The sequence below is a fragment of the Convolutriloba macropyga genome, chromosome 6 (assembly GCF_964194025.1).
Source record: "Convolutriloba macropyga chromosome 6, txConMacr16.3, whole genome shotgun sequence".
In the NCBI taxonomy this organism is placed as follows: Eukaryota; Metazoa; Xenacoelomorpha; order Acoela; family Convolutidae; genus Convolutriloba; species Convolutriloba macropyga.
The window spans coordinates 12,218,530-12,290,618 of record NC_134473.1 but is presented as its reverse complement, the minus strand read 5'-3'; the positions used below and the strand labels follow the sequence as shown (position 1 = coordinate 12,290,618).

The window sequence follows — 72,089 nt, the reverse complement described above, 5'->3', positions numbered from 1 at the left end:
ATATTTTCCAGAAAATGAGTTTTGTTCCTGTCACAAGATGCGCGTTATTTAAATATCAATCTTAAAAACGTTCCATATAAAAAAGCGATGATATTTTACGAAGCATACGAGTCTTGAACAAAATGGCAAGATTGGACCTCGCTAATACTTTATTTCACAATTTAAAAAATGGAATAGAGCGTCATAGGTTTTTTCTATCTGCAGTAAAAATGATGATGGTTTGTTTTCATCGTGATAATTCTTTGATCGAAATTTAACAGTGAAACTCAAATTTTTAAGAAGTTAGAGTTCATGAAGCCGAGATTATAATCACGTTTTTTTTGTTCATATCAGAATCCGCATCGTTTTTGAAGAAACAGTTAAAGATATTCCGGGTAAGAATCTATTTTTTGGAAAGTTATGATTACAATCATGTAAGAGAGCGCTTATGCAACCCGCTCAAAGTGTGAGACATCAAAAGACGCACACTCAAAAACGAATATTGAAAAACAGATATTCAATCTTGAACATTCTTCACTAAACGTTCGCCTGAAACTGTTAATATCAAACAAATACGAAGTAGGAGTTATGAGATTGAATACATGTCCACTTTTTATCTGGTAAATACAATTTGGTATCTCTTGCAATCACTTTCATGCCCATTGCGTCTACCACCTGTACACGGTAGTAGTAACAATTACACCTTATGAAGATCAAGGGGGGGGTTTCCTCTCACGTAAGAGACAGGGTTGTCATGAGGACAACCCAACCCTTTATATGGGATAGGACAACCCAACCCTTTACATGGGATAGGACAACCCAACATCTGATTGTGAGGACAACTCCCTCCCAAATTAAGCCGGATTATTGTCCAGACATTTTTTCCACACAATTATTAGGGGTGGGAAAATGTCTGGGAATTATTACTGAGACTGAAAGGGATCAAGAGGATTGAGTTACCATTTAGAAATTGTGGAAACAAGGCACAAAGACAAAAACTGCTACGGTGGATCTGGATAGGATTCACGAGATATACAAGAAAGTGATAAAAGAATACTCACAATAAAGCAAAAGTTTTTTTGCGAATTATTTGTAATTGGATCCTGACCTCAATTCTGAAATTGCATTGAAATTGAGACCCTATGGTGGGTTGTGTTACGCTGATGAGTACAGTGAGAAGGGAGCCAATTATTCATACATTACACCCTGTCCAGTCGCAAACGAATATCTGGGTCATGTAACTGGTAATGCTTTCTGGTATATTTAAAAACTTTCAAAAACCGTTCATTCAGTTTATTGGATTATTGACAGCAAGAGTGGTTGTTCTTAATTTTGAAGGCTTTAATGTGAAAGAGCTAGTAAAAACTTGCAATAACTACACAGGCACAATTTCATTCTCACCCCCGCACTCAATTGAATTGTTGAATTCTCTTATTTTGAGTGAACAAAAATTTTATCAGTGGGTTTTAAAACATTGTCATGGTTTAGATTGGGAGAGGGAAGATTACCCAAATTGCAACCTGCAGCAGATTCTACAGAGTGTAGTGCTTTAATTTCCAAGATTTTTCATCCGAATGGGTTAGAAAAAACTGACACCATGCAACGGCTGCATCAGAAAAATTTCCAAACCTTGAGGAGTTGCTATGCTCAAAATTGAACATTTGAGTTTCTACTGTGAGACTCCAAATTGTGAATTGTATTCAACAACTTGCCCAGAACGACAGAAAACATGCATTGTGCGAGGAAGAAGGCTCAATTGTTCTACTACTGGCTGATCCATGAACAAAATTCAATTAGAAAAGACACCACCAGCTCCACTCCAAGTAAATTTTTCTCCAAATTTAATCCTTTCCAGTTTCATAGCGACTAAAAGTCAATTGACTGTTCAAGGAGGTAAACGGTGACACTCGGGGACAAACTGCATTGAGAAACGGTAATTTGTTTGCACTGGAGCCCAGAAAGATTTCTTCGAAAAAATTTTTTCAACTTTAGAATATTTTCAACTGTATTATGTCCACAAAAGAAAAAAAATGCAAAGAACGAATCTAACCACATTACCTATGCTCAAGTGGTCAGTTCCAGTGCAAGAGCCTCTGAACAATGAAAATCTACAAAATAAAGCAGCTTTGGAACAAGGATTTTTGAATTCAGTTACGTATTATGAGAAGGAGTATGGCATAAATTCAAGTTATACAGTTGTTAACAAAAACAGGACAAAAACTCTGACTATAAAACTTGTGAGTTCTTCATAGTAGATTAACAGAACTAATATTTAAGTTTCAGTTTATTTAAACAGTTAGTTATTGTGTTGGAATTCATTTTTAAATATGCCGTTTTTCCGTTCAACTGCGGATCAGTGAGATTTGGGGGTTGGAGTGACAAATCTAGTCTTTGCTGAGGATTGACAAAAAAAGAGATGTTGGAAATTTGACAATTTAAAAGTTCTGCGACCAGAAGTTGTTTACTTTACTCAAATTTTCGTTTTTTTTTATCTCATGTCAAATTGGTGTTTTTTTTCAATTGGATTGCGAGGAGTCAACATTTTGGTTCTCGCTCCTCATTTGAACAGTTAGCTACGCTCAACCAAACCCAAAATTATCAAAAAATTATATTTCAACGACCGACCGAGTCTTCATGGCAGTGTCTGTTTCATCTTGTTGTGGAGAAACGGAACTGATTTTCAAATTGTTATTACATACCATTTTTTTGAACGACCAAAGTTGAAGTCTTTAAAGTGATAATTGTAGAGTAAACAGGGTAAAAATTTAACATGCCTTGGAGTTTTTTCAGATTTGGAAGAGTTTCTTTTCGTTTCAAAATTTGCCACTGCTGGTGTTCAGAAGAATTTAAGTGATAAAATACGTTATGCGCAATTTGATTCAAGAAAACAAGTGATTGAGAGCAATTGACTTGAATATGACACACATCATTTTATTCAAAACATTCCGTGAAGTTAAACAAATTGGTCGCATTGTTCGACAGCTCAACAACCAACAATTTCTAAAAGAAAGTTACGAGCTAGCTACCAAACAGCCTTTTTCTCACTTATTTGTTGATTTAGACCCAAATACGTCAGACGATTTAGTCGAATAGTCCAACATTGTACCACCGGGACTATCTACTTCCTACTTACAATCTGAAAAAGCCGTAATAACAAATTTATCAATTGAGACCGAGAAAACTATGTATGTTGTGGCAATAGCTTCAGACAACCGACATTAACATAAAACAATTGATACAGATTCCTTTATAAAATTTATTCCAATTATCTGCCAGTTGTTTCTCAACGTAGTCGACTGTAATTTTGCTATTAAAAGAAAACTAATCAGAATTCAGTAAAAATCATTTCGAAAAAACGTATCTAAACAAACAAGTATGGGGGAGAAAAAAATTCTCGGTAGGGAGCCAGAACTGTTAAATACGGTTGTTTTTTCGTGTTATATCTACCTGATAAGATAATAAAGCATACAAAATAGTTTTTTTTAAAAATTCCAAGACGAATGTTTATAAGGAAGCAACCCCAAAAGATCTAATTTATTGAAAACCCCCGATATAAAAGCAATGCTATTCAGTTATCACATAAGCAACGAAACAAGCTAATAAACGGAAAAAATGTTGGGAAAAAGAAGATAAAGTGATCCAAACAGATTTATCAAATTTTGAGCAGGAAAAGGAGGCAAAACCAAAAGCTTCTAATGTTAGCAGTGAAAAGGATCCCATTGTCACAAAAAAACAACCGCTCAATCAGTTCAGACGATAATGAGCAACTGGAAACTAAAAGAAGCTCACAAACTCAAAGGAGGCAATATTGTATTTCATCAAATCCTCCAATAAAACAAAATCACTAGTGGGCAAGAAATCAAATTGACTTACATCTACAATAAACCCACGAACGTGGGTTTATTGTCAATGTTAAAGACAGGCATATTCAAGATTCTTATTAATTCATCAACTTGAGCGTGATCTTATCTCAAACACTTAAGCCCAGCAAATATTTGAAAGCTATGAGAAGAAGAAATGATTTTTCCCAACGCAACAAAATTCGCAAACAGGTCGTGGTAACCCAAAACTTGTCGCAACAGAAAAGAAGAATGAAAACTAAATCACAAACAAAAAAGACAAACAGAAAGAATGGTCTCGTTTTGTCATCTTGAGAAAAACTTTGGACAACTGTGCTCAAAAAGTCTTGCATCGTTTGGAAGCCCAAAAGGATTAAGAAGACACATTAGGCTCTCATTAGGAAACGTCAAATGTCAACAGCAAATCTAATGGATGGAAAGCCATATCATTCGCATACAGATTTTTGAACTATAATGAGAAAGGACATAGTGTAAATGGAGCGGAGTTACTCGGAGTAGTTTGATCAATCGAATAATTTATAAATTATTCATATGGTGAAAAATTTTTATACTTAATTAATCACCGGGCACTTTTATTTACACTTAAAGAACACCTTTCTAACAAATCCTATAACTGTTGTTTATCAAGATGGATTGATCGCCTTTTCCCGTCCAATTCAAATTAAATATCTTCTTGCCGTTGAAATGCGTTTAGTGGATTATATAATTGGAAATCAATATCAACCAGCAAAACGTCTATCAGGTCATGATAAAGAATTTTTTTCGTAAGATTATCAAACAGCAAATTTTGTGCCCGAACACTAAAAAACACAAAAACTATTTCTGCCACTCATTTAAATATTTTTTTTGTATTATGCACTCGCAGCGCAAATCATCACCACTAACTCTTTTTAATGATAAACGCAAGGTTTCTAACTTTGACTATGATTCGCCTCTACGCATAACTTGAAATTAACGTTCATCCGCCGAGCAAATTACTCCTAGAAATTAACCCAAAGTCAAATCCCTAATTCAGCATATAGATCATGCACCAAGCGTTCGCCTGCCTAAATACATTTTGACAGACGCTAAGCAAATCATTACACTCAATTGAAACACATTTGACCCATCAAACCTAAATACCACTCGTTCATCGCAAGTACTTTTGTATTCAAATGCCAACTCGCATGTAGCTCGAATTGGAAGTACAAAACTTCTACAATACAAAATAGTTTTCAGTTAACACATTCCGCAACGCAAAACAACGCATTAGCGTCTCTCGCCTTTCAAAATGCTCTACACTTTAGAGTATTTAACAATGATAGCCTGTCACCCAAGGCCGTACAGCAAAATCCTTTACTTAATTGTGTTTGTGATTTAAAAAATCACATAATTCACGTGCTAAATTAGTAAACAAACTTCTTATTGATCATGCTAACATTGAAAATCAGTTGCTCAGCAATTCATTAAATTCAATTTATGAATCTGATCAACCCGCTTCATTAACAACCACAATGAAGCACAGATCAAGTTTGAGAGGCAAATCTCCTCAAAATAATTCAAGACTGGCTTCGCCACACGTATTCTTCACGACGAATACAGTAGCCAAAACGCCACGCAGATTGCCCTCCGATTCCAACGTTAGCACTCCCCTCAACGTTTGTCGCCAAGTTCTTTCTTTTGATAAAGTGATCGGACAAATTTTCAATAAAACATTAATTAATTCCCTAACAAGCTAAAACGTCGTCCTTGAGGAGGTAAGAGACTGAAGGATTAGAGATAATAAGAGAGATGACTCCCCAATGAAGCAATTGAACCCTGTTCTGCACGCCTATCTGGCGAGACCTACACGTTAGCAGCGGCTGCGTCTGTATAAAAGAATTTTTTGCAGTTCCCCTCAGAATCATGGACGCCCTAATAGAGCATCTTCACGTGAGCCACCCGGACAGCTGCGGAATGTTTTGTATGGCCACGAACTGCTGCTGGTCATACTTGAACCGCGAATTACTAGTTCGTACTATTCAATAAAAAACCTGAACCACGATAGGTAAAAATCTTAATTCTGTCATAACCACCAATCAATTTAACCACAAAAACCATGTATAGTAATTTCCACATCAGGAAACACAAATTCAATTAGCAGAACCAGTTAATAATGAAAAAGAACATAGAAATTTTTATTATCATGCACAGATTGATTTTCTAATTTCTAAACACGCTTCAGCTGAAAATTTTGCTATGGCAATGCATAAAATGTACTCAAATTTTTAGACGATTATATACAAATTGATGCTGCTCAAAGGTCTCTTGGAATTGGCATTGCCCGTTGCCTTATTGGTAATCGAGAAAAAAAAGTTTATGAGAAAAACAAAATACTACTTCCTATACCTAATTCCAGCACCGGCAGGTGATCACCTCGCAATTGGTCTTGTAGAAAATTTTATTAGTACTATAAAAAACGCCTTGCATGAATAAAAGTAGCACAAACAGATACCAACTCTTTTTACCAAAATACAGCACTCAAATTAATATTATACCAGTTCAGCACATGTAAACAAAAAAACACTGATCTCGCCATTCGGACCTCAATTTTGTCGTTGCGCTAATGCCCACTTTATTAATATTAGTTGATCACCAACATATACTGATTTAAGCTATAATAATATAATCATATACTATTTAGATGAAGAAACAGTTAATCTAATGACTCCTCCTAGAGGAAAACTGGATAAATTTTTGTAGTGACTAGGAAGTTGAGAACAACATGTATTGCTCTACACGTGATGATAAGGGACGAGAAGGGGCTAAAGTCACTCTCTCAAATCAGACGAATTGTGCCTTGCAATACCCACGAATGAGAAAACAGTCGATTTCTAACCAGCCGGGGAGAGATTTCATCAAAGAGGATAGAAGAAAAATTTTGATGGTTTATATGAAAATCTGACTCCTGGTTCTGTTGAGAAAAAGTCGACAACTAGACAACCTTGATTCGCGAACCTGCACAACAAAACTAAACTGTTTGCAACAGCAATATTGTGTTTTTTGGAACACTTGAAGAGCGTGGAACGAACCTTATTGAGTGTAACAACAGACGTGGTTCTCATTTACTCCAGAAAACAACAGAAAATAAAAATTGCAAACAGTGGCACCAATCCAAAAAGGAAAAGGAGACTGTAAGATGAGACATCGTAAAAAAACCCTCACAATCGGCGTTTCATGGAGCCGTTCAGATATTGCACGAGCAATGCGAGTACACAAGCCATAAGCCCCAACCACTATTGCACCTCAAACCTCGCCCATAGACTTTGTTCAACAACCAGTTTCAGCTCCCGCAACCAGCCCCACTGAGTTGTTCCCTCAGTTTGTTGTTGTGCTTCAGGAGGCATGTCAACAAACTTCTACCCAAGCTGGGAAAAAAAATCGACGCAGCACGGAATTCAAAGACGTTGATTATGACTATTCATCAGCCGAACCAACTAAGTCTTGTCTTGCACGTAGGAAGAACCCTAGACGGCAGAAGAGCGAACAAGACATCGAGTGTACCTATAGAGTGTTATAAAATCAATTGTAGTCTGTGACCCACAGTTAGAGCCAAATCCAAATCCGTTCTCTTCCCTTAGAATCGGGATAGTCTCTTCAACTGCTCCCACATTTAGCCCCCGCAGATCACAGTCCAAATGATATTGACATAGATGCAATGATGAGGAGCACCCAGGAAATTAAACTTAGAGCTAAAACTGCAAAAATTATTTTAAATATATTAATATTACTAGCTATTCGTAACCAGTACAAATATTTTTAGTTTTATTTAACCGTAGAATATTTTCTAATATGGTATTAATATCGGTATCCAATTTTTCATTTGTGCAATTTAAATTCTGTTAAAACGAGGAAAAGTCATACATGATATCTCAGTTCCTGAATCTTAAGCAGTAAAATTAAAAACAATGTACTCATCAAAAACAATGTAGTAATTCATTTTTAGGTCATAATTTGAGAGTCAAGTTTATTTCAAGAGTACCCTTCATCGATTAGTGTTTTCACATAAATGTCTACTGCTCAAATTACCGCATTGGGAATTGTCGTTTTTTCTTTAATCTCAGTTTGTACTAAGCTCATTCTCTTTTTTTTTGCTTCTCGAGTTTAACATTTAATTTCGCCACCCGTCTTCATTCACAGATTTTGTGAACCAGGATTTAAAAGTTGATTTGCAAAGCAAATAACTGAGCTGCATTTTGCTAAGCAGACGCGTTGAGCAAAATATCTTGAAAGTGATGGCTAGCCGGAGTGTCAAAAAGCCGTACAGAAATCAGGTTGTGTACCAAAGACAGAATGCATTAATTGATATGTCAATTTTCAGTTATTGTGATGAATACCATTGTAACGAGTTTAATTTTAATTTTAAAAATTTTGTCAGTTTGCAAATTCATCTTTTATGTCATAGATTTCCACCATAAAATATTTCAGTAGTTTAATTAGCGGTCACAATGAGATTCACAAACCGGTAAACAGTTCAGAATAGAATACCAAAGCAATTTTTCATTACGGGATTATTCAATAAATTTTTTAAAGTAGTGCCAAAATAATGTATCGTTTAAAAATTGCTAGATCGAGAAAAATCATTTTTTATTAACGCTATTTTCTAACTATGATTTACACAATTAGCCATTTCTTCGTTCACAGCCAAATTTTTTATATGGTGGTGACCTCCATTCACATTTCATAGGGCGGTGCCATCACACCATCAGCAATGGGCTGTATTGCAGAAATTAACTAACGCAGAATACATATGAAAAGGATCCCACTTTTCCTTTTGGGGGGTTGGTAGTGGTGGTGGTGGTGGTGGCCCGTACCGAACTCCAAGTCTTTATCAGCAGTACTAGGCAAGTCTAAATCCAAGTCTTATTTCGTTTTCCAGTAGCCAAGACTTGGGTAACACTTGCAAGTTGATTCCCAAGTCAAAACCAACTTTTCAAAAATTTTCGAGTGAAATTTTCGAATTCAAAAAAATTTCGCAAAGTGCCACAATTTTGGCATTACTTTCTGGCCAGTTTCCCGGGGTGCTAGAAAATGATGCCTGGGGCATACCAAATTGTTTATTGGGTGTTTATTAGCACCCCGGGAGGGTCTATTGAGGGTAATTCAGGTGTTCTGGGCCGTTTTGAGCCATTTTTCAGCCGTTTCAGCCCCTAAAATAGACGAAATCACCAAATTTATGTACTTTTCAGATCAGCCAAATGTCGAACTTTAACCGAGGCAAAATTGCCAAAAAGGGTGCTACTGTGAGGGTTCCCATGATAGCCCGAGATCCCGTGGTGCGGCACCCAGTGGACCCTATTATGGTGCAAAGTACAAATCAGCCAGTGCAAAGTACAGATGTCCCTCAATATAAACTTACTCAAGAGCCATTGTTGCCCTCTGTTAGTGCTAGTAAAACCAGTTATAATTAGCCAACTATAACTGTTTATATCACTGTTTATATCACTGTTTATAACCCTTTATAACCCGGTTATAAATATGGGTTATAGGCGAATTGAGTTATAAATTGTTGTCGGGGGGGGGGGGGGGGGGTCATAGCTCGCTGGTCTTGAATTCGCGAAATACTGGTCCAAATTAGATGTAATATATAAAGCTTTAAAGCCTATTTCACGAGCAATTGAATGAGCTATGTCCCGTCCCGATCCGATTCATACTTTGGTCAGAATTCTGGATTTCAAGTAACGTACCCCCGAAAAGTGAGGTATGCCTTGTGCTCGTACTCTAATAACTTTTTTTAGTGCACCTAGGAAGCTCATTTTTTCATATGAGTTAGCTTATCATGTATGCTAACTAACGTTACTACTCCGGTCAAATTTGATTTCCATTTCAAAAAGTTATTAGCGAACGAGCATGAGGTACCTCATAGGTCCTAATGCCGGGGGACCCATAGCTCCCTGGTCTTTAATTCGCGAAACACTAGTGCAAATAAGATGTCATTTAAACAGTTTTAAAGCTTATTTCACGGGCAACTGAATGAGCTATGTCCCATCCCAATCCGATTCATACGTTGCTCAGAATTCTGGATTTCAAGTACCGTACCCCGAAAAGTGAGGTATGCCTGATGCTCGTACTCAAATAACTTTTTTTTGAGTACACCTGGGAAGCTCATTTTTTAATATGAGTTAGCTTATCATGTGTGCTAACTAACGTTACTACTCCGGTCAAATTTGATTTCCATTTCAAAAAGTTATTAGAGAACGAGCATGAGGTACCTCACAGGTCCTAATTTTTATGGGGGACCCATAGATCCCTGGTCTTTAATTCGCGAAATACTAGTTCAAATAAGATGTCATTTAAACAGTTTTAAAGCTTATTTCACGGGCAACTGAATGAGCTATGTCCCGTCCCGATCCGATTCATACTTTGGTCAGAATTCTGGATTTCAAGTAACGTACCCCCGAAAAGTGAGGTATGCCTGGTGCTCGTACTCTAATAACTTTTTTTTAGTACACCTAGGAAGCTCATTTTTTGATATGAGTTAGCTTATCATGTGTGCTGATTAACGTTACTACTCCGGTCAAATTTGATTTCGATTTCAAAAAGTTATTAGCGAACGAGCATGAGGTACCTCATAGGTCCTAATGTCGGGGGTCCCATAGCTCCCTGGTCTTTAATTCGCGAAATACTAGTGTAAATAAAATGTCATATATATAGTTTTAAAGCCTCTTTCACAGGCAATTGAATGAGCTATGTCCTGTCCCGTCCCAATCCGATTCATACTTCGGTCAGAATTCCGGATTTCAAGTATCGTACCCCGAAAATTGAGGTATGCCTGGTGCTCTTACTCTAATAACTTTCTTTTGAGTCCACCTAGGAAGCTCATTTTTTAATATGAGTTAGCTTATCATGTGTGCTGACTAACGTTACTACTCCGGTCAAATTTGATCTCGATTTCAAAAAGTTATTAGCGAACGAGCATGAGGTACCTCATAGGTCCTAATGTCGGGGGTCCCATAGCTCCCTGGTCTTTAATTCGCGAAAAACTAGTGCAAATAAGATGTCATATATATAGTTTTAAAGCCTCTTTCACAGGCAATTGAATGAGCTATGTCCCGTCCCGATCCGATTCATACTTCGGTCAGAATTCTGGATTTCAAGTAACGTACCCCCGAAAAGTGAGGTATGCCTGGTGCTCGTACTCTAATAACTTTTTTTTGAGTACACCTAGGAAGCTCATTTTTTGATATGAGTTAGCTTATCATGTGTGCTGATTAACGTTACTACTCCGGTCAAATTTGATTTCGATTTCAAAAAGTTATTAGCGAACGAGCATGAGGTACCTCATAGGTCCTAATGTCGGGGGTCCCATAGCTCCCTGGTCTTTAATTCGCGAAATACTAGTGTAAATAAAATGTCATATATATAGTTTTAAAGCCTCTTTCACAGGCAATTGAATGAGCTATGTCCTGTCCCGTCCCGATCCGATTCATACTTCGGTCAGAATTCCGGATTTCAAGTATCGTACCCCCGAAAAGTGAGGTATGCCTGGTGCTCTTACTCTAATAACTTTCTTTTGAGTCCACCTAGGAAGCTCATTTTTTAATATGAGTTAGCTTATCATGTGTGCTGACTAACGTTACTACTCCGGTCAAATTTGATCTCGATTTCAATAAGTTATTAGCGAACGAGCATGAGGTACCTCATAGGTCCTAATGTCGGGGGTCCCATAGCTCCCTGGTCTTTAATTCGCGAAAAACTAGTGCAAATAAGATGTCATATATATAGTTTTAAAGCCTCTTTCACAGGCAATTGAATTAGCTAGGTCCCGTCCCGATCCGATTCATACTTTGGTCAGAATTCTGGATTTCAAGTACCGTACCCCCGAAAAATGAGGTATGCCTGACGCTCGTTCTCTAATAACTTTATTTTGAGAGCACGTAGGAAGCTCATTTTTTAACATGAGTTAGCTTATCCTGTCTGCTAACTGACGTTTCTAGTCCGGTCTAATTTGAGCCCGATTTCGAATAGTTCTTAGCGATCGAGTATCAGGTACATACCTGGTGCTCATTCCAGGTGGTACATAAAAGTGACTTTTCGGATCTAATCTTATTCCGTTGAAAATCACCCCCGATTTTGACAAAATGCCTTTGCTGATCCTTGTGAAATATTTCTGTGATGAGTTATCTGTGCCATATGAGCCCATCATGCTTCAAGTTCTTTCAGGGCTTTTTCCTTGTGGAGCGTATGTGTCTCGTAAAAATGACAGTCCGACTCTAACTGAAAAGTGTAGTGGTCTATTGAAGGACTGGTGGTCAATCTGTCTATTTCATGTTTTAGTTGTTTGATGGAAGGCCACAAGCGTCTATCGCGGCTATTTTCCAGTAATCTGAATTATTAACCATGGACCATACGGCAACTGTATCTATTTTTGTCGGGTTTTTACCATTATACATTCCTCACTCCTTTGTGACTGAGTTGTCGAAATAGGCAGCTACATATACGGTTTGAGATGTTTTTGAGACCGCTCTAATTAGTGAGGTCTCGCTGCGATTGATACTATTACTTGAGGAAAATTTTTAGGTTTTCTGACAGCGTTTCACGAAAAATTATGATTAGGACAAAATTTGAAAGTTTTTTATCAGTTTTTACCGAAGTGTCGAAGCTGAAACGATTGTGGATTCTATCTACCAGCTGTTTTCTAGGGATCTGGGCCCCATCTGCTTGACACAAGTGGGTTGAGCCAGAAAGATAAGGATGTTGCAAAAGCCGTCGATGACCGGAACCTAGCCTTCATGAAAAATCGCTTCTGGTTCTTAAAGTTCGAGAACAAGTCAACCTTAGTTGTAAATTGCAACTTCAGTAATGCATTGGGGCAGAACAACGAGCAGCGTGTGAAAATCAAAGCAGGTTACTTTATTTATGACGGTTTTTCAAAATAATGCCTTGATTTGTTTTCTGTAATTTGTCTATATATATATATATATATATATATATATATATATATATTTATATATAAATATATATATATATATATATATATATATATATATATATAGAATTTTTCGGTATTTTAAAGGCTGGAGACGTAATTGATGTACGAGACGTCAAGAAAAACCCCAGAACAGGTTCCTATATATGGTCAGCTCTCGTCAACGCTGTCGGCCACAAGGGATTTTGTGATGAAGAGGAGCAAAAATATCTAATATCCCAAAGAAACGATAGTCAGGAAAGTGATGAGCTTTCGTTCTAGCTCAGTACTGACCCTAACCTTACAGTACTGGACCCACGCAACCAATTGATACCGGGTCCTTCATCTGCGCACTCTTTGGTTTCTAAAAGACTGAACTTCAGTCAGTGTTTGCCGAGCGACGCAAACAACACAGCAATTTTGAACCTTGATTTGAGTAATGCTGTTCACACCTCAATGCCTGATCTCTGCGAAGAAGATCTCCAAAGAGTTTTGGGTGACAATGATCTGACGATAGATGAAGAGGAGGAGGTAGAGCCAGTCACTATTGTTCGACAGGTAAAAGTGCTCGCCCTCAGATTCTTGTTTTCTAATTTTTGCTGCAATTAAGGAAAGCACTTCTTTAGACTAACAGCCAACCCTGCTACAGTTCCCTTAGAACATCAGCACCAGGGATTCCCCGCTAGTCCCGTAAAACCAACGTGTCAATAGAAGGTCTAGAGGCAAGTGAACTTTACAGAAAGCTGCTGGAGGCAGTGAATTATAGTGTCACGGTCCAGTTCGAATTGCGGGACACCGTCGCTGACTTGAACAATGCGGTGAAGGACCTGAAAGCATCAATTGGCTCACTTGCCAATAGAAATTACAACGAGCTGCAGGACCATGCAAATCAGCTTTAGATAATGGTGAGTTTGTAAAGATCTTGCACTTGGAAATATTTTTGAATTGTTTCTTTTAATTATCCGGTTTTCTTGACTAGTGGTTTTCCTTGTCGGTGGTTCATAAAAACGATGTCCGGTTGTTTTGTTCAGAATCAGCAGATTGCAAGTTTTGGTCTCCTGCTGCCACAGACAAGGCAATTTGAAGAGGCATCACAACCCTCACTGCTTGTGGCCAAAGGACCGAACAAAGAGTTCGATCTAGCGACCATCACCGGCACGTCAGCGGCCTCAATAATGCGGCAGGCAGCGAACAAGTTGTGACGCTTGATGAACAAAAGTATTTAATGCTGTCGCCTAAGGCTAATCCAAGATGTGGAGCACCTGCACGAAGCAACTACAGTCCAGTTTGAAAAAATCAAATGAAGGGTAAAGATGGGTTAGAGTTTTCTGGACACGTTTTGAGTTTTGCGCAAAGTTTTGACGTTTATCTGGTCTCAGTGTCAGTTTGTATTTTGCTCTTTCAATTTTTTAGGCGCAAAAGTATGCTGTGAATGGACAATTCTTGTTTTCTGTTATAGAACTCTTCAGACTCAAGTACAGCGAAAATTGGCTGGCTATGTACGAGCACGCAAAAGTCAGCATCAATAACCGGGCCAATGAGCTAAAGTCAAACGAACGTAGAAGTTTTGGCAATGTTGAGACACCTGTTGAGGAAAATGAACAACCTCTACAAGAAATATCGATCCGCAAAATGAGAACTAGAATTTGTGAAACCAAGGACTGCTTGCTTTCTGAACTCAATTCTTTCTTTCCTTCTTAAGCTCTTCAGATGTCTTCTTTCTCTCAAGCACTCCTATTTTCCATGTGCTGGTTTATCTAGTTAATGCGTTCCTACAGTTGAGAACTAATTTCACAAGACTTTTCTGAGAATCAACAGATTGCAATTCTTGAATATCAATCTTGGACTGTATATTTATGCTTATATAACCAGATTTTGTTGTTCAAAAGTTAAAAAAAATTTTTTTTTGTTTGTTTCCTCGTTACTATGCTCATTTTTAACTATTTCAACTGTTATCAGCATTTGTTCCCTGATAGTGAAGTCTCTGCTTGGGTGTTTTGAATCTCTCGAAGTTCGTAGCAATAGTTTTAGTTCTGTCGGTCCTTTCATGCCGATTTTCTCCGAACCGTTTGTGTTGACTGTTTCCAATTAGTTATTGATGATTAATTTTTGAACAGCGGGGAGGGGTTTCAAATCATGAAAACATGCAGACTAATATTGGAAAAGTGAGAAAAATTTTTCTAAAAGTGCGGCTCTTAGGTTCTTTTTAATGAAGTTTTACTTATTTTGTTCAAAAACGTACCTCCTCTGCACACCTCCTGACCCAGGTAGCTCGATCTCGACAACGTTACCCCGCCACGCAGCTCAATATCAGTAGTAATTGAAGAATTCTGTTCTTTCTGATGCTTAGTTTTTATCCTATACGCTGCTTCAGTCCATTTTCTTTTGTTGAAAAAAGATACGTAGTTTTAGTTCAATGCTATCGAAACAAGTTGACTGGGCCATGCTCAGCCAATGTGATCTCTATGCCGTCAAACGGAAAATTGAAAACTGCTATCGGAGCGCTGAATGTATAGTGAGACCTCTGTCAGAAAGGCGATTCGATCAGCTTGTTGCGACGACAAAATTGTGGTGCGAAACGTACGAAACGGTTTGCTCCTCCTATGCAAATTTAGTGCCAAATTTTAAAATTGATCTTGATAAACACAACGGTTATCGTCTGCTATACGTTGGATCGAAGGATTTGAATCCATCAGCGGTAATTAAGGGTCCCGTGGGTTTTGTGAGACCAAGTCCGAATGGAGTTACTGATTGGTCCGTCATGTGCTCGGAAAGAACCGGAGGAACTCTCTTGCTGGTGGGGCCAGTTCGATTTGTCAATTCAGACTGTAACCTTAATTGCGACTACGACTACCCTAGCGTCTCGGGTGTTGTGCAATTGAGAATAAAGAAACGAATATCAAGCAATTCTGAGATTTTAGTCAAATATGGGAGTTCTTCGAACAAAATTCCTGCAATTTCCAGACTTGTGAAGAATTAGAAGAGAAGGTGTTGATGGTTTTACCAGTTTTTCTCAGTGAATTTATCAGAGATATTGTACAGGAGTCTGTGGCCGAAGAGAATAAATTGTTTTCTTTAGCTCCTGTCAAACCTAAGAAAAAAAGGTTGAGTCAGAGGGAGCTAGTGGAAATGTACAACCGAATAACCGAGGTGCCACCTAGTGATCTTTCGGGTGACTCGTCTGCTGCAGTTTCTTAAGGTGGATATGTAATAACTCAGAGAAGCTCTCCTCTAGAGGTTCTTGAATCATCTGGAAACTTGGAGCCGCATGTGGATGATAGCCCGGATGAAAGACTGTCAGCTGATCTAGAAGTGGTCTCTGAAGTCGGAGCGATTGTCAATATATTTCCCAGAGCTTCTTCTCCTGTTTGTTTTCGGTCCTTTGATTGTGCATTATCGACAATACAAGAAAAACCCGAAAGTCCCCAACCGATACACGCAACTGAGTCTGCAGGAGGAACCCCGCTCTTTCCTATCAGTACTGTTACCGTGTAGAAGGCTACTGCTCTCCTGGAGTTGTTCAGTTCCCGTTACTCTCTTTCGGACAAAGCCTCGATAGCTTTATACTCTCTTACGCAAGCTCTTCTTCCAACCGATAATTGTTTGCCTTCTGGCCATTCGCTGGTGCGACAAATGAAGCGAGATCTATCGAATCAGACAAGGGCAGGTCTGAATAGTTTGAACGGCAACGTAATTATCCTCAAAATTCGCAACCAGTTAAAAAAAATTGTTCAACGAAATATACGACAAATTTTTGATTATTCGCAATTCAGGAGAGAAAACGTGAAACAAGACCTAAATCCGAGTATAGCATCTATCGCTTGCATTCAAAAGAACACACTAGAACTGAATCTTCTGATATCAACAGACGGTGTAAATATTAAGAAGTCCACGTACAAAAAAGAGTTGTGGCCCGTTTGGCTTCAGTGCTCTGATATGCCACCAATTTTGCGAATGTCTCGCAAAAACATTGTTTTGTCCTGTCTCTTTGTTGGTTCTGGTGCTCCAAACTGGAATGAGATCGTTCCTCGATTAAGAGCTGAACTTTTCCCCAATCGAAATTTTTACCACGGATTTTCCGAAGACAACAACATCTTTCAAAGTTAGACTTCTGGTGACCAACTTGGTTGCCAAACCCCATGTTTTAAACATGATGCAGTTCAATGGGTACTTTGGATGCCATTTTTGTACCGCTGAAGGAATAACTATAGGAAGAGCACATGCGTATTATCCCTATAATCAGTCCGGATCAATTCGAGAGACAACTTTGCATAGTCGGTACGTAGAAGCTGCAGAGCTCAGGTCAGCAACCTCATCTGCATTCTGTTTTGGTGTAAAAGGCTAGAGCGCTTTTAGCGATGTCCTGTCTGGTCTTCCTCTAACAGCGCCCATAGATTATATGCATTGCATTTTGCTGGGAGAGTTTCCAGAATTGTTAAAGCATATGCTGAAAAAGATGGCCTCAACTTACCGAAAAGAAATTAACGATTTGGTTCCTTCTCTAACTTGCCCACGAGAACTCATTACCTATTCTCGCAAAATCCGATCGCTTGATGAAATAAACCAATTTACAGCCAATGAATTTTTCAATTGGTTGTTTTATCTGAGTCCCGTAGTTTTTTGGAAACGAATTCCCAAAGTTTTGTATGACAATTTACTGAGTTTTGTATTTGGCGTTCGTTTGTTGCTTGAATCCAGTAAATAAGAAGATGTTGTAGTTGCTGAACGTCTATTGAATCAGTTTTGCTCTATCATGGTTGATATTTTTGATGGAAATGAACGAGTAGAAATGATCAATGTCCACTCCCTTCGCCATCTACCTACGCAAGTTCGAAGATTTGGGCCACTTTTTGCTTTCTCGGCGATGAGTTTTGAATCTGCGAATAGGATTTTAGGCGAAGTATTCACAGGATCGCATCACGAATGCGAAGTTGTTTAAGTCCGAGGAGAATGTTTTCGGCGGATTGGTCAGACAACTGCTTGGCCAAAAGATTTTTAATGAATCAGACTTTTCAGCGTTCATGCTGGAAACGGAAAGTTTAAAAATGGGTCGTCTTCTTTATCTAGAGGCAACATTTCTGAATAGTCTATTGGTAAATAAAATTTATTTCGACTCCCCTGCTTATTCTCGTGCACCTTTTTCTGGCAAAGGCAACAGCTTTGTTCGTTACACAAGGAAATATGTCGAGTATTTTGGACAAATTGTTTATTTTATAATACTTCCAAATGCGGCTTCTGATAGAAAGATTTTTTCCAGTGAATTTGATGTTGTGCAAGAATTTGGCCCTGTGACTGGTTTTTATATCTAATCAGAAAAACTGAGCGTGAAGATCTGATTGATGTAGACTCTTTATCCGAAGTGTTTTGTGTTTCAATAGCTGGAGAGTGTTTTGCGATGCAACTTTGCAGTGCATTTGATCATTCTTAGTCTGTTTTCAGAATTTTAAATAAGTTTTGAATGTTACATTCTTTCCTCGAAAGTTTTTCAAAGTTCTTGAGTTATAATTAATGAATTACAAATTTAAAATTTTTTTTAGCTATTACACAATTAATGGTTTCGTATGTTTAGATTCATAACGCAAGTTATGGGTCGTCACATTCAATTTGAATTTCTTTGAGATATATTTTAATTCTTGAGGTATAAATTTCAAAACATATGCTTAAGATCAAATTACTTTCCTCCTGTTGCCCGAAGCTATTACACAAGTAATGGTTTCGAATGTTTAGACTCATAACGCAAGTTATGGGTCCTCACATTCACTTTGAATTTCTTTGAGATATATGTTATTTCTTGAGGTATAAAATTCAAAATGTATGCCTAAAATCAAATTACTTTCCTCCTGTTGCCTGAAGCTGTTATACAAGTAATGGTTTCTAGTGTTTAGATTCATAACGCAAGCTATGGGTCCTCACATTCAATTTGAATTTCTTTGAGATATATGTTATTTCTTGAGGTATAAATTTCAAAACATATGCCTCAAATCAAATTACTTCCCTCCTGTTGCCTGAAGCTGTTACACAAGTAATGGTTTCTAGTGTATAGACTCATATCAAAAGTTACGGGTCGTCACATTCCAATTGGTTCTCTTTGCGATATATGCTGGTTCTTGGTATAATTCTCGAAATAAATTCCCGAAATTGAATCTTTCCTCCTCTTGCCTGAAGCTATTACACAAGTAGTGGTTTCTAGTGTTTAGACTAAGATCACAAGTTATGGGTCCTCACATTCAAATTGAATTTCTTTGAGATATATGTTAATTCTTGAGGTATAAATTCCAAAACATATGCCTAAATTCAAATTACTTGCTTCCTGTTGCCTGAAGTTGTTACACAAGTAATGGTTTCTAGTGTTTAGACTCATAACGCAAGTTATGGGTCGTCACATTCCGGTTTGAAACTTTTTGGGATATATGCCAGATATTGAAGTGTAAATTTTAAACTATTTGCCGAAAATCTAATAACTTTTTTTCTTGTTGCCTGAAACTATTACACAAGTAATGGTTTTGAATGTTTAGATTCATGACGCAAGTTATGGGTCCTCACATTCAATTTGAATTTCTTTGAGATACATGTAAATTCTTGAGGTATAAATTTCAAAACATATGCCTAATATCAAATTACTTTCCTCCTGTTGCCTGAAGCTGTTACACAAGTAATGATTTCTAGTGTTTAGACTCAAAACGCAAGTTATGGGTCGTCATATTCAATTTGAATTTCTTTGAGTTAGATGCTAAGTATTGAGGCATAAGTTTCAAAACATATGTCTAAAATCAATTTTTATTCCTCCTGTTGGCCGAAGCTATCACATAAGTAATGGTTTCTAGTGTTTAGACTAAGATCACAAGTTATGAGTCGTCACATTCAAATTGGTTCTCTTTGAGATATATGTTGGTTCTTGGTATAAATTTCGAAATAAATTCCCAAGATTGAATCTTTCCTCCTGTTGCCTGATGCTAGCACACAAGTAATGGTTTCTAGTGTTTAGACTCATAACGCAAGTTATGGGTTGCCACATTTCGGTTTGAATCTCTTTGGGATATATGTTAAATCTTGAAATATATATTTTAAACTATTTGCCCAAAATCTATTAGCTTTCTTGTAGTTGCCTGAAGCTATTACACAAGTAATTGTGTCGAATGTTTAGACTCATAACGCAAATTATAGGTCCTCACATTCAATTTGAATTTCTTTGAGCTATATGTTAATTCTTGAGGTATAAATGTTTATAAAGGTTTCGATTGTTTAGACTCATAACGCAAGTTATGGGTTGCCACATTTCGGTTTGAATCTCTTTGGGATATATGTTAAATCTTGAAATATATATTTTAAACTATTTGCCCAAAATCTATTAACTTTCTTGTAGTTGCCTGAAGCTATTACACAAGTAATTGTGTCGAATGTTTAGACTCATAACGCAAATTATAGGTCCTCACATTCAATTTGAATTTCTTTGAGCTATATGTTAATTCTTGAGGTATAAATGTTTATAAAGGTTTCGATTGTTTAGACTCATAACGCAAGTTATGGGTTGCCACATTTCGGTTTGAATCTCTTTGGGATATATGTTAAATCTTGAAATATATATTTTAAACTATTTGCCCAAAATCTATTAACTTTCTTGTAGTTGCCTGAAGCTATTACACAAGTAATTGTGTCGAATGTTTAGACTCATAACGCAAATTATAGGTCCTCACATTCAATTTGAATTTCTTTGAGCTATATGTTAATTCTTGAGGTATAAATTTCAAAATATATGCCTAAAATCAAATTAACTTCCTCCTGTTGCCTGAAGTTGTTACACAAGTAATGATTTCTAGTGTTTAGATTCATAACGCAATTTATGGGTCGTCACATGCCGGTTTGAATCTCGTTGGGATATATGTTAAATATCGAAGTATAAATTTTAAACTATTTGCCCCAAAATCTAATAACTTTCTTTCTTGTTGCCTGAAGGTATTACACAAGCAATGGTTTCGAATGTTTGGATTCATAACGCAAGTTATGGGTCGTCACATTCAATTTGATTTTTTTAGGTATATGTTAATTCTTGAGATATAAATTTCAAAACATATGCCTAAAATCAAACTACTTTTCTCCTGTTGCCCGAAGCTATTACACAAGTAATGATTTCTATTGTTTAGACTCATAACGCAAGTTTTGGGTCGTCATTTTCAATTTGAATTTCTTTGAGTTAGATGCTAAGTATTGAGGCAAAAGTTTCAAAACATTTGTCTAATATCAATTTTTTTACCCTCCTGTCGGCCGAAGCTATCACAGAAGTAATGGTTTCTAGTGTTTAGACTCATAACGCAAGCTATGTGTCGTCACATTCCAATTTGTTCTCTTTGAGATATATATTGGTTCTTGGTATAAATTTCGAAATAAATTTCTAAAAGTGAATCTTTCCTCTTATTGCCTCAAGTTATTACGCAAGTAATGGTTTCGAATGTTTAAATTCATAACGCAAGTTATGTGTTGTCACATTCAATTTGAATTTCTTTGAGATATATATTTTCATTCTTGTGGTATAAATTTCAAAACATATGCTTAAAATCAAATTACTTTCCTCCTGTTGCCTGACGCTATTACACAATTAATGGTTTCTAGTGTCTAGGCTCATAACGCATGTTATGGGTCGTCACTTTCAATTTGAATTTCTTTGAGTTAGATGCTAAGTATTGAGGTATAAGTTTCAAAACATATGCCTAAAATCAAATTACATTCCTCCTGTTGGCCGAAGCTATTACACAAGTAATGGTTTCTAGTGTTTAGACTAAGATCACAAGTTATGGGTCGTCACATTCAAATTGATTCTCTTTGAGATATATGTTGGTTCTTGGTATAAATTTCGAAATAAATTCCCAAAATTGAATCTTTCCTCTTGTTGCCTGAAGCTATTACGCAAGTAATGGTTTCGAACGTTTAGATTCATAACGCAAGTTATGGGTCGTCACATTCAATTTGAATTTCTTTGAAATTTATACTTTAATTCTTGAGGTGTAAATTTCAAAACATATTCCCAAAATCAAATTTGAAGTATAAATTTTAAACTATTTGCCCAAAATCTAAAAATTTTCTTCTTGTTGCCTGAAGCTATTACACAAGTAATGGTTTCGAATGTTTAGATTCATAACGCAAGTTATGGGTCGTCACATTCAATTTAGGTTTATTTGAGATATATGTTAATTCTTGAGGTATAAATTTCAAAACACATGCCTAAAAGCAAAGTACTTTTCTCTTGTTGCCCAAAGCTATTACACAAGTAATATTTTCTAGTGTTTAGATTCATAACGCAAGTTATGGGTCGTCAGATTCAATCTGATTCTCTTTGAGGTTAATGTTAAATATTGTTTCTCTTTCCTTAGACAAGAATAGTATTCGTCGGAGATTCTAATCTCCGTGATGCTGAGGGGCTGCTTGCTCTAAATGAGCGAGTTCGCCGTTATCGGTAAGTATTGTGTTATGTTGTTGGCTTTGTCATGTAAATTAACTGACTTTTCTCTTGCTTTTTGCAGCCCGTCTTATAATTGCCAGGGCGGCCGGAGATCCATTCATCTCAGAACATCGACCAGTGATCTTCTGAAATACACTCACGTTTTCAACATCTGCGGTGACAACGATTTAAACTCATCAAAAGTTGAAGAAATCTGCAGGAACTTTGAATATGTCATTGAAGTGCTGCATGAGTGCATTGTTGGATTTAGTGGCTGTTTGCCCAGAGCGGATTTTGATCCAGATCTGAGGACTAAAAGTAATCTTTATCTAGCCGAAAAACTTAAACATAGATACAAAAGCCCGAGACTTTTAAAGGAAAGCGACTTTGACGCGAAGGGTACAGACAAGTTTCACCTTCGGCTCACCAAAAATGGACTCAATCACATAATGCAGCAGTTTTTGAGCTTTCTAGTTGACTCTTTTGGTGAATTACTATAAAAACTGTGCTCTAAATATGAGCTTCTGAAAAACTGAGCTATCTGAACTCTTCCTTTGTGGTTGTTCTAAAAGATTTCTTTGTAATTGCAACCTTCTGCTTTGTGTTTTTCTTTCTTTAGGGGAAGAAGATGGAACAACAATTGATCCGCTGGAAACAAAGGGTGATTATTATTATTCTTATTATTATTATTATTATTATTATTTTTATTATTATTATTATTATTATTATTATTATTATTATTATTTTTATTATTATTAGTTTTATTATTATTCTTATTGTTATTATTAGTATTACTATTATTATTTTTATTATTATTATTATTATTATTATTATTAATATTATTCTTATCATTTTCATTATTATTTCACTTTTATTATAATTTTTTTGTTGTTAGTCTTATTCTTTCTCTTATTCTTGTTCTTGTTCTTCTTGTTCTTATTCTTCTTCTTATTCTTATTTTTTTATTCTTCTTGTTTTCGTTCTTATTTTATTCTTTTTTGCATTCGTATTCTTATTCTTACTATTATTATTTGCAAAAGATATTGCGATCAAGATTTTTGTGAAAGAAGATATTGCGATCGGAATTTTTGCGAAAGATTTTGCGATCGAAATATTGCGAACGATATTGCGATCAAACGTTTTGCAAAAGATAGTGCGCTCAAAAGTATTGCGAGAGAAATTGCAAGCAAAATAATGCAACCGAGTTTTGCGAAAGATGTTACTGAGACCGAATTTTTTGTTGAAGAAGATATTGGGGTCGAAATTTTTGATAAGCTGTATCCTGTTTTGCAAAATCTTTGGCAATATTTTGATCCCATTACCTTCTTTCGTAAATTCGTTCGCAATATCATTTTTCGCAAAACGTTTTATCGCAGCATTTGTGCAAAATTTGTTTGCTCTATTTTGATCAGAATATCTTCATTTGCAAACACTTCAATCGCAGTATCTTTCGCAAATTTCGTTTGAATTGTTATTATTAATTTTTTTATTTTTATTTTTACGATTATTATTATTATTATTTTTAGTATTATTATTATTATTATTATTATTATTATTATTATTATTATTGTTGTTACTATTACTATTATTGTTTCTGTTGTTATTCTTCTTATTATTTTCTTATTTTTGTTGTTTTTATTATTACTCTTATTCTTTCTGTTACTCTTATTCTTGTTCTCCATGTTCTTATTCTTATTCTTCTTTTTATTCTTGTTTTCTTTGTTATTCTGCTTCTTGTTTCTGTTCTTTTTCCTATTCGTTTTCTTACTCTTACCATTATTATTTGCAAAAGATATTACGGTCAGGATTTTTGTGAAAGAAGATATTGTGATCGAAATTATTGCAAACAAATTTTGCGAAAGAAGATATTGCGATCGAAATTTTTGTGAAAGAACATATTGCGAAAGGAGATATTGTGATCAAATTCTTTTCGAAAGAAGATATAGCGATTAAAATATTGCAATTAAATTTTGCGAAAGAGGACATTGCGATCGAAGTTTTTGCGAACAAAGATATTACGATCGAGATTTTGCGAAAGAAGATAATGCCATCAAAATTACTGCGAAAGAAGATGTTGCACTCGAAAGTTTTGCGATCACAATAATGCGAACAGATTTTTGAAAGAAAATGTTGCGATCGAAATCTTTGCAAAAGACGTTCATATGTTGCTTGAGTGTGTTCTCGTTTTCTTGGTTTTTTTTGTTCTGACCCCAAAAACAATAAATCATAGTCAATTTTGTCTTGAAAAACTAGGATTTTCTTTTTTTGGTTTCAAAAACGAAATAAAATCAACTCTGATGACTTTATTTTTAAATACGATGTTCATAAGTTTCTTTAGTGTGCTCTCGTTTTCTTTGATTTTTGTTCTTTCTAAACCTAGAAAGTTTAAGTCATGATCAATTTGGTCTTAAAAGACTAGCATTTTTGTGTTTGGGGTCAAAAACGAAAAAAAATCAACTCTCATGACTTTATTTTTAAACGCGATGTTCATATGTTTCTTTAGTGTGTTCTCGTTTTCTTCGGTTTTTTTTTTCATTCTGACCCCAAAAACCTTAAATCATAACCAATTTGGTCTTAAAAGACAAGCATTTTTCTGTTTGGGTCCAAAGAAGAAAAAAATCAGTTCTGATGCCTTTATATTTTGAATACGATGCCTCTATTTTTCTTTTTCGTGTTCTTCTTTAGCTTTTTTTCGTTTTGACCCAAAAACCGTCTAATAATACTTTACATGCCTCTAAAAAAACCATTAATTTTTCTCTGGGTCAAAAACGAAAAAAAAAATCGGTTAAGATGCCTTTATATTTTGAATACGATTCCTCTATTTTTCTTTTTCTTGTTCTTCTTTAGCTATTTTTTTCGTTTTGATCCAAAAACCATCTATTAATACTTTACTTGCCTTTAAAAAACCATTAGTTTTTCTCTGGGTCAAAAACGAAAAAAATTGGTTCTGATGCCTTTATATTTCGAATACGATGCCTCTTTTTTTCTTTTTCGTGTTCTTCTTTAGCTGTTTTTTTTCGTTTTGACCAAAAAACCATCTATTAATACTTTACTTTTCTTTAAAAAACCATTAATTTTTTTCTGGGTCAAAAACAAAAAAAATGCTTCTGATGCTTTTATATTTTGAATACCAAGCCTCTATTTTTCTTTTTCGTGTTCTTCTTTAGCTGTTTTTTTTTCGTTTTGACCCAAACACGTCTATTAATACTTTACTTGCCTTTAAAAAACCATTAATTTTTCTCTGAGTCAAAAACGAAAAAAAAAATTGCTTCTGATGCCTTTATATTTTGAATACGATGCCTCTATTTTTCTTTTTCGTGTTCTTCTTTAGCTGTTTTTTTTTTCGTTTTGACCCAAAAACCGTCTATTAATACTATACTTGCCTTTAAAAAACCATTAATTTTTCTCTGAGTCAAAAACGAAAAAAATTGCTTCTGATGCCTTTATATTTTGAATACGATGCCTCTATTTTTCTTTTTCGTGTTCTTTTTTAGCTGTTTTTGTTTCGTTTTGACCCAAAAACCGTTTATTAATACTATACTTGCCTCTAAAAAAACCATTAATTTTTCTCTGAGTCAAAAACGAAAAAAAATTGCTTCTGATGCCTTTATATTTTGAATACGATGCCTCTATTTTTCTTTTTCGTGTTCTTCTTTAGCTTTTTTTCGTTTTGACCCAAAAACCGTCTAATAATACTTTACATGCCTCTAAAAAAACCATTAATTTTTCTCTGGGTCAAAAACGAAAAAAAAAATCGGTTAAGATGCCTTTAAATTTTGAATACGATTCCTCTTTTTTTCTTTTTCTTGTTCTTCTTTAGCTATTTTTTTCGTTTTGACCCAAAAACCATCTATTAATACTTTACTTGCCTTTAAAAAACCATTAATTTTTCTCTGGGTCAAAAACGAAAAAAAAAATTGCTTCTGATGCCTTTATATTTTGAATACGATGCCTCTATTTTTCTTTTTCGTGTTCTTCTTTAGCTGTTTTTTTTCGTTTTGACCCAAAAACCGTCTATTAATACTATACTTGCCTTTAAAAAACCATTAATTTTTCTCTGAGTCAAAAACGAAAAAAAATTGCTTCTGATGCCTTTATATTTTGAATACGATGCCTCTATTTTTCTTTTTCGTGTTCTTCTTTAGCTGTTTTTGTTTCGTTTTGACCCAAAAACCGTTTATTAATACTATACTTGCCTTTAAAAAACCATTAATTTTTCTCTAGGTCAAAAACGAAAAAAATTGGTTCTGATGCCTTTATATTTTGAATTCGATGCCTCTATTTTTTTTTGTCTTTAATTTAAAAAAAAGACGTTTGTCGGTGTTTTTATACTTTTTGGTCGCCTGCGGCCAATTCAGTGTTGTAGTACTCTTTTTTAACTGAGTATAGGAAAACAGCTTTTGTTGTAGCTTTTTTAGAGGTCCCGTTGATTTCTTTTGCCGGCTATTTTTGACCTTTTTTTTCGGCTTTTTTGGGCCATTTTTGACGTTTTTTTGATCAGTTTTGTCGTTTTTTTCGATTGTTATTGACTTTTTTTTCGGCTATTTTTGACGTTTTTTCGATCAGTTTTAACGCTTTTTTCGGCTATTTTTGAGGTTTTTTCGATCAGTTTTGACGTTTTTTTTCGGCTATTTTTGACGTTTTTTCGATCAGTTTTGACGTTTTTTTCGTCCATTTTTGACCCTTTTTTGATCAGTTTTGACGTTTTCTTCGATTGTTATTGACTTTTTTTCGGCTATTTTTGACGTTTTTTCGATCAGTTTTAACGCTTTTTTCGGCTATTTTTGAGGTTTTTTCGATCAGTTTTGACGTTTTTTTTCGGCTATTTTTGACGTTTTTTCGATCAGTTTTAACGCTTTTTTCGGCCATTTTTGAGTTTCTTTCGATCAGTTTTGACGTTTTTTTTCGGCTATTTTTGACGTTTTTTTCGATCAGTTTTGACGTTTTTTTCGGCTATTTTTGATTTTTTTCCGCCATTTTTGACGTTTTTTCGATCAGTTTTGACGTTTTTTTCGGCTATTTTTGACGTTTTTTTCGGCCATTTTTGACGTTTTTTCGATTAGTTTTGACGTTTTTTTTTCGGCTAATTTTGACGTTTTTTTCGGCCATTTTTGACGTTGTTTCGATCAGTTTTGACGTTTTTTTGGGCTATTTTTGACCATTTTTTCGGCCATTTGAGACTGGATTAAGACTTGCCAAGTCTTGGCCAAGTCTTGGATTAAGACTTGGCAAGTCTTGGCCAAGACTTGGATTAAGATTTGGCAAGTCTTGGCCAAGACTTGGATTAAGACTGGGCAAGTCTTGGCCAAGACTTGGATTAAGACTTGGCAAGTCTTGGCCAAGACTTGGATTAAGACTTGGCAAGTCTTGGCCAAGACTTGGATTAAGACTTGGCAAGTCTTGGCCAAGACTTGGATTAAGACTTGGCAAGTCTTGGCAAAGACTTGGATTAAGACTTGGCAAGTCTTGGCCAAGACTTGGATTAAGACTTGGCAAGTCTTGGCAAAGACTTGGATTAAGACTTGGCAAGTATTGGCCAAGACTTGGATTAAGACTTGGCAAGTCTTGGCCAAGTCTGACAAGTCTTAAATGTGTTATGATCATAGCTCTGAATCAGTACTGATACCTAGACTTGCAATTAGACTTGCCCAGTACTAATATTGACTTGGCGTTCGGTACGGGGGTGGTTTGGGGGGGGGGGGGTTGGTGTGAGGAAAATTAGCCGATGTCCTGATTACATTCATTTTGACATAAGCCTATAATGCTTTTACTGCAAGAGTTCTTTACTGACTGCTGCTTTCTTGTTAATCATAATAATCAATAAAGTTGTTGAAAGCGAATACATTTTGTCGTTGCTCGTACAATTGTTTTTGACAAAAATTTATAAAAAATACAAATCTTTTCAATTTATTCACTTCGATTTGAGTTATCTTCGATTGAGGTATCTTTTGCCCTTTTAAACAGGACAACACCCGCAAGTAAACAAGTACAAACACTTCTTCTTAGTTCTATTAATTTTTCATCAACAAATAATAGGTATAACAGTAGTAACACGATGCAGGAAACTGATTTGCAAAAAATTACCTAAATAGCTCAAATTAAGCTAATAAAGTTTCAATCTTTTAATTTAAAAAACAAAACTGTTCGGAAATGTTGAATAACCGCGGGCGCAATCAATGCTTAAGAAAACATGCTTGTCGATAAATTATGCCGGCATAATTCTCTGATTTTCTAATATAATAGAAAAAACTAGAAATGAAACCAAAGTTAAATGGCTCCCCATTTTTCCAAAATGTCTCCCAATTTCCCAAAAATTATGGGAACAATTATATTTAATCTATATAACAATTACAGAGGAATGGAATTTTGTCGAGCAAAGCAAATGACTCAACGAGCGAGCTCTAAGCTATCTTGATCTAGGTTTTATGCGAGTATTGTTTGAAGATCGATCTCAGATTGCATAATTAAAGTTGAACAGTCCAAATTTCAGGTAATTTTAATTGCACAGCTTACCTTAAATTTTCAGGTAATTTACCTTTGCAGTACACTCATTGTAAAGGCAATTTACCTAAAAATTTAAAGTAAATTGTGCATGTAAAGTTACCTGAAATTTGGACTGTTCAGGTAAATTTCAGGTAAATTGAGCGCGGGGAATACATGCATATTTCAGTTGAAATACCTGCATTTGCAGGTACGTGCAGGTACAGTGCTTGTAGTGTGTCTACACGGTACTAAAATGGTTTTTTTTTATCTTAATGGCTCCTTTAAACAACCCTATGACATAACAGAGATAGTCTGTAAGCAAGATTCAAGTGTAAGTCTGTATGTACAACACTGTAAGCAAGATTTACAGTATTCTAGGAGTAGTCATTGGGAACACAGGTCAAGAAATGGGACTCTAAGGTATGTCAATTTAATAAGAGTAAAATATGTAAATTTAAAAACTAATCTAACTAAATAACACCTCTTGGATGGTGATATCAATACAACTATACAAAAGTTTCGGTCCAATTTTGTATCCATGCCTTTCTCAGTCAAGTACTCTTTTGCAAATTTTTGAAATAATCACGCAATTATGAAATAATTGTGTGCTTAGTGTCAGCGTTCAAAAAAGTTTTTCGTCTGTGATTGTTGAATAGAATGTTGAGATCATAGTTGCATTTATGAGGCAGAGAATTACTCCAAATATACAGGGTGCAACCACCACTCGATTTCCGTCTATTGGAATATCTGAAACAAAAAAACAAAAAAAAATAAATTTAGTCAGTTATTGCAAAGAAATAGCAAAAAATATCTTGCTTGTGCCTTGCTTTGTCATCTTGCTTGTGCCTGACAAAAACTAAGAAAATCTAAACCTCTCAAAGAACTGCTTTGGGATTATACTTTTCACCACTTTTCTGTAGTCAATAATGCTATCATAAGAGTTAAGGTATCAGAGAAAAAAAGGTTAAGGTGACCATACTAAGCGAAAATAATTAAAGATGCCCAAAGTGAATTTTGCAAAAAAAACTCTACATCGTTTTACATTGAATTCATTTTTCGCCGATAAACGGCACATTTAAAGTGTTTTTTTTGCGTTTGTATATTGAGAAACTTCTAATCTAATCGTTACCAATTTCTACTGATGAAAATTGTTTTGCAGAGTTGTTTTTATATTAATTGCTGCCCGTACCTTCCATTCAGTCGGCATAAGAACTGAATCAGAACATTTTCAGAATAATATTAACTTTCAGTACTGATTCAGAAAGTTTTCAGAATAGTTTCTGTATTGATTCTGAAACCTCTCTGAATCAGAGCAAAATTCAGAATCTATGTCGTCTGAATTTCTCTGAATCAGAAGAAAATTCAGAGAGCAATTCTGAATTAGTTCTGAGTCAGAAGAAAATTCAGAATGCATTTCTGAATTAGCTCTGGATCAAAATGAAAATCAGAAACTTTTCACAACACTGCAGGAAAGTACAAAAAATTTTCTTATCGGTTATTTAACAGTTATTCAAAGGCTTTTTTGATTTTTTTTTGTGGAAACATATTAAAACTCAGAAGATTTTGGGTACTTAGAACCGATTTCAATGCAGCTGTACGTATGCTTTGAGTTGTGAGTCTGCAAAAATTTGGTCAGAAAACATTTGATCAGAAAAGTCTATATTTTATTTTTGAAAAGAAGTTGTCTTTATTTAAAGAAGTTGCAATTTTCTCTATAATCAGTTTTAAAATAGGTTTTATTGGTGCTGTGAAATATTAAATTTTTCCGGCATTTTTGGTTTAAAACGAGTTGTATGGGCTATGTGAACTGTGAATCTGCAAAAGATTTGGTCAGAATACGTTTTTTTGAAAAAAGTTGTCTTTATTTGAAGAAGTTGCAATTTTCTCTATAATCAGTTTTAAAATAGGTTTTATTGGTGCTGTGAAATATTAAATTTTTCCGGCATTTTTGGTTTACAACGAGTTGTATTGGCTATGTGAACTGTGAATCTGCAAAAAATTGTTTATTTGAGAAAAAGTTGTCATTATTTAAAGAAGTTGCATTTTGTCTATAATCGTTTTTAGAACATTTTTAGAACTAAACTTTTGTTATTGTAAAATAATTCAATTTTCTCTAGTTGTATGGGTTATTTTAGACATTCTTTGAGCTATCTGATGTTTTTTTTAGTATTGTCTTGTTTTGATGTTTAATTTTGTCTTGTTTTTGTTTTTGAAAACTCTACAAGCTTGGTTTTTTTTAACCATGCTATAACAGTTTTCCTATAGTTAATTTCAGTAACTCCGCCACTGCCGGTCCCCAGCCCGGAATGAAAAAGGAGGAGGGTTTAAACCACACAGAACATACTGGAAAATCTCAAAAAGTCAGTCTTTAACTTGACTTGAGAAAATTTCTGACAACCTATACAAATTTCTTCAATTTCGACAGGTATTGCATGAAATTGTATTTTTTAAGGACCTGAGAGCAAAAGCAATTGTAAAACCTGGCTTGGCTCACGAATATAGTTATGAATTTACCCTAATTCAGCGAAAAATCGGAGTCTGATTCCGAGTCTGATTCAGAGTCTGAATCAGAGTCGGAATCAGAATAATTCAGAGTCTGATTCAGAGTCTGAATCAGAAAAAAATCAGAGTCTGATTCAGAGTCTGATTCAGAGTCTGAATCAGAGTCTGAATCAGAGAATTTCAGTGCCAAATGTGACATGAACAGACACTGAATCGGTACTGAATTGTTTCTGAAAATCTTCCTGATTCAGTACTGAATTACTCTGAAAGTTAGGTACGGGTGCATATCAACATTGTTCAATAAATACATTTTCTATTTTTTTCGCAAGAACTGTCTTGTCAGACGAGGCAAATTGGAAGTAAATTAGAGTAAGCGAACAATAAAATCATTGGTAATTACCGCCCAAAACAAAACTCTATTTTCCATTTTACCTCGAAAATCAGCCAGCCCCTTTTCTTCCCACAATAGGTGTTTCTCTTCATTTTACATCCAATAAAGCTTTAATATGATGGTTATTTAGTAAAACTGTCAACATTGTTTGTTTGATTCGCAATTCACGTGAAAACAAATATTTTTTTCTGAACTGTATCTCCTCTGTAGAACATTGAAAACAGTATAAAATCTGGTCTTGCTGAAATAAGCCGAAGTGAAAGCATAAGTCTTGATAAAATCTAGCCAAAAGTTGTTTTTGATACAAAATCGTCCAGTAGAATTACATTCCTAACCATTACAATCAATACAATACATAGCAATTTATACATTCCAGTGGGTGGCCGCCGTATTGGCCGACAGGGCGTTTAGCCGACAACCAAAAATTGAGAAATTTAACCAACAATTTAAGTAAAATTAGCAATGAAACTTATTCTAAAGCTGTGATTGGCCAATTTAAAACACTTTCATAACCGGACAAATATACCGCAGTTTTTACATCAACTAGTGTAAAGAAGGTCTATCCGTGGTCGGAAGGTATTTAACCGCATCTGGCCATGCCTCACGGGCCATGGCCATGCCTCAGCGGCCCGTGGGACTTGATATGAACCTATCACAACCGAACTACTGATTTATGGACCAATTATGAACTTTTTTTACCAATTATGAAAAAAACTGTCGGCTAAATTTCTCATTTTTTCCTTGTCGGCTAAACGTCCTGTTGGCCAATTTTCCTAGCACCATTCCAGTGCAATAAAGAAATCCCTATATCATTTCTACGCAGACCACTGTTCCTGTCTAGGTGGTCTCTCGTGCATGCACTATGGGATGTAATCGGAAACAGCAGGCCGCTTATCTCGTCAAAGTCACAACGCACGCCAAGCGCGCCCACTGGCCTACTAAGGAGAACTTTAAATAAGACAATTTCAGACTTGTTCGGCTTGTTTAGCCTAACTTTCAAAGTTGGGCTTGCTGGTCTATAGACTTGTTTGACTTTCAACACAGCGCAAAACGTTAAAAGATGTTAACATAACCAACTAAAACTTTGAAAACATAACAAAACCTACTAATGTAGAAGGAATTAATCTCAAAAGTTTAGAGATACATTCGTCCAACAATAGTTGGTGATGTTGAATTTTCAACGTTTTCAAGAATGATATTGGCTCAATTCTATTGTATTCTGATTACCCATAAAAAAGCATGTAGCGGGGTACTGTTTCTCGATGTCAAGTGGTACAATTAAAGCTTAAATAGGCCACTTGTTTGATTAAATTTGAAAAAAATGAAGTCAATTTTTGCACTATTATAATTTTTCTCTCGACATTAAACTTGCACCAATTGAGTTGAACTGCCTCAAAATGAGAAATGAATTAAAACGCAATTCGGAGCAGCATAAAATATTTTTGTCCAAAATTAACGAGATTTTCTCGAAACCTACTTTTTAGGGTTGACATTTGCGTCTAAGAGATTACTAGGTATGACCATTTTATATTATTACATTTTTTAAATGCAAAAACTCTTACGAGATTTTTAGCACAAGATTACCCAGAATGAACTCGTTCGCGCGCAACAGGTGTGGGCCAGAGTGACCTGTGTCACGGACAGAAAAGAACAAAATTGGAGGTATGGACCTCTGGCAAAAGGCGCGATCAAAAGTTTGTCCAGAATATGAGCTAGGTCAAACCGGACCCCGTTGACCGCAACTCAACTTCATCTGGCCCACCCCTGTCTACTAATGAAAAGCCAATTCTAAAAGTATTGCTAATGAAAATAAAACCAGAAAATGTGCCCAAAAAATTTTTGAGTGTGCCCTTAATTTATCTTTTTAACTGAATAAATAAACTTAGACAGCTTTGCATAAAAACGTCTTGATCTACTTTGATTCATAACCGTTTATTGAGGGGACCGGCAGTTGCCATCAGCTGGACTCCTTGGTTCTGATCAAACCCAACAGATTTTCAGATGGAGTTTTGCTCAGAATGCTGCTATATTGTTGACTCTTACCGGAGACAAAAAATGTCAGTAGAAAAACAAAAAAAAACTTGAAAAAAGATTCGCCCGACTTGGCCTCTGGTCAGACTAGTGTGCGCTTGAAACTGCCTCTGATTAGACCGTCCCAGACCAAAGTGACCTCTGATCAGACCGCCCCAGACCAAACTGACCTCTGATCAGGCAAGTTCCAGACCATTGTCCAGACAAAAGTGCGCTCGAAGCCTTCTCCAGACCATGTAATTCGAGCGCACCGAGAACATGTGTGCGCTCGAAGATTGTCTGATCAGAGCTCATTTCGGTCTGGCCACCTCGACCTGGGGTATCATCCTGGGTAAGAAAAGAATTTCGTTCTTGTAAGAAAATGAAACAGACCCGGTTGATCTGGTCCATGTCTAACCTTTCTCTCCGTTGTGGTATGCCTTAGCAGCGAATACAGCCCCAATGGTTGTGTTAACTAGAGCTACAGTAGCCATTAGAGCTGTGAAGATGAGCAGGTTCTTAGGAGTGTTCTTGTACTTCGAGGACATTCGGTTGTGGAGTAGCATGAACAGCATTATGCATGCTGGTGAGAGATCTATAAAAGGGCATATAGATCCTGAAGTTCTGAGAACAAGACAAGCTCAGCGGGTTTCATGGATATTTCCCATCCTGCCCTCCACGAAATTCGAGCCCCTCATGGTATGTTTATGGTATGTTTATCATCATTGGGAAGGGGGTGTATATGTCATATGATCACTAAGCTGCGGGTGGTTTGGAGCTATAATGGGAAAGACACGATTTCATTCCTTGATGCCATTGGGCTTTTAGAGAGCTAGATTAAGACGAAAACATAGGACCTCAATTTTTTTTAGTTTAGATAATGCTGGAGCTTAAGATTGAAAGTTTGAAACTAGAATTAACAACGAACCCTAAACTATTGATATCACTCACTAACTGTAGCCCCCGAGAAAGTTACACATTATGCATATATCTATTATGACCCCCAAGCACAAGTGCTATTTTATTTACACAAAATTGCAACTGGAGGCATACAAAACACGGGGTGTGGGGGGAGGGGGGAGGGGAGGGGGGGGGGGGGGGGGTGAGTCTAGCAATAGATTAGATCCCAATTTTACATGATTCTCTTGAGTTGGACATCTTAGTTTTCCTGGTAATTTAATTAAGATTTCGTGTAATCTTTAATGTTAAATCATATGATTTTTCATTTGAGGCACGAGAAGATACGAGTTTTATGCAATTTCACAGGAGATTTTGGCTTATGAACACATGAGATTTTCGAAAGGTATTGTGATATCTCATGAGATCCCATGAGATCTCAATGTCCGAAAGGGCAAATCTCGAAAAATTTGGCGTTTTGTTGAAATGAGTGGCAATACATCGTAACCATTTTTAATTCTGCGATGCCATCTTCCTCGTTGAAAGACCATTTTGACTTTTTTGATCATGTAATTGGCCAAAAACTTTATTGTCCAAAATTTATCTTAAGTTACTCGAGACCAAATTCAAAGACTCAATAATTTATGTGAAGAGTGAAAAAGGCGATGACAAAACTGCCAATTGTCTTCGTGTTTCACAAGTAGTATCGGGACGGACAATTATTATTTTGACTATTTAATCACAAACTCGGGCTTTCTTTCATTTTAGTCTAATAAACACCCTCTTAGTTATTAGAGTCTGCAGGTGGATGTGAGCTACTCATCGGAAACTAGTTTCGGATAAATCCAAACTTGAAGAAAAATTGAACGAAATTTGCTAACTGTAATAGTTTCCGTAAACAATTATGGGTCTTTCCCATTATAGCCCCCATGAAATTATAGCCCCCCATTATGGTATAGTTACCATTTTGGGGGGGGGGTATAGGTTATCTGACCACTAAGCTGGGGGGGGGGGTGGGGGGCTATAATGGGAAAGACCCACAATTATGACCTTAATCTGAAGATGGTCGTAGAAAATACTAACAAAATTGAATGAAAAAATAAAATAAATCTCTGTAAAAATCACTAAGGAACTCAAAAAATTACACAAAAAACCACGTGAAATGTCATTTTGACATGTTCTCCTTTTTCCCGACAAGTCCTCTGCCTTTCCTCTATCCTCTTTTTTTGGAGAATCTCATACGGGAAAGGTTTTAGAGTGATGAAAACAAAGAGTAGTACAAGGAGAACTTACTTGCCACCAGGGTGATGGTTCCCAGAGCTGTATACCCACCCCCCAAAGCCACGGAGCCCAAAATAATTGACAGCAAGGCAAACGAACAATTAACACCCACTGAAATCTCAAAGTTGTACTCTTTCACTTTCTCCATTTTAATATTGCTTCGAGGTCAAAAAACAATTAAAATCAAAGTTTTTTGTTCAAGTTGTCTTGAATTTTGGTCAAAATTTAACTTGTTTTATGAAGCACTCGTAGCATTTGATGTCAGTTTGACTGAACCAAAAATGATTTCTGAGTGTGTTATATTTTCATGTTCTTGTTGATTGAAAGTTAAAGCGTACAAAAACATACTATACCATGTATATGTGAGATTTTTCAGTATGCGTGAATAAGTCAATTTTAATTAACTGCGATTGATCTTTGAAGTGTGCCGCCTGACCATTAATTAGTCATAAATCATAAAAGCAAAAAAGTGTGCCGAAAATTACCAAAAAAGTCGTACAAAAAAATTGAGAATGAGAATCAATTTGTCAGCATAAAATAAAAACACATACCTCAGTTAAACGAACAAAATTGCCATTTTAGATCAAAAACTCAAAATTTTAGCAAAGTTTATCCGACTCAAGCAAAGTTTTCCTATGGTTAAAAGCATTTTCCCTCTCCACAATAGAGAATAAAAATAAAGAAATATCTACGTATAGAAATGAAAAAACGTAAGCCCCTTGTTTCAGTACTTCTTCTGAAGCAAAAAATATGGAAAACTAACTTCTTAGTGAGTAGACAAAATCTCATTTAGTTACTCACCCACGGCAATTAATTTAAATTATTCCAAGTTAAAACTGTACCTTGCCTGCACACAAATTGCGCATAGATCTTGCGTGCTGTCAAGAGCCCAGGGAATCGAGAAAAACTTGATGATTCAAAAGATGATTCATAAAACCTTAACTTCAATTGTAAGAGAATGTAGATAAGGATTCAATTACATTGTTCTAGACAGTTTGTTAAGTTTTTTATATCAGTTTTAAGTTGCGGGAACAACCAACTCGTTTTGGTTGCGATAAGGACAAAAATCAATGTTTTTTCAAGTTTTACTTCTGACTTGATTGTTGCACGACATGCTCCAGGGGAAAGAGGAGGCCAACTAACACATCACAGACGTTTGACCAGATCGTCGAAGGGGGTGTAACCCAAGTTGCCTAGAAAACCGTTTCGAAAAAGGTCAAGAAAAAAATTGGGCTGATAAGCCAAAACGCGTGCGAGCGTGGAGACCGGGCGAACGTACGTGCCGTAAGCCGTTTTCACCTTCACCACACGGTGTTGTCCATCTCGTCCAGGGTAGACTTCGAGAACACGTCCAAGGGGCCAAATTCCACGTGGAGTCATATCTTTCAGAATCCAGACAATGTCGTTGACTCTCAGTGGTGTTTGACCACTATCGCTCCATTTGGACCTCTTTAACAGTGTCGGAAGATACTCCTTGACGAGTCGTTTCCAGAAATGGTTCACCATTTGCTGCATATTCTTCCAAGACTTGAAACTGGCGGGTTCTTGGCTGTCGAACTTTCCTGGTGGGAGAGAATTGAACGGTCTGTTAATCAGAAAATGGTTTGGCGTGAGAGGCATTTCATTTTCCGGAAGGTCAGCGACAATCGTTAGTGGTCTAGAGTTCAATATAGCTTCGGTCTCGACCAGAATTGTCCTGAACACATCAAGCGACAATCTTCTGGAGCCTAGAATGATCAAAAGAGTGCGCTTCGCGGTCTGGATCAAGCGCTCCCAAATACCGCCAAAATGAGGTCCATAGGGAGGATTGAACTTCCAGGTTGTGTTCGTTGCTGCCATTGCTTTGTAGACTTTGTCGTTGTCGAGACGTTTCACAGATCTTTTTAGTTCCTCAGATGCACCAATAAATGTCTTGCCATTGTCACTAAGCATTGTTGTTGGCTGACATCTGCGGCTTACAAAACGTCGATAAGCGTTTAGAAAAGTGTGAGTGTTGAGATCGGGACAAGCTTCTAGATGGACACACCTAGTAACCAGGAAAGTGAAGATGAGGCCGTAGTGTTTTTCAATCTGTCTTTTGGCATCTTCTATATAAAAGGGTCCAAAAAAGTCGACTCCGCTGTTCGCGAAAGGATACTGAGTAGAGTCTGTCGGAAAACGGCATCAGGAAGGGGAGCCATGACAGGTTGAATGTTTTGAGCGGCAAATCGTCTGCAGAGAAAACATCGGTACTTTATACTCAAAAGTGTTTTCCTGAGGCCAATGATGTGGTATCTTTGCTGCACAAAAGCTTTCACTGGCTCTGTTCCTTGGTGAACGCAAATGTTGTGTGCATGCTCTATATAGAGTCTCGCTATCTTGTCTTTTGCGTGCAGTATAATCGGAAATTTCTCGACTTCGAGGTTATCTGGCGCAAATTGCAATCTTCCGCATGATCGAAGCATTGGATTGTTGAGAAGAAGAAATTTTGCTGCGACATTTTGATCAGCCGATTTCTTGCAAGAATGACGTCATCTGTCATATACTGCTGATCTTTAGGCCTTTGTTTTCTAATCCGAAAGACCAAATTGAAGACTGTTGCTAAAGTCAGGAGCAACTTGTTCCAAGTTGAGAACCGTGTCGGGTCGATTATTTGCTCCGACAAATTGCGTGAAATTTCATGCGTTGCTAGCACATGCTTTGGAGAGTTTTCAGGAGCACTGAGCTGTCTTGTGGAGGGAAATGCTGGCGCTGTTAGCCACTTGGCTGGTATTTCGTCTGGATTGAGACCACGGGTCCCGTGGTCAGCTGGATTTTCTTTGGTGGTAACGTGTTTCCATTGGTAAGCATCAGTTGATGCAAGGATTTCTTTGAGGCGATTCGCAACAAAAAGAGGTTGTTTCTTGGTTGGGGATAACCAGTCAAGTACTACTTGACTATCTGTCCAGAGTGTAGAACGAGTAATGTGAAATGATGACTCTTTCATGATGGTTGAAAGGATGCGCACTCCGATGACTGCGGCTTCCAACTCTAATTTGGGTATGCTGATTTGTTTAATGGGAGCAACTTTGCATTTGCCTATTAAATAACAAGTTTCAACATCAGTGGCTAAGTTAGGAACTGTTTTCAAGTATGCAACGGCTGCAACCGCTACAGCTGAGGCGTCGACAAATACGTGGATTTCATTTTCACTTTCTGGTGAATGGCAACTCTTATTGAGAGTTCTGTTCAATGTCACTTCTGGTGAAGAAAAGTAAAAGTCCAAACTCTTTTGAAGTGGTTTAACTACTTGAGGGGCAATTTGTTCATCCCATTTTTCCCCAAGTTTCCACAGTTCTTGAAGAACTATTTTGAAACGGATCGTTGATGGCGAAATTATCCAAATTGGGTCGAAGATCGAGGAGACAAGACTAAAAGATCTTACGTTGAGTGTACGCTAACGCATCTTTTGGGAAATCAGCGAGAGGTTTCATAAGAAAACAGTCTTTCTCAAGATTCCATTTAACACCAAGAACTCGAACAATATCTGTCTGCTTGTCTTTGTCATCTGGAGGGATTTGGTTTAGGACTATAGAGCTGTTTGAAACAAATTTTGTGAGTCGAAACCCACCTGTTTTTAGACAATGTTTTGTTTCAAGAACTGCATTACAAGCGTCTTTTTTCTGTTGCATGTGATTGGATGTAGTCATCCATGTAAAAGTGCTTTCTGACAGCTTTGAGTGCTTCTGGGAACTGTTGACTTTTCTCTTTGACACAATGGTTAAGAACGTATATTGCGCACGAAGGCGAGCAATTTGTTCCAAAGATGAGTCTGGTAAATTGGTACTGTTGTATCTGATTGTCTGCTAACCAGAGAAATCGAAGAGCAGATTGATCAAACTGATGGATGGCGATTTGCATAAACATGCCTTCGATGTCCGCAAGGACCGCCACGGGATGTTCTCGAAATCTCATAAGGACACCTAAAAGGTTATTAAGGAGATCTGGTCCAGTAAGAAGGTTTGAATTAAGCAATTGGCCGCGGAATTTTGATGCGGCATTTGCAACTCGGCGGACTTTTCCGGGCTTATTGATATTTTCCACAGGATGGTGTGGCAGGTACCAAATTCTGTCTGGTTGAGGATCTTGCATTTCCACCGGTTTGACATAGTTTTTCTCGAGGTCTGTCAAGAGAGTCTTATTGTATTTTTCTTGCAACGAAGGTTTACGCTGAAGGCGTGTGTTGAGGCTTTTGACTTGGTTCAGTGCAGAATAGAAGTTTTTTTCCAACTTTATTTCTGATTTCCAGGGCAGTTTGATTTCATATCTCTCACCATTGTGATTGATGGAGTTCTTCAAAATATCAAGAAACTGTTCTTCTTGCTTTGTGTAAACTTGTTCACGGTCCTTCTGAATGCCATCTGCTTCAATACTCCAGAACTGTTGAACAAGTTCGTCAAGTCCGGGTTCATCTGTTCTGTTTCTTGAGACATTGAAAATAAATTTCTTCTGCTGACTTGGGGGCTGTTGAGTGGTGGCTGAGATACAATTCTCATATTCACCAGCGAGGGTCCAACCAAGTTTAGTTTTCACACCAAACGGTTGATTTTGATTGCCAGGTATAACATGTGTAGGGTAGGTGAATGCGAATGCGTTAACACCGAGGAGGGCGCCGATTTTGCCATCGGCAATATTTGGGAAATGTATGTGGCGCAAACTGTTGAAGGCATCACAAATTTGATTAAGTTCAAAAATTTTTGCAGCTGCGACGTTCAGAGACGGGGTGCTGAACGTCCGAGAGAGTTCAAACGATATTTCATTTGACTTATATGGAGTTATTGTGACTGGCTCAACAATTTCTGAGAGGGACATGCTGTTCTCTGTATTGAGAAATTGTAGTGGTACTGACTGTTGAGTTTCACGGGGAAGCTCAAGAAATTCAGCTATGGCGTCCAATTCAAAGCTGAATTGGCTACCGGGATCTATGAGGGCGTAGGTATCGAATGCTTTATTCCCCTTGAGGTGTGAAGAAGGAATAAGCTGCAATTGGTCATACCAATTCTTCGGTGTTTCTGAGCATTGGTTAATGCTGAACGATTGGTTAATTGCATTGCCGTTTAAATTACGTCGTTGCACGTTTTGCTGGCTTTGGTTGTTGAAAATTTGGCCATAACGGCTGTTGGGGGCTTTGTTTGTTCGACTTTTCTGTTGAGAAGATGTATTTGGATTTTGACTTGAATCGTTACTACTAGAATAAGCTGTTGGATTGCTACCAGAAACAACTTCAGTAGAAAAGGCTGCTGCAGGGCGTTTGATTTGCTTGGCAGGATCATGAAGAGTTGTATGGTGGAATCCACTGCAAACCTGACATCGTTTTTGCGATGGGCACGATTGTTTGTGGTGTTTGTTGCTCAAGCAGTTTGTACACAAATTGCTTTGGCTGACAAGGTTGTATCGATCACCTGGTGAGCACAACTGATACTCAGGGCAAGTGGCAATGCTGTGTTCTTGTTTGCACTTCTCGCAAGATCGTTTTGTGTTGAAGAGTTGTGTGGTGGATCATGAAGAGTTGTGTGGATCATGAAGAGTTGTGTGGTGGAATCCACTGCAAACCTGACATCGTTTTTGCGATGGGCACGATTGTTTGTGGTGTTTGTTGCTCAAGCAGTTTGTACACAAATTGCTTTGGCTGACAAGGTTGTATCGATCACCTGGTGAGCACAACTGATACTCAGGGCAAGTGGCAATGCTGTGTTCTTGTTTGCACTTCTCGCAAGATCGTTTTGTGTTAAAAGTTTTATTCGGAACGTTTTGCGAAGTTGACGGTTGTTTTTGCTGAGACGCAAAGTTCCAATGTTTTCTACTGTTTTCCACTGATGCGTTGTTGACTGACAATGGGAGGTTGCTTTTGTATGGCTTGGTTTGTAGGTTGTTCAAGTTGACAAACTTTGAGGCTTGAGAACTGATGGTTCTTTGATTGCTTTCTCGACTCACTTTGTCGTAGACTTGAGCTTGGAGCTCTAACCATTGTTGAAAATCGACGAGAGTCGGGTCTGAGCTGAGCTCGGTAGGACAATGTTCAGTCCATTTCAGAACCAAATGATGTGGTGTTTTCTCTTTGGCTTTCTTAATGAGTGTTGTAGACTGGAGGTCTGCTGTAAATCCAAGGTATTGGAAGGCTTGCACAAGTCTTTTCAAAAATGACGAAAAGGCAATGAAGCTTTGCTTGTTTTGGAAGTTCATTTGCCAGTTTTCGAGCTGGTTAATGAACGTATTCACAATTATCGTACGATCACCGAAATGTCGAATTATTTCATTCAGTGCTGTCTGATAATAAGATGGATCGCAGGAATAAACATGGATCAAGTCCTTTGCTTTCCCAATTACAGAATTCTGCAAGTAGGTTATACGATGCGTGTCTGTAATGGAAGGGTCGTTGTGAATCATCGTGTTGAAGTTATTGATCCACTCGTGAAAGTGGATAGGGTCACCATTGAAATTCTGAAGTTTCAAAGGTGGCAATTTGATTGAATGTTTGAAATCAACATTTCTTTTTTCCTGTGTTACATTTGGGTTCGAGTATACTGAGCTTATGTGTTGATTGACAGTGGGAAGTAAACTCTGGTTAATTGAAGGCTGGCTTAACTGATTTTGTCCGACAGGATTTAGTGGTTGATTAATGCACATTGGGGCATGGATCGTGGAAGTTACTGGAGCTTGAAAGTTCGATGGAGCTTGTGAGCCATGAATAAACTGGTTGTTACACAACTGACTGGAATGTGTCACACATTGTTTAACTGGGGAAGTGCTGGCAATTCCATGTTGACTGTTAACAGGTTGTGGAAATTGCACAGGAGCCGCAATTCCGTTTGATTGTGGAGCTACCTGGTTTGGCAGAAAATTAGGAGCTGCAGGATTTAAGACGGTATTTTGATGCTGTTGTTCCATCAGGGGCACAGTAATTGGAGGGAAACCTGCGGATTGTACCCCAGTTATAGGATTAATACAATGATTGGATTGTAGGCAACTGTTTTCTGTGACTATTTTATCAGTTCTACTTGGGAGATGCGAGGTTCTGTTTGCCACTGTGGGTAAGCAGGGGAGTTTTTGCAGATCACAGTTCAACAGTTGACTATCGAGGTATCCACTTGTTCCTATTTGAATTTGAGAAGGTCCAAAATCCTGCTGCAGATTGGGAAAATTATGGTATAGAGGATTTCTGTTGGCAGTTGAATCCTGATTATTGCTTTGATTTGGCAAGTTTAAATTAAAGGTTTTCTCCAATACCGAGTTTTGGGCAAATAGACCATCTGCCTGTAATTGAATTGTTGGATCTGCCAAATTGAAGGGGTTTGAAAGTGAGTGATTACCTGAAAGGTTCAAATTTTGGAATGGAGGCAAAAGGTTCTGCGACGTGTCAAAGTTGTCACTCAAGCTGATTTGAGCTGTTTCAATATCGCAGACATCTCTATTTACCAGGTTGGAGGCAATTTCGAGTTTCCCTGATCTTGTTGGAGAAGTGAAATCTTGGCTGGTATCTTTGTCAAAGCAGGGAAAAGGATTCGGAGCGTTTGTTTGGTTTTCAAGGTTATTTTTCGATTTTAGAAGACTTTTATGAACTTCCTTTTTAGGATTTCTTTGGTGGGCTTCATGCACATGCTGAATTTGAAGTCCTGGTTCATTAGATGTTTGTAGAAACATTGATGGTTGTCTTGGCCGTGGTGGTATTGGGGGCGGCTGATTGAAGAGGTTACTGCTGGTCTGCTTTTCTTCTATATCGCGTTGATGCTGGATTCGTTCCTTGTCGTCACTGGGCGCAGGTGTTGAGTGCCGAGACAGGTTTCATCTGCTGGAGATCATGCTGACATCATCTCTAATGCGACTGGAAGACTGACTGAGCTGGCCATCGTCGTCCAACAGATCGACTCGCAGTTCCAGTTCATTGAGGCGAGTTATTAGTGCCGTTTGCCTATTCAATATAGATGATGCAGTGCTTTGATGTGGCTGCTGTCTCATCACTTCCTCTGAGAGTTTCTTCAGCTCTGTTTCCTGGCCTTTGATTTTGTTGATCATCAAAGACAATGATCGGAAACTCTTTTTCTGCTCCACAGTTTTCTCAAGGAGATCGAGCAGTTTTTTCATTGACATTTCTGTCGCTTTGAACATATTGATGGCAAACTGACATTCAGCGCTGTTCTGCTTCGACATATTGGTGGCTGCTGCTCTGTTGTAGCTGATTGTTGATGATGTTGGTGAGTAAGCTCGTTACTGAAGGTGAAAAACGGCTTTGAGAACCGGAGCGACGCAAATTTTTTGATGTGAAAAAAGGTTGTCTAAGGTTTGAATGCTAATGATCCTAGTTTTTTCCTGTTCAAAAGACCAGCGACGCAACTTTTCTCAAAAATGATGTCCTAGAATGTGTTTTGTGTGCTAAATCTAGCTTTTTGCACTAAAAAAAACCTAAAAGCTTTTCCGAACGTTCGCGCGTTTTAACCGTTTTTCGTTCAACAGACCTAAATAATTGCTTGTTTTTTGTTGAAATAACACAAGTTTCGCTTAAATAGCTGACGTTAACTGTTTGAACTAGTATGTGTGGCTACTGTGGTTTACAGGAAAACTGTGCCTTGCAACAATTATGCAATTGAACCAAAATTAGACCAGAACTCAAATAATTGTTACATTAAACTCCTTTTTCTTAAAAACTTCAATAAATTCGTCTTTTTCTCTCAAATACGAATCAATTACCAAACTTATAAAACTACCCAAGAAACTTTCCTTAGCTCCCTAACCCTAACCAAGCACTATGATTAAAAAATACCTCTCACAGTTTTTTTGCGAATTTATAACTTTGAAACCTGTTCTTTTTCTAGGAGTTTATTGTTGTTTTGACGGCTAAAGATAAGAATTTAGCAAAATGCGATGCGTTTAGGCAACAAGGGCTACAGAAGGGCTACTGAATGCTAGAAAGTTGCAGAGACGAGTCATATTGTGGGAAACTTTAGAATTCTTTTGGAAATTGTCTTTTCCGGGTTTTGCAAAACTTTTCGTTTTCTTCAAAACTGTGCAACTTTATCTGCTTTTTATCACTCTGTCTTCGTTATTTACAAAATGCATTGACTGTATTAAATTCTCAAAGCTCTCTCCGACAATTAGCGTCTGAGATCTGCCTTTCAGAAGGAAATTGAAAGTAGGAAAAAAGACATCAAAATTTCTGGTGACTACTGGAAACAATTTTCTTTGAAAACTCCTCTTCTGCTGATGGTAACGTCTGAAACCAATAGGGATAAAGGGACTTCGCAGACCGCAACGTCTGAGACCGAGGACTTCTGCAAAAGTTTTGGAAGTTTTTTCCAAAAAAAAATAAAATGGTATTTATTTTTGTCAAATGAAAGTTTTGATATTTGGTGTGGCGCCTAAAGACTTTCTATTTACTTCCCTATACAGGTAAAACAATCAAACAGACTGACAATGAATTGTCTTAGGGGTTTGTTTAGTGGTTTATTCGACAATTCAAATGAATATGTGGTCAGAAAATTAACTTGTGTTTTTTGAATTTTATGATTTCAAAAAATTTTTTCTGACATTTCCCATTTACATGATACTGATTGGATATATCGATGCAAATAGCTTTCTGTTTGATTGCAAACCAAATCAAAAGAGTGGTTTAATAGTTTTTTTCGCAATTGAAACAGATATGTAGTCAGAAAACTAAATTGTGTTTTTTGAATTTTCTGAATTCAAAAAATTTTCTCCGACATTTCTTATTTATATGATACTGATTGGATATATCGATGCAAATAGCTTTCTGTTTGATTACAAACCAATTCAAAAGAGTGGTTTAATAGTTTTTTCCGCAATTGAAACGGATATGTAGTCAGAAAACTAAATTGTGTTTTTTGAATTTTCTGAATTCAAAAAATTTTCTCCGACATTTCTTATTTATATGATACTGATTGGATATATCGATGCAAATAGCTTTCTGTTTGATTACAAACCAATTCAAAAGAGTGGTTTGACAGTTTTTTCAGCAATTGAAACGGATATGTAGTCAGAAAACTAAATTGTGTTTTTTGAATTTTCTGAATTCAAAAAATTTTCTCCGACATTTCTTATTTATATGATACTTATCGGATATATCGATGCAAATAGCTTTCTCTTTGATTACAAACCAATTCAAAAGAGTGGTTTAATAGTTTTTTCCGCAATTGAAACGGATATGTAGTCAGAAAACTAAATTGTGTTTTTTGAATTTTCTGATTTAAGGAACATTTCTCTGATTTTTGTGTTTTTTTTTCGCAGATTTTTCTTTAAAAATGAGAAAATTGCCTTAACTCGCTTTGAAAATAATGAAACTAGTCGAGGTTTTTGAATCGAGGTGTTATAGTAACAAATAAGCTTTTTGGGGGACAAATATCAATTTTTTGGAGGCTTTTTGTCGAAAAAAAGTAGAGATTTTGGATGGCTCTAACCGGGGAACAGGACATCAGAGGTAACGTCTGAGACCTCGGGCGGACTTCTGCTGGTGACGTCTGAAACCAGTAAAAAAACTTGATCCTCTCGTCGGGGTGACGTTTGTAACCCAAACTTGGCTTCGTCGCTGAAAAAATTGCTTGTCTTTTTTTTGTGTCTTTTCTGTGTCTTTTCTGTGTCTTTTCTGTGTCTTTTCTGTGTCTTTTCTTTTTCTTGACCGGCTGCCAGCTTTCGGGTTCTGTTTACTGTGCTCGGCACTTGATGGTTGCACTGACCGCTGATGCTCTCTTCAGTGCGTCGCACAAGTTTTGGAACAAAGAAACTATTTGCCGGTAACAGGGGAGACTTTTATCCTCAAAATTGTTTTGGGGAAAGAAGGTTTTTGTTCTTTGAACAAGGGGTAAACCATAAAATGTAAGAGAATGTAGATAAGGATTCAATTACGTTGTTCTAGACAGTTTGTTAAGTTTTTTTATATCAGTTTTAAGTTGCGGGAACAACCAACTCGTTTTGGTTGCGATAAGGACAAAAATCAATGTTTTTTCAAGTTTTACTTCTGACTTGATTGTTGCACGACATCAAATATTTATTTATTGGTTTCCTCTCTCATTGGACAAGATCCTATTTAAACACGCTTAACCAGTAAAATATCACCACTCATTGAGTGAGAGTAAATCAATTACAAAATGAAGCTCCGATTGGAAGAAAATCAACCAGAACTGAAAATCCTTCGGATGAGAAGCATCTGTCTTTGGTTTCTACCTTTGAAATTATGTTTGAGTTTTAGATTTTTTATCATGAGCAATGAAAAGCCATTAATTCTTTGGACACCACCTGCAACAACGCGCCCTTTTCTAAACAGATCTAAACACTTGATGTCATGCAGACAGTCCAGCTCCTCTGAGGCACAGTGAGTGTAGAAAATGATGAGACAAATCCGCCAAACCAATTTAAAGATATAAGCATGATTTGAATTGATTTCAAAAATTTTATTTGAAAGCGCCCAAAATAGCAGCCAAACATTTTTTTTTCAATTGAACAATAAACCAACACATAAAAAATACAAAATACAGGGAAAAAATAAACTATTTCGATACAAGAACGTTTAATCTGCTTTTTTGTTAAGAAAATACACGGGGAAAAATGTGGTGGCTATTTCATTGAAACTCAAGTTTGGATTGAACCAGTGACTGAATATATATTGAGCTCATTTTTTTCTTATTTCGCAATTGCTATAGAGAAAAAACAAAAAAAAATTATGAATTAAAGATTATGGTAATACAATGATTAAATTCCAATTTCACTTTTTTTCTGAAAAAAATTTTGAGACCGTTTTCTTTTTTTGTTCCGACCCCACTTGTTGGGGGAGGAACTACATACTCTATTTTTTTGAATTTCGTATTTTTTGAGGAGTTATCTAGGATTAAATTTTGTGTGAACACGCAATATTTGCATGATTTTGTTCACTTTTAGCGAAATTTTTGTTCAAATTAAGGCCTTTCCAAAAAAGAAATTATTTCAAAAATACCTTTCACGCTACAAATTGAGGCAATTTTGTGTACCAATAGACCGATAAAAAAGACTAGTTCTGGTGTCTTGAGGACGTTTACTTTCAAAAAAATGTCGAATTCAGTTTGAGAGCTGTTTTTTTTTTAGAAAAATATCCTATTCATTGTTTTTGAATCACTTAGAGACTAGTCACTTTTCATATTGAGGTTCTGTAAAATTCAATTGTAATTATTAGTCAACTGATACCCAATGAACAAAATATTCGTTTTCAAGGAATCACTCGTGTTTTTTTTTGTCTTCGAATCTGTGTTTTCGAAATTTTTAAATAAATTTTGATTTTCATTTAAGACTTCAAAAAATTTTGGGAGTCCTATGGATTAGATTCGCTGACTAAAAGTGCAATCAACTTCCTACTGTGAATTAGGCAAAACCATAGGGTACTTTTAGTGGACAGCTAATGGCTGCTAAGACTTTAAAAATCAATTTTTCGAATTTTTATGAATTTTTAATCGATACTAAACCTATTTTCATGAACAGTAAGTCAGGCTCACCAATGATAGGACCACCTTCTTTTTTAATGCAAACAAAAATAATCTGGTAGGTGGTTTTATCTGATAACTATTAGTTTTAGGACGTCGATAACACGAGTTTTCATAATTTCAAAAAAAATCGGATTTTTTTTGTAATTTTGATTCCTTTTCAAATATTTTCCCATTATCCTAAAAATGATGGTTTCCGTTGCTTTTCGTAATTTTGAATACCTTTCATTTTTTATCAGAGTATTCTAATGTTGATCCTTCCCAGTGGCTTAGAGAAGATTTTCAAGTGATCATAGATAACGTTCGCGGAGCAAATTTTGTGATTCAAGTGGCTTCGACACTTTCAGGGATAAAGTTCAGAGCAAAGATTATGGTTTAATTAGCTTCGACACCTTCTTCTGGAAAATTTGGCATACTTTTGTTGGTTTTTGCTTGTATTTGTCGATGTCTTCATAGTCATAAGATTTATTGTGATGTCTTAATGATAATAATTTGATGACCAACATCCCACTCTTCCCATCGATGCATAAGGTAGCGTTATTTGCGGATTTCTTTGAAAGCTCTTGAATTTAGTTGCTGTTAAGACTTCAAAAATAATCTCAGTCTTAAAATGACCTCTTGCTTTGCAACTGTATCTAAAGTGAATCTAGTTAGCGGTTTTATCTTTTAACTATTGGTTTTATGACTTTGATGCCACGAGCTCTCATATTTTTTTTTAAAAAAATTTATTGGTAATTTTTTTTGTAATTTTGATTACCTTTCAATTTTTATCAGAGTTTAATGATGTTGATCATTCCCAGTGGCTTAGAGAAGATTTTCAATTGATCATAGATAATATTCACAGAGAAAATTTTGTGATTCAAATGGCTTCGACACTTTCTTAAACTTTTCTACTGATTTTTTTTGGGTTTTGCCTGCTTTTTGTCGTTTTCATAATTATAAGATTTATGTGGTGTAGTTTAGATGACTTAAGATTGACAAAAATCCTTATGTTTCTTTGACCTATTGAATTGAGTGGCTGTTAACACCTTTTAAAAAAAATTTCGAAACTTTTTTGAATGCTATCCTCTATTAAACCTGTTTCCATGATATGTAAGTAAATCTCAGTAATGACATGACCCCTTTCCTTTTTATTGCACGCAAAATTGATCTGGTAAGCTGTTTCAACTAATAACTATGGTTTTATGACTTCGATGACACGAGTTTTCGTAATTTCATAAAAAATTCGGATTTTTGTAGTTTTGGTTCCTTTTGACACTTGTCTCATTATCCCGTCATTAATAGTTCCCATTGGCTTAGAGAAGACTTCCAATGCATCATAGATAAATTTTTCAGAGAAACGATTATGGTTTCAATAGCTTCAAAAGCTTCTTCTTTTAATTCTCTAATGAAATTCTGGTTTTTGCATGTATTTGTTGAATGTATTTGTTATTGCATGTATTTGTTGTTGTTGTTATTTGTTGTTATTTTTGCATGTCTAAGACTTATTGTGATGTCCCGTCTTTTATTTTGGATTGCCAACTATCATTTCTTTCTCTTAGAGGTATAACTCAGCCGACTTTTTGACTTCCGTTGAAAGCCATTGAAATTAATGGCGTTGATATAACTTGTTTTCTCAAAAATTTCGTGGTTGTATTATATTACTTTATACTTTTGAAGTCATGTTGTTAAGGAAAGAACAACGCCATTGCTATTGAAAAGTATATGAAAAGAGAAAATTTTTTACCAAAAAATTCTCATTTATTGTGTTTGACACTTTTCTCGCTCAATTTTTTCTGAAATTTTCTGAAATTCTTCATGTAGTCTTGAAATGCTGACTGGTGTCATAGGCTTCTCAGTAAGGATTAAATGAAGGATGTTACACAATGCAGTGAGTATATAGTGAACAGAATTAAAGTTCATGATATTGTTCGTTTTCAAAGATTTTATACTTTTCAATTTTTGTTCTTTTCGTCAACTTGTTATTTGTTATGATCATTGAGAGGTTCCATCTGATTCACTGTAATTCAAAAACACTTATCCATTGATATCATGTCGTAACAGAAGATTTGTTTGTTGGACAATAAGCGTTTTCATATAAGTTTAGTAAGTGGTCAAAATTTGGTTTCTTTTCTCTTCTTTTAGCACATTGGCTAAAAAAAGTTATGTTCGTGCTCATTTCAATGTTTGTTCTTTTTCTCTTAGTCTATTAATGGCAGCTCTTCTGAGCGCTGTAATGAGGCGTGGTGTTATGTATTTCAATTAGTAGTTCGGTTGTGTAACGGTTTTTTTAAACTCAAACATCTATTTTTAATTATCTCATCATTAGGTTGACAATTTTGTCAAAAATGTAGATGACCTCGGGTCAGAACATCATGTGCAAACGCATATTAACGAGAATCCTTGTTATTGTTTAAGTGTAAATTGTTGATCTGATTCATTATGTAAAAATTTGTCAGTTTTCCAATTTTAACTCAACCTGTTTTAATAGCAAGTTACCTAAGGAGGATAGATGAGAAGGAGAGTTAAGATTCCTTTAATGAGTGTCTAAATGAACTTCTTTTGTGTATAATTTGTCGTGTCTACTTTTCTTTTACCTGCTCGTTGTAGAGCATTTTTGCTTATATTGTGAAAGTTTCAATAGTGGCTCAACGTCCAATTTTAGAAACCAAAACACCTCCACATTTTTTTTTATCTTATAGAGTTTTCTAAAGATATCTCTTATGCATCTAAGTGCAAAAGTTATCGACTGGTTGAATTTAACTCCACAAAAATGAATGGTCCCGCATTTTTTTATAGCTTGCATTTAATGTTGATTCCGTATTTTTTTGTTTGATTTATCTATCTGACTTGGCTGGTATTTCCACAAAATTAACCTACGTAGTTTTAGTGGATCATAACTACAACGCATCAACTCAATTTTTTGAGACTTCTACACCATCAAATGTACGCTTTCAATTCAAACGTTGCTAAATTAAAAAAGAGCAAAAATAGTTTTTGGTCGGTATTAAAGTTTGCATTAGTCAGCAGATTTCAGGAAAATAAATCAGTTATAAGGTTGCAACACTTTATCAAGATTTTTCCGTCTGCTTGTCTGCTTATATTGTATCAGTGGCCTCATGGTTGCTTTTAGGGGGAACTGGTAACCATTTGATTATATTTTAGGGCATTGCAGCATAATGTTTTTAACTACAAAAAATTCACCTTAATTGCAGCATAATTAACCTACGGTTGATTTCGTTTAGCCAGTAGTCCAGCTTTTCTGAGGCACTGTTTGTGTAGAAAATGATGAGACAAATTCGCAAAACCAATTTAAAGATATAAGCAAGATATCAATTGATTTCAAAAATTTTATTTGAAAACGCTCAAAAGCAGCGAAACAACATTTTTTTTTTCAATAGAACAAAAACGAACATGAAAAAATGCAAAATACAGGAAAAAGAAACGAAATAATGCTATATCAGAATGTTTAATCTTCTTTTTTGTTAGAAAATACAGAGGAAAAATTGTGGTGGGTATTTCATTGAAATTCAAGTTTGGAATGAACCAGTGACTGAATATGCATTGAGCTCATTTTTTTCTCCCTTCGCAATTGCTATACAGAAAAAATAAAAAAAATAAGAATAAAAGATTATGGTAGTAGGTTGAGTAAAATCTAACTTCACTTTTTTCTGAAAAGAATTTTGAGGTTGTTGTTCGTTTTATGTTTTGGTGTAAATTGTCCGTCTGATTCAATATCTAAAAAAGTGAGAATTTTCCAAAACTAACTCAACCTGTTTTGATAGAGAGTTACCTAAGAAGGATAGATGAGAAGTAGAGTTGAGAGTCCTTTCATGAGAGTCTAAAAGAAGATGTGTTGTGTATAATTGGTTGTGGCTACTTTTCTTTTACCTGCTCGTTGTAGAGCATTTTTGGTTATATTGTGAAAGTTTCAATAGTCCAGCTTTGAAATCAAAAACAACTCTACAGTTTTTTTGTTATCTTAAAGAGTTTTCTAAAGATATCTCTGATGCATCTAAATGCAAAGATTATCGACTGGTTGAATTTAACTGCACAAAAATGCATGGACCCGCGTTTTTCATAGCTTCATTTCATAGTGATTGCATTTATTGTGTTTGCTTTATCGAAGAGAATCGGATGGTATCTCCAAAAAATTAACCCATGTAGTTAAAGTGGATCCAAACTACAACGCATCGACTCAATTTTGTCAGACTGCTACATCATCACAAGCATGCTTTAATTTTAAACGTTGCTAAATTAAAAAAGAGCAAAAATTGTTTTCGGTCGGTATTAAAGTTTGCACGAGTCAACAGATTACAGGAAAATATATAAATTATAAAGTTGCAACACTTTATCGAGATTTTTCCGTCTGCTTATATTGTATTAGTGGCCTCATGGTTGCTTTTAGGTGGGACCGGTAACCATTTGATTAACTTTTTGGCCATTGCATCATAATGTTTTTAACTACAAAAAATTAACCTTAACTGCAGCATAATTAACCTACGGTTGATTTCGTGCAGCCAGTGGTCCAGCTCCTCTGAGGCACTGTTTGTGTGGAAAATTGAGACAAATTCGCAAAACCAATTTAAAGATATAAGCGAGATATCAATTGATTCCAAAAATTTTATTTGAAAGCGCCCAAAAACGCGGCGAAACATTTTTTTTTCAATTGAACAAAAACCAACATATGAAAAAATACAAAATACAGGAAAAAGAAACGAAATAATGCTATATCAGAATGTTTAATCTTCCTTTTTGTTAGAAAATACAGAAGAAAAATTGTGGTGGGTATTTCATTGAAATTCAAGTTTAGAATGAACCAGTGACTGAATATTCATTGAGCTCATTTTTTTCTCTGTTCGCAATTGCTATACAGAAAAAACAAAAGAAAAATTAAAGATTATGGTGATAAGTTGAGTAAAATCTAATTTCACTTTTTTCTGAAAAAAAAATTGAGGTCGTTGTCCTTTTTTGTTTTGGTGTAAATTGTCCGTCTGATTCACTATGTAAAAAATTGAGAATTTTGTAAAGATAACTTAACCTGTTTTAATAGCAAGTTACCTAAGAAGGATGGATGAGAGTCCGTTAATGAGATTCTAAATGAAGACCTTTTGTGTATAATTTGTTGTGTATACTTTTCGTTTACCTGCTCTTTGTAGAGCACTTTTGCTTATATTGTGAAAGTTTCAATAGTGGCTCAACTTCCAAATTTGGAAACCAAAACACCTCCACAGTTTTTTTGTTATCTTAAAGAGTTTTCGAAAGATATCTCTTATGCATCTAAGTGCAAAGGTTATCTACTGGTTGAAATTAACTGAACAAAATTGCATGGTCCCGCATTTTTTTATAGCTTGCATTTCTTGTTGATTGCATATTTTTTTGTATGATTTATCTATCTGACTTGGCTGGTATTTCCACAAAACTAACCTACGTAGTTTCAGTGGATCAAAACTACAACGCACCACCTCAATTTTTTGAGACTGCTTCACTATCAAAAGTACGCTTTCAATTCAACCGTTGCTGATTTAAAAAAAGAAAAAAATGGTTTGCGGTCGGTATTAAAGTTTGCAATAGTAAACAGATTTCAGGAAGTTATTGTTGCAACACTTTATCAAGATTTTTCAGCCTGCTTATAATATATCAGTAGCCTCATGGTTGTTTTTAAGAGGGACTGATAACCATTTGATTAATTTTTAGGGCATTGCAGCATAATGGTTGTTTAAAAAAAACTTCGACGAAAATTTCAAAAATGAAAAGGACGAGAAGTGTCACTAATTAGTTGCATAACTTTTAAGACAAGATATAAGAATTAACTTCAAATGGTTGCAACTGCTCAGCTCACTTTGCTTGTTTTTTCAATTTTTTTCAGATAATTAATATGACCTGAATTCTGAAACTCTAAACCGGGCGCTGATGTTTTCTAGGGCGTTCAAATATGCAGATTATGAAAACAAATTTAAAACCTTTAAAATTTTTTTGTGATTTGGTTTCCTTTGAGTCTTTCGGAATTCTCCGAGTTCCAAAATCTTTGTTGCGATGAATTTAATGAGTTGCTGCAATTTGGTTTTTTTGTAACAATACAGGTTTGGACGTGATCCCTTCATTGCATTGTTTTTTTCAAAAAAAAACTATAAGAGTGGCAATTTGGTAGTAAACTTGCAACTAATTGCAAAAGGGGAAATATGCATGAATCAGCGCAATCATTGGTATTTTAGGAGACTCCAAAACATTATTTGATGGACGATAGCAATATAACATAAGCGACAAAGTTGGACGAGTACTTCTCAAACGACTGGCGAGGGGAAGCGTTTGGCCTTGTTTGTACCTAGTTTAAGCTTTAATAAAGTGTAAAAAGTGGCAAAAAAATCGCAAATCACAATTTTCAAAATTGTGAAAGATGTAAAATTCGTTTCATGACCTAAGTATTTAACATTTGCAGGTTACCCAGAACGCTGTGTTAGGCGGTTCATACTGAAAAAATGGAGTCACTGATTTTCAATTAAACAATGACTCCTGGGACTAGCTCTCATGTGTTGTATAATTCATTTGCGGTTTCATTTTTTTTGATTTTCAATCAGTCATTACTTAGCGATCTGATATGTCTTATACAATGTTGCAGGTTTTACGTGCAGGTAATTGCGTCACTCTTCAACTTTTATTATATTCAGCTTGCTGTGTTTGATGTGAATTTTTTTCAGATAAAATATATCAAATTCTTGTGCATTTTTAAATTATGAAGTCAATGCTCCTTTATGATAAAATCTTTTTTCCAACCTGGGATGTTAAATTATCCAAAAAAAATATTATACAAAGTAATTAAAATCGCATGATAAGTGCAGTCCTGCTTTAATGTAAAACAGCGACCTTGATCTCTTCTGTTGATTAGCAATTTGTTCACCGCATGTTTGTTCACAGGATACTGAATAAAATTTCAGTGAATTGACGAACTGAGCTTCAAAGAGATGTAATCAAAAATAATTTTCAAATATAGCCGGAAGAGTTCCGGAAACGACTCGATTTTGAAATCCAATTTAAACGCCATCCAACTACTGATCTGAATAAACGTGTCTCCACTAACTTATGATTGTCTTGAAACAAAACCATAAAACAAAAAAGTAAAAACAAGAAAATCAAATCTGTTAAAATATGATACAAAATCTGATCGAATTTTTTGCATAAATTTTAGATAACGAAACAACTGTCTCTGCCAAAAATTTTTCATCTAAACCAGTAATAACTACTAAAACCAATTATAAGATTTTTCTAAAAATTCTGAAAGCCAAATCATGAAATAAGCTCTTATAAGCAACTTGGACTAAGAAACTGAAAAAAATTAATATATTTTTTAGTAATACAAAAGCACAAAATCAAAAAAAGTTATTTCAGCCAATAGGGTATCCAGATGATCGCAAGGCAATAGTCAATTCATAATGGGCTAGGAATCTTGTCTAAAAACAGAAAAAATAAAGAAAAACTGCAAGAAAAATAGTTTCAATTTTGGCCATTTTTTTGTCATATTCCAACAAAAAATGCTTCATATCCACAAAATTGTCATCACTTGTCATCTGCAAATTGTTCAAGTAATAAGGGTCTTTTTGATACCCATATGTGAGGCAGTGAAACAAAACAATTGTAAAAAAAAATCGCAAAAATTAAGCGAAAGATCAGCAAAATTCATGAAAAAACTCCGAATTAGCATAAATTTCATATGAATTTCCAGAAACCGTAAAACCTCTACCAAAACTAGCCTAAAATTAAAACGAAATTATAACCAAACCTCTTAACCAAAAAATGAAAAGAGTACTGCTTTAAAATGCCGCACGTGAACAAAATGCCGCACGTTTTCACACCTCAATTTCTCGCTCTCTAGAAAACAGAGATATAAACAAAAACCACTCTCTGTTCGCTCTACTCTTCATTTTGTTCAGCAACAAAATCACTCCAAGTTTTTTTCACGTGTTTCATACCCTGCTTCAAAATTCACTCCAATAAAATTTATTTAAAAAAAGGCATTATCTAATACTCCACTTCGAGTCGTAATAACAACTAGAAACGAATGTTAACTTATTATTAATAATAAATTTCAGGTAAAATAAATTTTGCATACTATCAACTTTTTCGTCACCATGAAATCTCTTTCATTTCTCAAGAACTTTATAAGGTTAAAATTCAATTATAATGAGACTTTAGATTGTTCAAAATCAGATATAATCGGATAATTGGAATTAGTTCTCTCTTGAGCCTCCTACCACCCCCACCCCCACCCCCCACCACCACCACCACCACCAACCCCCCCCCCCCCCCGCGTGCGGTTTCACTGTCTGATTATAAACAACTTTGAACAAGAAACTCCACCTGGTATCTAAACCTGGATCAAATTTTAATTAATTTGTTTTTTCCTCTTCTTCTGCGTGTGTTTAGTTGCACTCATCAATCATATCGTACCACCAGTCAGCATTCAAGAATTCTTTTTCTGTCGATCTCAGTTTCATCTGAGACAGTAAACTTATAAACATCTCTGGAATCGTCCTCAGATAACTATCAGACGCCTCGGATGCCTTGCCTGGATCTCGCAAAGCTATCATCTCTCTATCCCAGTCATCTTTGGATCTATCTGGCTCCTTGTAGAAGTCCAGAATCATCCTATCCCCGTCGTTGGGCGGGTAGAAAACCCACTGCATACCTTGAGATCCGGAATCAGGGTCGAATATGAACAAAAATAATCGACTCAGTTCCTGGCCCAGTTTGAAAAAAAGTCGCATATGTTTGACAGCCGCGGTGTTCGTTCTCTCGTACGAGTAGTGAAAACGCATTTCGAGCACGACATATGCTCGTTTTGTCGTCTGGTAGAATTGCTGGTCGACAGTTTTGGCGAGGATAACCGGGTTTAGATTGGCTTTGTTGATTATCTTCTGTTCTTGACATCGCACTATCAGGTCTTCGCAGTTCAAATCTATACAAAAAGATCTTGTTATCTATTATGACTTTATAATTTTCACTTGATATAAAAGCTTTCAAATTTATCTCGCTTTTAATTAAAAAAAACGTTTTCGATTTTGCTACACTTAGAAATAACTTTTGGGGCCTGAACCTTAAATAGGGTCGTTGATCATTTTGGCCATGTCTTTTTTAATGCCCAAAACAGCTTTGTACGCAAAAAAATTCATACAGAAACAGAACAACCCGTTCAATTTTGGGTGTACTTTAAGTAAACATTCGTTAAAGGTTGTTTTGAACACAATTCCCAACATAAAACAGCTTCAATGTTTTAGCTCTTCCTCTTTTAGATGTCAAATTATCAAAAGACTGTTGTTGCCGATATTGGGTTTGGAAAAACCATGGGTAGGCGTATGAAAATACTTTGGTGATCTCAAGCATGTAACTATCTTTAGGGAAACTACCCCTCTCCAACTTTTATTAAATCTTAATGTGCAAGCAGCCTCTCAAACCTGGGCATATTTTATTTTAGCCAAAAGTTCCCCAAATTATTATCAAGATCCCTTGAGCCAATTTGAGAACCGATTCCAAAGCTTCTGAATCCCTCGGCAGCATCAATTCGTCTCTCAATTCCAAAAAATCAACAAAAGCGTCAAAGGCATCTTGGTCAGCTTCGGGAATTGATATGAACCCAAATTGGGGAGTGAAATCTTTTTCTTCCCTCAGAATTCGAGTAATGCCGTTAGCAGGACATCCTTCGCTCATAAACGCGTCACGTGGCACAAGTTGCTTCCTGTTTCCAACTGTTATTGGAATCTGATCAGAATCTCGTATGCTCTTTTTAACGTCGTCAATTTGAACACTTCTAAGTTGTTCAGTAGTTTCATCGGCCATTTTGGTTTTTTTAAACGCAAGGCTGTCTAGATAGAATAAGCGCGCGGTGCTTCTGCAGTTACTTGATAACTTGCAAAAATTTGATGTAATTTTTCGCTGCGCCAAAGATTATGTCATTTATAAAAAATATCTGGTCGTTGTTGGCCAGATATTGTAGTACATTTTACCGTACATGTTATTCGACTTGGTTCATTCGAACGTATAAAATCTGGTTAGTGATTTGCGTTGGAGCAATGCATTCATCACCAATTATGCGAAAAACCGCCAAGCCGTATGTCTTATTCGACCGAATTCGTCGCGCTCTAAATTCTGTCAACTTTGAGAGCTTATTTTAATGAACACACTCAAACAGTGTGTTCACGGGTACATGTAAAAACTGCCTGCTCTTTGCAGCCAGATAAATGTGAAGAAAGAGTGCTACTACCAGAGTTCGCTGACCTCTGTAAAGTTAATTTCTGATGAGAACTTACCAGGCTGTTATTAATGCAGCGAAGTAAATTATTTTGGCCTATTTTTTTAGTCATCAGTCAGACTTATGTGCGCTTGAAATCTCGTGTTCTCTCGAAGTGCGCTCGAAGCTTCTCTGATCAGACCTTCCTAGACAGAAGTGACCCCTGGCCCAGAAAAATTTTAGATTATAAATTGTACAGACGTTTGTGGACTGGAAATTATCAGACTATCCCGAGACCAGTTGTTCTCTAAGGGAGGGTGTTTCGAGGTGAAAGTGAAAGGCATGGTCGCAATGAGATTTATATGTAAACCATATTGAGAATCAAGACTCCAAGTGGTAAGTAGGCAGTGAGGTATCAAAAAATAGTAGTCCTAAGTTTCCCAGAAAATGAGGTATAAATACCCACTTCTTTGATATCTACGCTTTCAAAAATAGAAACTTTATCTGGTGATTGAGATTTTAAATTGAAACATTTTGAAATCCTAAATTACCAATAGTACGTAGATTAAAATAGAAGGACTACTTATTAAAAGACAATACTTAACATCTTTTGTAGTTTTTTCCGATAAGTTGAATTCGACGATGAAATAGTATATAATAAGTCAAATTGTTTAGACTATACTTACGGCTATTGCTTTAAAAATTGTCTACTATGCAGAAAATTTTAGAGTCCAATAATTTGACCATTAAACGTGTATTAACAGATTATACTCAAAATTATACTCAAAACTTTGGCCAATTTTGCCTACAACTATAAAAGAACACGTATGAGCACGTCCGTGCCTCGACCTTTATAAAGAAATTCGAGTTTGTGTTATGGGCGTTGGTGTCGTATTTTGAAAACTTATTTTCCATTCGCAAAATTGCGCTCGTGAAAATTGATACGTGTGACGAAATAAGATTTCAAATAGCTTAGAAGTGGATATCGTGATCGTGGTTTGACGGATCGTAGGCTATAGCCACTTATTGAATCAAGCCGGAATCGGCTTCAAAATTACTTGCTCAGGATATTATACTATCTCCCATATAGGAGCATTGGCCTTTTACTGTTTCTAAAACCTGATCAGAGAAAACGTGAAAAGATGAAAGGGAGAAAATAACAATAGACTCCTCAATAGACCCCTGCTGAAATACCCCCGGCTGAAATACCCTCAATAGACCTTCGGGGTGCTAATATACAATTTGGTATGCCCCGGCATCGTTTTATAGCATCCCGGAAAAGTGCCCAAAAATTAATGCCAAAATCGTGGCACGTTGCGAAATTTTTTTGAATTCGAAATTTTCACTCGATTTTTAAGTTGGTTTTGACTTGGGAATCAACTTGCAACTGTTACCCAAATCTTGGCCAAGTCTTGTCAGACTTGCAAAACTTGTTTTAAGACTTGCCCAATACTGGAAAACGAAACAAGACTTGGATTTAGACTTGCCTAGTGCTGATCTAGACTTGTAGTTCGGTACGGGATGATAATTGGTTTCTGCGTAATCGAAGCGGAGCAGCATTAGGCTTTTATTCAGCAGTGCATGTAAAGTAGGCTCTTCTTAGCTGTCCTCTTTCAATTACTCCCAAAGTCTCAGACTGTTCATTTTGTTAGTGTGCATGCTCCTTTCTGGTGACTATGGCCACTTTTTTGCGTCTGAGATTCCCACGTTGCAGCTAGAATTGGTATTGCAGCTAGAATTGGTCAGGCTATGGTGAACTTGAAGCTATGGTTAAGTATGAGCTCATCCTAACATAGACAGCTTCACGGAGGCAGGGGATTGAGCTATCGATTATTGGTATGAGAACTCTCGGCTCTCACCCCATCAATTAAGTTGGTAATATTCATAAAAGAGCAAATCAGACGAACATACGATGTATTGTAAAAAGTACATACTTGGTGATTAGTAACAATAAAATTTTCTCAGTCACCGACAAATTTTTAAATGGTGCTTTCTAGTGCAAGAATCAGGAAAGCCCTCAGTTTCGATTTTAGAGTCGAGTTTCAATTGCAAACAGAGATTTAATTCGTCAGTACATAGTGGGAAACGTGCATGAGAATGATTCGTTAACGTTAATGAGTAAAGAACAATTGGTTGTGAGGAGGAAATTGAGAAAAACCTATACAAACGATTGTCAACCAAAAAAAAGACGAAGTAAGATTGAAGGTGCAGAAATCTTTCAGATGTTTAAGTTTGCTCGTTGTCAAAAATAGGCAGTCACATGAAATTGAGGATTTTCCTGCAAATTAGCATGTCTTATTTTTTGAAATTAAATTAAATTAGTAATTCAATTGGAAGCAACAAGCAGCAACATGAACACGAGAGATTGCTTTGCATTCACTCGAATACACTGTACGGTACTATACATGCATGATAACTGTCGTTCACAATCAATATTGTGCACTTGGTTTGCAATTCAAATCTGTCAGATTTTTTGTTATGCTCTCTTGTACGGCGAGGGCACTTAACACAATTTTATTATTGAATTCGCTTAGCGAATCGCTTATCTGTCACTTGCTCACTTTTCTTGGTGGGTAAATACGAATGTCAAGTGATAAGTCATATTTAGGAACTAAAGACGAGATTCAAAATAAAAGAATTGAAGTTAATTGAAACAGAGGTGATAAAAGTCACAACACATGTGAACAATAAGTTTCAGATGCGGGAAAGAGGGCAACAGACTAACATATTAAATGACTTAGGGCATAGGGTGAACTAAACATGACTCCTTTTACATGTCCTTCAGGATTACGTACAATTAATAAAAAAGTACACCAAAGAGGAATTTTACTGCACTAGATTAAATGATTATGTACAACATGTCGCCCCTTCTGACAAAATTAAAAAAATGCACAAAACGAAAAACTTTTAATAACAATATTAAGTATATAATAGTACTTACTCAACGGATATATTAATATCAACAATATATATTTACTGGTTATGATGGCTATTCATAAGTAATAATGTATCCAATTTTAAAAGTGTTCAAGTTTTGTTGAATATCTTCCTCATCGATAAACAACTCATCAGTAGGACTATGATATGCAGGTCGAATACGGGGATCAGTTGGTGAGACTTCTCCAGGATATGGATTATAAATCAGCTCTACTTGAGCTGCGGTAGGGCTATAGTTTGTACAATTGAAGATTGTAGTAACTCGATATCACCAACCCTGCGATTTCTTTGGGGTCTGCATCAGATCTGGTGGGCATGAGTTGGTCGACTCCCCAGACGAATCGTCACTGTCAAAGCCATAATAGATCGAATTGTTACGTGATTGCTTTGACGTTTTTGGCAAAACTTGTCGAAGGGCTTCTATAGGTGCAGAAGTAGAGGGTAATTGCAATTCTGCAAATTAGCTAGTAGGCAGTGCCGCAAATAATATATCTGAACTCTGTGGTGCTGGATGAATAGAATCAACTGCGGATGTCATTTGCGGTGCGAAATTTGAAACGGTGCCTGTATTGGCTTCAGGCGGTGTAAAATTGGTCGGGAATTTTGGCATCCTTCCTCGCATTGCGCGAGCAAGGTTTGAGCGATTACACGAGATCCCACTAGCTGTCACGTTTGCGATGCTTCATTTTACGATCGCCCTTTTAGATTCTCGTAAATTTTTTTTGGCTCAAGTTTTAGCCTCGGTTGACTTTTCCTGGATACGTGGTCCGCGCCTATTACTATATTCGGCAAGAATTGTTTTTCTCTCGTCTCTTGTAACGAACTTCGCAATATCTTTTGAGCGAACTGTGACAACTAATTACCCCGGTTCGCGAATCACGGATGTATTCTGGTCAGTCTTTTGTACCGCAGAACCAGGGGCCAATACCTGATATAGGCCATTGAGGTTCTTCTTGGACCGCTTTTTTGGATGGCGTTTGCAGGCAATATTGAGTTGTACTGCTGGCTCTTTAATGAGAATGGCTCTTTGTATTTCTTCGAGCGAAGTGAACGAGGCTCATTATCATCTGCATTCCATTCGCGTGATTGTGCATCTAGCGTCGCCCTACAAATGTTCCGATCCACCTCCTCGTCACTACGGTAGTTTCCCCAGTGCTCCTCTGTTAGCAGTTCTTTAGGGGTTACAGTTTCGTCGTCAAAATAATGATTTAGAAACTTTTCTTACCTTAAATCTATTTATTGAGGTTTCGTAATAATATTGCTAAGCGGTGCGTTAGCCTGACAACCAAAGTAGGATTCGAAGGGCAAAATCCCAGTAGTTTTATGTTTACATATGCAGAGCTGGTATAGTTTTGTTTTAAGTACTTTTTAATGGTGAACGAATTTAGTTCTTTGTGCTTCTTTTATAAATGCTAAGCACTGTTTTAGGGTAATTATTGATAGTTCAACTGAACCGACAGCCCGGTGATCCTTTGCTGGAGCTGGATTTAGATTTATATTTTTTACGCAAAAGGTTTTTACTTGATTATCTATGACGCAAGGAGCTTGAACAATTCTCAAAAAACGGGGGACTCCATGAAATTGTATATAGTTATCAAAGAATTTACTTACAATTGAAGCATTTGCGTTTTCAAAAGTTTCAGCAGACGAATATTTAGAAAATCTATCCATACATTTTATAGTACAAATTTTATGAACATTTTCATTGTTAATTGGGCCTCCAAAAACTATCTGTATTTCTTGATTGGGTATTATACATGGTTTATCAGGTCAAAATTGATTTGCGGGAATAATAAATTTTAAATTTTTACCGATTGCGGTGCAAGGCTTGAAATCTATTGCACGAACAAGCAAATCCCTCTTCATGTAAGGCCACCAAAAGTTTTGGGCCATAAACACCATTCCCCAGCTGACCGAGTGACAAACGTGGAGATCTTCTATTAACGCTTTTTCCAAAGCTTTTTCAATTTCCATCTTTGAGCTGTTTGAGTCTAACACGTCTGATCGAATGATGCAGTCTCGAACCTCATTGAGCACAGCATCTTTTTGCTCATGAGAGAAGCTATTGAGTTTTTGTTAAAGACCTACCCAACCACTTTGTCAAACGACAGAATCTGAGGACTGTCAGTTAGCGGGGTACTAATTTTAGAATTAGAAGGTGATTGGCGGGGCGTCTGTTGTAGTGTGTCGTTTGTGGAAAAGACACAAGACGAAGTTCTGGTTGTTGTGCATGCTGGGACTTTGCCTTTCATTGCAGACAGTTGACTCAATTTAGAGGAATTGTGGATTGACTTAATTGAAGTTTTAACCGACTGAAATTGAAATTGAAATTGGGCAAAAAGCGTCTTTTGATTGTTTTTAATTGAGCACGTGAAAGATTTAAAGAATTTGAATTTTTAGTGTTAATTAGGAAAAGAATGTTGGACTTATTTGTGATTGACAGATTAGAGAGTTTTATTTTATTCAATTGTAGTGGATTTTGATGAGCGAGAGACGCTTGATTGGTATATCGCGACTCAAAATTTTGTATTTGAGCCTTATTGTTTAGAGCAGAATGGTTAGTATTTGTACTATCCGTTGCGAGTGAGGGATCATTTGGTTTAAAATTAGTGTAAAACAAAAATGAGCTATTTTTGATTTGTGTATTATGGGATTCCAAAAATGAAGAAGAATTTCGCTGAGTGGGTGTTAATTGATTTTGAGTAAAGCGTACTCGCGATGCATGTGTACTATCAAAATTATTGTGGTTAAGAGAGATTAATTTCAGAGCACAATTACGCGTGGCGAGTGTGGACTGATTTTGAGTAAAGCTTACTTGCGGTGCAGCAACACTACTTAAATGATAGTTGTTTATTGGAACCAATTTCCAAATAGTATATTGCTGGGCGAGTGGCAATATATTTTGAGATAACTGTACCTGTGTTGCCGAAACGCCCAAAGTTTATGACATGATCTTTATTGTTAGGTTGTTTAGTAGTGTGTATTTGTGGATCAAGTTTGTTATCTAATTAAAACTTATTACGATGAAAGGCGGAAATAGGTACATCTTTTTGAATTAAATTTGCACCTGTTTGTATTCGAGATAATGTGAGAACCAAAAAACCTATCTCAAATTAACATATTTTTTTCGCTGGTTGATAAGGATTAAATATATATAATCTGCGAGAGACATCCACGCCCCAGACAAATGTTCTAATTGAAATTGATATGACAAAAGACGATCTGCTCATCTTGATAAACGGCTATTGTATGATTTGTTAGATCTTTGTTCTTTTGTAGTGCAAAGTAGAGCCCGATGGTTGGTTATAACTGAAAATTCCAGCCATTAACTGTTAACTGTTCTAATGATGCTCCAAAGCCAGAACGGAAGGCATCAAGTTTAATGCATGTTTCGAGTTGCGGTTTGTAATGAGTGTTTTCTGTTTGATTTGCGATTTGCGTTTTGAAATTATGATTTAATTTGAGATTGACAGATTAGAGAGTTTTATTCTATTCAATTGTAGTGGATTTTGATGAGCGAGAGACGCTTGATTGGTATTTCGCGACTCAAAATTTTGTATTTGAGCCTTATTTTGTAGTGCAGAATGGTTAGTATTTGTACTATCCGTTGCGAGTGAGGGATTATTTGGTTTAAAATTAGTATAAAACAAAATTGAGCTATTTGTGGTATGTGTATTATGGGATTCTATAATTGAAGAAAAATTTCGCTGAGTGGGTGTTAATTGATTTGGAGTAAAGCGTACTCGCGATGCATGTGTACTATCAAAATTAGCGTGGTTAAGAGAGATTAATTTCAGAGCACAATTTTGTCTGGCGAGTGTGGACTGATTTTGAGTAAAGCTTACTTGCGGTGCAGCAACACTACCTAAATTATAGTTGTTTATTGGAACCAATTTCCAACTAGTATATTGCTTGGCGAGTGGCAATATATTTTGAGATAACTGTACCTGTGTGGCCGAAACGCCCAAATTTTATGACATGATCTTTATTGTTAGGTTGTTTAGTAGTGTGTATTTTTGGATCAAGTTTGTTAGCTAATTAAAACTTATTACGATGAAAGGCGGAAATAGGTACATCTTTTTGAATTAAATTTGCACCTGTTTGTATTCGAGATAAGGTGAGAACCAAAAAATTTATCTCAAATTAAGATATTTTTTTTTGCTGGTTGATAAAGATTAAATATATATAATCTGCCAGAGACATCCACGCCACAGACAAATGTTCTAATTTAAATTGATATGACAAAAGACGATCAACTCATCTTGATAAACGGCTATTGTATGATTTGTTAGATCTTTGTTCTTTTGTAGTGCAAAATAGAGCCCGATGGTTGGTTATAACTGAAAATTCCAGCCATTAACTGTTAATTGTTCTAATGCTGCTCCAAAGCCAGAACGGAAGGCATCACGATTAATGCATGTTTCGAGTTGCGGGTTGCAATGATTGTTTTCTGTTTGATTTGCGATTTGCGTTTTGAAACCATTAAAATGTACAGTATGTTTGTCGTGCCAGGTGAATTTATTTGATTTGCGTAGAAGAGATCTTAAATGGTGGCACAGTTGTGCCAAGTTAGAAACAAATTTGCTAATATAATGGACACAGCCAAGAAAAAGAACGTAAATTTTTTAGTGTTATGGGTGGTTGAAATGAAACAATTGCAGAAGTTACAGATTCAAGTGGCGAGATTCCAGTTCGAGTGATGTTGTAACCTAACCGTGAGTTTTTTTGCTTGGCAAAATGACATTTTGGTAATTTACTGCAAAGATTATCTGCATTTTATTATTCCAGGCAGTTTGTTGAAATTTCAAATTGATCTTCTTCAGAACCTTAACTTACGAAGAAAATATCATCCAAGAAACAGAAAGTGTTTTTCGAACCGATGAGCGTATAGTCCATGGCTTTTTGGAACTCGGAGGGCATATCAGTAAGTCCATAAAAACCTGTTTGGAACCGATATGTGCCTGTCATGTCACCACTAACGATGTTAAAATTACAATGCTTAGCAGTATCAGGATGAAGATTTAGTTGGCTATCGGCATATTTAAGGTCTAAAAGAAAATTTTATCACCTAGTTCTATTTTTATAATTTGCAATGTTTTGTGATATAGAGTCAATGAGTGTCTCAATATTGTGCATTTGGTATTTGTTTTTGTGTATCGAATTATTCAAAAAATTTTGTAATCTGAGGCTAATTTTATCGTTTGTCTCTTTTGACTGTAATAATAATTGATGAGATAAAATATTCGTCGGAACAATTATTGAGTTTTTCTATATGTCCCTCTTGAAGTAGTTTTTTTTTCAATGTTAAATCTATCTTGTAGATTAATAAGTACTCTTCTACCTTTTTGATGTTTTGGTCGGAAGTGTTTATGAAATTTGGACTGTACAATATGTATCTTTGAAATACCAATACGTGTGATGAGTTTTGGAGATTCATTAGCTATGCGTCTTTTAAAAGGACATTGCTTGGTGATTTCGTTGATCATACTACCTTCATAGGAGTTCAAAGTTTGAGTAATTGATAAGCCAAGAGCTCGACCAGATCTCTAACAGTGAGTGGTTTTAGTCTTTAAGTACAACAATTTCAGCATCTTCAATTCGCCAACTCTTACTCTATACCGGCGTCTGCATTATGCTAATGAAGAGGTATAGGTTCATTCGCAAAAGTTTGAAGTCCTTTGGCTGGTACCTTCGTCAACCATCGTGTAAGAGTAGAATTATTAAAGACTTCAGTGGCAAGTGATTCATTTAACATGCTACATACACTTCCGGAAAACATGAGTAGGCCCACTTTTGTGTTTCCAATTTGTAGGTTCGTGTTTTTCTGCTCAATTTGCAAAGTATTACTTGCAATGCTGGCCACCATGTTGTTATCTAAACTATCATAATCTGAACCACATTCTGGGTTGTAGTTAGTGTTTTGAATAGCATTGAAACAGTCAGTTGTAGTTTCATCAACAAAGTTTACATTGGGTCGGGATGGTTTTGACCAGACAGTTTTTGTCTTGGGGCACACACGAGCAATTTGGTTTTGCAGACCACAGTTGTTACTTATTTAAATAGGTGTTTCTTTTTGAATTAAGTTTGCATCTGTTTGTATTCGAGATAATGTGACAACTAAAATTTCCCTGTAAAAGTTAGAAATACTTCTCGCTGGTTGATAAGGATTGCAAAATATGTAATCTACGAGAGCCATCCTCGCTCCAGACAAATGTTCTATTTTGAATTGATAAGGTAAAAGACGATCTACCGATCTTGATAGAAAACTATTGTACGATTTGTTAGATCTGTGTTCTTTTAAAACGGACACCACAGATCGTTGGTTGGCTTTTAACTGAAAATTCTTGTCCATAAAGATAATTTTTGAATTATTCTATACACCAAACTACTCCAAGTAATTCGAGCTCAATAATACTGTAACGTTCTTCATTACCACTTATAAATCTAGAGGCAAATTGTTTTGGCTTCGAGCCATTAACTGTAAATTGTTCTAATGCTGCTCCAAGTCCAAAACCGAAGGCATCACGTTTAATGCATGTTTCAAGTTGCGGTTTGTAATGAGAGTTTTTTTTGGTTGATTTGCGATTTGCTATTTGATAGCATTAAAATCTACAGTGTGTTCGTCGCTCAAGGTGTGTTTAATTTATTTGGGTAGAAAAAGTCTGAAAGGGTGGCAAAGTTGTGCCAAGTTAGGAATAAATCTACTATATAATGGACACAGCGAAGAAAATATTGTATTATTTTAGTGTGAAAGGTGATTGAAGTGAAGAAATTGCAGAAGTTTTTGATTCAAAAGGTGAGATTGCAGTTTGATTGAGATTGTAGCCTAACCATGAAATTTTTTGCTTGGCTAAAAGACATTCTGGTGAATTAATGCAAATATTATCTGCATATTATTTTTTCAATTTGTTGAAAGTTCAAAATGATGTTCTTCAAAACCTTTACTTACGATGAGAATATCAATCGAGAAACAGAAAGTGTTTTTTAGGCCGATGAGCGTGTAGTCCATGATTTTTTGGAAGTCGATGGGCTCATCAGTAAGTCCATAAAAACTTGTTTGGAACAGAGAGGTGCTTCCCATGTCACCACTCACGGTGTTAAAACTGCAATGTTTAGCAGTATCAGGATGAAGATTTAGTTGGCTATAGGCATATTTAAGATGTAAAAGTAAGTTTTATCTGCTAGTTCTGCTTTATAATCTGTAATATTTGTGATATAGAGTCAATGAATGTTTCGATATTGTGAATTTGGAATTTTTTTTGTGTGTATATAATTGTTTAGAATTTGGAATTTGAGGCTACTTTTCTCGATTGGTATCTTTTGATTGTAATAACAATTGGTGTCAAAAGTGTCGGAACAACTATTGAGTTTTTCTATATGTCCTTCCTGAAATAGTTTTTCAATTTCAGTGTAAATCTATCTTGTAGATTTAGAGGCACTCTTCTACCTTTTTGATATTTTGGAAGTATTTATGAAATTTGGACTTTACAATCTGTACTTTTGTTCTACCAGTGCGTGTGATTTTTTTTGGCAATTGATTTGCTATGCGTGTTTTGAAAAGACATTGTGTAGTGACATTTTTGATTATACTGCCTTCATCGGAGTTCAAAGTTTGAGTAATTGATATGCCAAGAGCCTCAAAGAAATCTCTACCATTGATTGGTTTTAGTCCGTCCTCTACTACAATCAATTCAGCATCTTCAATTCGACAATCATTACTCTCTACCGGCGTCTGCATCATGCCAATGATGGGTATTGGTTCATTTCAAATTTTTAAAGTCCTATGGGTGGTACCGTCGTCAACCATCGTGCGAAAGTAGAATTATTAATGATTTCAGTGGCAAGTGATTCATTTAACATGCAACATGCATTCCCGGAATCCACGAGAAGGCGCTCTTTTTTGTGTTTACAATTTACAACGTCGTGTTTTTCTGCTCAATTTGAAAAGTCTAACCTGCAATACTGGCTACCATTTTGTCATGTAAACTATCATAATATGATCCACATTCTGGGTTGTAGTTAGTATTTGAATAGAAATGACGGAGTCAGTTGTAGTTCCACCAACAGAGTTTACATTGGGTTGGGATGGTTTTGACGAGATAGTTTTTGGCTTGCGGCACACACGAGCAAAATGTTTTTGTAGACCACAGTTGTTACACATTTTGCCTTTAGCAATTCTTTTATCTCTAAGATTTGCTGACCAAGTAAGACCACATTTTCGGCACAGTTGACTCGCTTTTCAGGTTGATGCTGTAAAATTGTTTCGTTGCAAGGCGGGTTGACTATTGGATATTTGTAATTGGTTCCGCTGACCAAGTTCCATATTAATGGCCAAACGTAATGCTTGGGCGGGTTCGACGGTTTCCCTTTATAACTCTCTGTGATTTTCAAGATCCTGCATGTTGGCAAAATTGAGGTCTCGTATTAATATATCTTCTTGGATTCCAAAATTGCAGTTTTCAGATAATTCTTTTAATTTGCCAAATAAATGTTCAATAGATTCTCCTTTTTATTGTTTTGTTGTGAGAAGCATGTACCTAACAGATGTAACACTACGGGATCAAATGAAAGCGTCCTCCATTATTTTCCAGAGCTCCACTGTCAATTTCATATCCATCTTGGTTTGCGGGTTTCTACTGCATATGATTCTTCTCCCGTCGGTGTCAAGTCTAAGATACAACATAGAGATGGCTTTGCGATCTGTCTGGCTCCCACGGTTTTTCATCACACTTGATTCCTTTTTCTATTTGTCTTTGGCCGCGATTTTCCCCGTTCATTTTCAACTGTTTTTTTCTAGCGAGTCGATCGCGTTTTGATTGGGCAGAAGATCTATTTATTGTGCTCTCGTAATCTGGTTCTAGAGGAAGGTGAACATTCTCAGGCCTGGGGTCAAGCAAATTGTCCAAAGTAATGTTCTTTTTGACTAAAATAGCCAATTTTGACTGTAATTGCCATTTTTTCTAATATAAAAGAGGGTCTGAGCAGGGTTTCTCCCAAAAGGGCTCGATGCCAAGTGATTTTCGCTTTCGGGCTACCGGTTGCGTTGTACAATATTGTGTACTTGTTTTGCAATTCAAACCTTTGTCAGATATTCTGTTATGCTGTCTTGTGCGGCGAGTGCACCTAACAATTTTATTATTGAGTTCGCATAGCGAACCGCTTATCTGTTGCTTGCTCACTTTATTTGGTAACTAAACACGACTGTCAAGTGATAATTTGAATTGAGCAACTGAACACCAGATGCAAAATAAAAGTTAACAGAATCTGAGTTTATAAAAGTCACATCACATGTGAACAATAAGTTTCCGGATGCGGGAAAAAGGGCAACAGACTAGCATTTGAAATGACTTAGGGTATTTGGTGAACTTTTCTTGACTTCTTGACATGTCCTTCAGTACTAAGTACAATTAATAAACAAGTACAGCACAAAGGAATTTTACTGCACTAGATTAAATGACTATGTACCACAAAAACATTGGGCTTACTAGAGGGGCCAGAGTTAGTTTTTTTTTATTTCATGAAAAGGCCAAATTGCATTTGACACTCTGGTAACTTTCTGTAAGGTATTGAATTCATTTGAAGGGCAAGCAACACGTGAAAACATTAAATTGGAGAAGAGTTGAACTTAAATCTTGAGCTCAACTAATACTTCTTTCTGCTTCATTTTAATTTATTTTAGAAAAATTCTGCGGAAAGTTCGTTCTTCAGAAGACCCCCTTTTTGTTTTTCGCACTTCTGTTTCTTTGCCGCGTCTCTTCAAACGCGTTCATCAATATTTGAAAAAAAAAATCCTCGAAAACTGGGATTTCAGACAGGTATTTGAGAACTTGAAATGAAAATATGCCACTAATTATCTTGTTAATTTTAAAGAGCAGCTAAAGTCAAAATTTCTATAGTTTCTGAAGATTACATATACAAAAAACCGTTAAGTGAATTTTTCGATACTGGATGTAACATCTAGTATTACATATGCCAATTTCCGGCTGGGATTGAAAATGGACGGAAATTAATTCAGCCGACTCATAATTCTTTGCAGTTTGATAGAATTTGTTTCCAAGTTTCGGTAGTCAAATCTGAGCGTTTTTAAATTTTTTTTCACTATCAAAAGTTCAAGTCATATTATTTATCTGTGGAAATTATTCAGTACCGATAGAGAAAAGTCAACGAACTGAATTTCAATGTGCAGGTTAAAAAACAACTTGAGTAAAAATATGAAAGCTGTTTTGATTTACTGGATGTTTACCTCATGTAGCACTATTGATATCGATAATTTGCCTGGTTTTGTTATTCAAGAAAATTTTTAGTTGTTTATTGCGACAAATAAACACATTTGCAACTAGTTGCCAATCACTCAAATGGGTTTGCTTGTTTTTTCATTTTAATCTCCTCTCAATCTCTCACAAACTATTGCCAATTAAAGATCTCGAAAATAGTAGATGAACCCTTGTGTGGACTCAGTAACTGCATCACTTCCAAAATGTTTTAAGAATAATATTGTCTATTAAAACCAAATTTTGTGATCAAGCTACCCCATCCGCTCAAAGCAAGCGTTATTTAGATTTTGTCTAAGAACTTTGTCAATTTTTTATGTCATGAGGTTTGTGGAAATTTTTTGCCTGGATAACAATTTAAAATCAAAAAGAAGGCGAATGTTTCTTTTTTATAGTACAATGAAGTATAAAAATTGATAGATGGCGGTGTTAGCTATCATTA

At 36.0% G+C, this 72,089-nt stretch overlaps 2 protein-coding genes across 2 annotated transcripts; both read right to left on the bottom strand.

Moving 5' to 3' along the window:
- Nucleotides 1–29,089: 29,089 nt before the first annotated feature.
- Nucleotides 29,090–36,068, bottom strand: LOC142340782 (uncharacterized). Its single transcript, XM_075391489.1, has 3 exons — nucleotides 35,775–36,068; nucleotides 34,003–34,179; nucleotides 29,090–29,428 (listed from the first exon to the last, which is right to left on the bottom strand). The coding sequence occupies exons 1-3, from the start codon at nucleotides 35,908–35,910 to the stop codon at nucleotides 29,304–29,306; spliced, it is 438 nt and encodes a 145-aa protein (XP_075247604.1). The 5' UTR covers nucleotides 35,911–36,068; the 3' UTR covers nucleotides 29,090–29,303.
- A 20,455-nt stretch (nucleotides 36,069–56,523) lies between these two features.
- On the bottom strand, nucleotides 56,524–58,519 carry LOC142340781 (uncharacterized). Its single transcript, XM_075391488.1, has 2 exons — nucleotides 57,667–58,519; nucleotides 56,524–57,170 (listed from the first exon to the last, which is right to left on the bottom strand). Exon 2 carries the CDS (start codon nucleotides 57,028–57,030, stop codon nucleotides 56,635–56,637), a length of 396 nt encoding a protein of 131 aa, XP_075247603.1. The 5' UTR covers nucleotides 57,031–57,170; nucleotides 57,667–58,519; the 3' UTR covers nucleotides 56,524–56,634.
- Between the last annotated feature and the right edge of the window lie 13,570 nt (nucleotides 58,520–72,089).

What these genes read in the sequence shown, in the direction of transcription:
- LOC142340782 (XM_075391489.1), bottom strand. Translation starts at nt 35,910, where the DNA reads ATGGAGAAAGTGAAAGAGTACAACTTTGAGATTTCAGTGGGTGTTAAT. An exon ending in AACCATCACCCTGGTGGCAA is followed by an intron (nt 34,180 to 35,774) that starts GTAAGTTCTCCT and finishes GCCCTTTTATAG; the next exon opens with ATCTCTCACCAGCATGCATA. An exon ending in ATACCACAACGGAGAGAAAG is followed by an intron (nt 29,429 to 34,002) that starts GTTAGACATGGA and finishes TTTTTGTTTCAG; the next exon opens with ATATTCCAATAGACGGAAAT.
- LOC142340781 (XM_075391488.1), bottom strand. Translation starts at nt 57,030, where the DNA reads ATGCGTTTTCACTACTCGTACGAGAGAACGAACACCGCGGCTGTCAAA.